Below are 72,089 nucleotides of genomic sequence, written 5' to 3'. Positions count from 1 at the left end.
CAAACCAGCCCTACAAAAGATTCTTAAAGATGTCCTACACATAGAAAACCAACAAGACCGCAATAAAGGCCAAGAAACTGCACCCAAACTGAGAATCCAAGAACCATAGGAAGAACCCAGTTTTCGCAGCCCCCAAGAAGGTAGATAACATGGCAGGAACTCCCAAATACCTCTCAGTCCTATCTCTTAATGTTAACGGACTGAACTCTCCAATTAAGCGACATAGACTGTCTAGTTGGATTAAAAAACAAGACCCTTCTATCTGCTGCCTGCAGGAGTCACATCTTGCCCGTAAAAACAAACACATTTTCAATGTTAAAGGCTGGAACAAAATCTATCAAGCAAACGGACCGCATAAACAAGCGGGAGTTGCAATCCTAATATCAGATAAAATAGACTTCAAATTAAAATTCGTGAAAAGAGATAAAGAAGGTCGCTACATACTAATTAAAGGATCTCTCCTTCAGGAGGATATTACAATTCTAAATATCTATTCGCCAAACAATGGAGCACCCAAATTTATCAAAGAAACACTACTTTCCCTCAAATCCCATATAGATCCAAAGACATTAATCGTTGGGGATTTTAACACACCACTCTCCCCACTAGATAGATCAACTCGGCAAAAACTCAACAGAGAAACCGCAGATCTAAACAGCTGCATAGATCAACTAGACTTAACAGACATCTACCGAACATTTCACCCAGCAGCATCAGAATACACGTTTTTCTCAGCAGCACATGGAACGTTTTCTAAAATAGACCACATTTTAGGCCACAAAGCAAACTTGTCTAAATTCAGAAACATTGAAGTTATACCTTGCATTCTCTCTGACCACAAGGGAATAAAGTTAGAACTCAACACCAAAAGCCACCAAAGAAAGTCCGGTATCACATGGAGGCTGAACAACACACTGCTGAATCATGAGTGGGTCATGGAAGAGATTAGAAAGGAAATTCAAATGTTCATGCTATTCAACAAAAATGAACACACAAAATACCAGCTCCTCTGGGACACAGCAAAGGCAGTACTCAGAGGCAAGTTTATAGCTCTGAGCTCCTACATCAACAAATTGGAGAGATCTGAAACTAACAATTTAATGACACATCTAAACCTCCTTGAAAAAGAGCAGCAAGATAAACCCCAATCCAGTAAACGGAAAGAAATAATCAAAATTAAATCAGAATTAAATGAATTAGAATCCAAAAAAACTATAGAAAGAATCAACAAAACAAAGAGTTGGTTCTTCGAAAAACTTAACAAAATTGACAGACCCTTAGCAAATCTTATCAGAAAAAGAAGAGAACACACCCAAATTAATAAACTCAGAGATGAGAATGGAAACATCACCATGGAAACAACCAAGATTCAGAACATTATAAGGGAATACTTCTCAAAACTTTATGCTAATAAGTTTGAGAACTTGACAGAAATGGACCTCTTCCTAGCAAATATTGACATGCCAAAACTAAACCAAGATGAGGTAAACTATCTTAACAGGCCCATATCAAGCATTGAAATAGAAACAGCAATAAGAGACCTCCCAGCTAAGAAAAGTCCAGGACCAGATGGTTTTACAGCGGAATTTTACAAGGCCTTCAAAGCAGAGCTCACACCAATTCTCCTCCAACTCTTCAATGAAATTGAAAGAGAAAGCTCACTACCGAACACATTCTATGAAGCCATCATAACCCTCATCCCAAAACCAGGCAGGGACTCATCAAAGAAAGAGAACTATAGACCCATTTCTTTGATGAACATTGATGCAAAACTTCTCAACAAAATTTTGGCCAATCGACTTCAACAATTCATCCAAAAAATCATACACCACGATCAAACAGGATTCATTTCAGGGATGCAAAGCTGGTTCAATATACGCAAATCAATTAATATTATTCATCACATCAACAGGAGCAAGAATAAGAACCACATGGTTATCTCAATAGACGCAGAAAAAGCATTCGACAAGATCCAACACCCCTTTATGATGAAGGTTTTGGAAAAATTAGGAATCCATGGAGCATTCCTCAATACAATAAAGGCTGTATATGACAAACCTACAGCCAGCATTATACTCAATGGTGAAAAACTAAAGCCATTTCCTCTTAACTCAGGAACAAGACAAGGATGTCCACTCTCTCCACTTCTCTTCAATCTAGTATTAGAATGCCTAGCTACAGCAATAAGACAAGATGCAGACATAAAGGGGATCCAAATAGGGAAAGAAGAAATAAAACTCTCCCTCTTTGCAGATGACATGATCTTGTATTTAAAGAATCCCATAGACTCCACTCCCAAATTACTCAAGCTGATTCAAAACTTTGGCAAAGTAGCAGGTTATAAAATTAACCCCCCAAAATCAATGGCTTTTCTGTATGCCAACAATGAGAAAAGTGTGGCTGAAATTAGGAAAGCAACTCCATTTGTAATAGCCCCACAAAAAATAAAATACCTAGGAATTAACTTAACTAAAGAAGTGAAGGACCTCTATGATGAAAACTTTAAAATCTTGAAAAAGGAAATCAACACAGAACTTAAAAAATGGCAAAACCTCCCATGCTCCTGGATTGGAAAGATTAACATCGTGAAAATGGCAATACTTCCCAAGGCTATCTACAAATTCAACGCAATACCTATCTAAATTCCACCCTCATTCTTCAAGGAAATAGAAGAGGCAATCCAAAAATTCATATGGAACAATAAAAGACCCCGAATAGCAAAAACGCTCCTCAACGGAAAGAACACTGCTGGAGGAATATCAATACCAAATTTCAAACTCTACTATAAAGCCATAGTAATCAAAACAGCTTGGTATTGGCATAAGAACAGACCTCAGGACCAATGGAATAGAATTGAAAACCCAGAAATGAACCTACAGACCTATAGCCATCTAATCTTCGATAAGGGAGCTAAAACAATAGAATGGAAGACAGACAGCCTCTTCAGTAAATGGTGCTGGCAAAACTGGTTAACTACATGTAGAAAACTAAAGCTAGATCCTTATATATCACCCTGCACCAGAATCAACTCCAAATGGATCAAAGACCTTGAACTCAAAGCAGACACTCTGAAAACATTACAGGATGGAATAGGAGAAACCCTGGGTCTCCTTGGCTCAGGCCGAAATTTTCTGAATAGAGACCCGGAAACACAACAAATCAAAGAAAGGTTGGACAAATGGGATTGTATAAGGTTGCAGAGCTTCTGCAGGGCAAATGACATAGCTAGCAAGATCAATAGAAAGCCCACGGACTGGGAGAAGATCTTTACTAGCCATACAACGGACAAGGGTCTCATATCTAAAATAAACTTGGAACTCAAAAAATTAAACCACCCAACAACAAATCCTCAAAGAAACAACTGCCCAATAAGTAAGTGGGCGAAAGACTTAAAGAGAAGCTTCTCTGAAGAAGAAAGAAGGATGGCCAATAGACACATGAAGAAATGTTCAACATCCCTAGCCATAAAAGAAATGCAAATCAAAACAACATTGAGATATCACCTCACTCCAGTTAGAACAGCAAAAATCAAGAACTCTAACAACAACAGATGCTGGAGGGGATGTGGACAGAAAGGAACCTTACTTCATTGTTGGTGGGAATGTAAACTTGTTCAACCACTTTGGAAAGCAGTATGGAGGTTCCTCAAAAGACTCCACATAGAGCTCCCTAATGACCCAGCAATCCCACTTTTGGGCATTTACCCAAATGATCACAAACAAGGCCACACTAAAGCTACCAGCACAGCTATGTTTATTGCAGCATTATTTACCATAGCTAAGACATGGAACCAACCCAGATGCCCCTCAGTAGATGAATGGATCAAGCAGATGTGGTATATATACACAATGGAATTCTATGCCTCCATCAGAAAGAATGACATTTCCCCATTTGTTAGGAAATGGAAAGGCTTGGAAAAAATTATATTAAGTGAAGTAAGCCAGGCCCAAAGAAACATAGGTCCCATGGTTTCCCTTATTTGCAATATCTAGTATAGGTATGAGTCAAGCGGAAAAAGTCAGAGAATGTGATGTTAGGAAAACGAAACCTCAAATATGTATTTTAATGTTTTTGTTTCTTTCATGCATGTGTTTCTAACGCATTTATAAGATTATTTCTTCGTTGCTTTGTATGTCCCTCCCCAACAGTGTAACCCCCGCTTTCAATATATTTGATGTCAGTATAACATGTGGAGGAGATGGGGACAAACAAGTCGTTTAAGGATTCAGGTGGACCTGTTGCAACAATGAGAAGTACAAAAAGTCATGTCAAAACCAGCTTTACAATGTCGGTGGGGGGGGGAGGGGGGGTATGATTGGGTGGGAGGGAGGGGGGAGGCTGGGAAGGGAGGTGAAGGGTAAACAAAGGAGGAGGCTGCAATGCTTGGCAAGAAATGTATGCATTATCCTGCCCATGTAATTGTAACCCCTCTGTACAGTATGTTCTCAAATAAAATAAAATAAAATTTAAAAAAAAAAAAAAAAGAAATATGCACTAAACAATTCTAAAATGCTTCTAGATGTGTAATGTGTTATGTGTCCCCACACTAATCAACAGGGAACACTGCATGCTCACCAAAGAGCTGAAATTTCCTATCTGCAAGGGACTAGAGTTCCTCTGGGGGAAATCCCGGCACTGGGTTCATTGTGAGAAGCAAGACCTTCTCTGTCATTAAGAGAATGGCTGGGATGAATCCTGTGGCAAGCGTTAAATCAGCTACTTCAAACTGCAGTCATCTTTGTTGGTAACCAACATAAACCTTCTTGGTCATCTATTCTCTCTGTCCTCCAAACTGCTTACTACTTATTTTCACCAAGCCATGCCTCATTCTTCTCCTCACATCTTTCAACTCTGTTCTCTGCAACCCTAATCTGTTAAATCTACACCTCAAACTTTCTAAACAATCCACAAAAGTTCTAATCTGAGGTCTGTGAATTACATTGCAAAAGATTAGGAAAACATTTACAAATACATAAATTAGTCTATCAATTAGTATAGCAGGAAAATAGAATCTGTTTGTGCTTGAGGCAAAGTATGGGGAAAGGACAGAACTCACCAAGCCTGAAGCAGGGTTAGGTATGGGCATCTCAGGACAACAATTGATAACCACAAACCTTTCTTTTCTGGTGATACTCAGACAGCATTTGTGATCTATACATACCAACATTGTCAGCACCTGGCACATCTTCAGGTGCTGTGTATAGCTGACATGAACAAAGCTGGCCACTCCTTAGTCCCTGTGAAGCACAGGACAATATCAAACAGTTTTCCATTATACTATATGCTGATAAGCACCACAGACAGTAAAAAAAAAAAAAAAAAAAAAAGCAGGGTATAAGGGATAGTGGCTATTAGGAAGAAGGTTTGGTGACATTTTATGAAGGGAAATCAAGGGACCCTTCTAAGAAGAGCTTATTTCAGTAGAGATATAAAGAAAGGAGTGAGTGATTATACAGATTCCTATCTGGAAGGGGAAAGACTGAAGACTGAAGAGTACTTGATATTACTTTTGATAGGTAGAAAGAAGCTCTTGTGTCTAAGTGAATGATTGCTCTTTATATCAGTATATGTAGGCATCAAATCTTGCTCACCATTGACAGATTCATTAACTTCATCACTCTCCAAATATGATAGAGACCAGTTTTCCCTGAGATTTCATCAACAAATGAAGCAGAACATGGAATTCTTTGCTGCTGTATCAGACTCTCCAGATTCTTCCATGAAGCTAGTCTTGAAACATTTGCTTTATATCTGAGTAGATGCTTCAGTCTTTTTATCCAAGAGGGTAAGTGGAAAGACAAAAGAAAACTAACCATCCCAAGGACAATATAATTTATAATCTTTCTCTTCACTCCAGTCTTCATCATCTTTCTCAGCAACTTGACCTGACAGCTGGATAATACATCAAAGTTGACCTCAAAAATGTGTTTCTATCAAGTCGGGCACCAGTGGATCATGCCTGTAATCCTAGCTACTCAGGAGGTTGAGATCTGAGGATCATGGTTCAAAGTCCATGGGACTCGTATCTCCAATTAACCACCAGAAAACCAGAAGGGGTGCTATGGTTCAAGTGGTAGAGTGCTAGCCTTGAGCTGTAGAGCTCAGGGACAGCGCCCAGGCCCAGAGGTCAACCCCATCACAAACAAACAAACAAAAAAAATTATCACCTCACTGACCCTTCCTACCATTCTAATTATGCATGCTACATCCCGTAGAGTGGCCCTGGTTCTTTCTCATTACTTCAACTGTTCTTAAAATGTCACAGGCTAATAAACACAACACCTGTCCCTCTGTTTCTCTCACTAGGTTAGTTATTTGTGTAATACACATCACTGTATATCAGCACAATGGTTGGAACAACTGCCCTAGGCTAATGGCAACTCTAACACACATAAGATGCGTGCACATGAGTGAGTTTCTTAAGTTCTGTAAGCTTCTGTTTCCTTTAACAAAAATAATAGTTATTGATGGGAGGATATTGCTTCTCACACTTAGCATGAAAGTAGTAAGGAAGCACATAATAAATCATAGTCTTTTCTATTATGACTTGACCTCACCAAGTTGCTTTTCTTCTCTGTTTTTTATTGACCCAGATGATGCAGACTTTCACATTAGTCCCTATCCAGGCAACATCTTCAGTTTCACTCTGCTATCTGTCCACTTTATCAATACATCTCTCCACAATGCTCCAGCACAAAGTTACATAAAAGTATAAAAAGCATCCCATGTCCTTGGGACAGTATAGATGCTCAGTGACCAGTGAATGAATAAATAAATGAATAAATCAATCAATCAGTGAATGAATAAATCAGTGACGAGTGAATAAATAAATGAATAAATGCTACTATAAATCCAAGACCTCCAGCCCCAACAGGATGCTCAAAGCTGTCCAGATGCTTTTTCCCCATCATCTCCTATGCTCGCATTTCAAATGTTCTGCTTCCTCCAACTCCAAGCCCTAGCTCCTAACAAGCAATGTGTTTCTTCCCTATCAGAACTAGACTATGTATGCATCTTTCTCTTGCTCAAATGGAAACAAAACTTTTCAAAGCCAGATTCATCTCTTTTTCTTTTTTTTCCCACATCCTCTCCAGTTACTGCCTTTTTTTCTCTATTGTTCTTCCCCTCAAAAGTATTTGACCGTATTACCTTTGTTCAAAATCTACCCTCCTTTCCTTTCCCACGGACTCTACAATGTGATTTGCACTTTCCACACATAACACACATTGCACTTGTCAATACTATTTGTTGTAATAAGAGCTTGGCATTTAGGGGTCCAATTGACATGTTGACCTCTAGGTATTTTTCTTGAAAGCTTTCATTCTTTAAGTATTTTTTAAAATAACAGCTGTATTGAGATGTGATTCATATACCATAAAGTTTGCCCTTTAAAGTGTGTAAATTCAATGAATTTTAGCTTATTCTCAATGTTATGCATCAGTTACTATTATCTACTTTATCATCCTGGAAATAAACTCTCTCCATACAGTCATTCCTTGTTATTTCCTTCCATGACCAACATTAATCTTGTCTTGTCTCAATGAATTTATCTATTCTGGGGATTTCATGTAAATGCGATCATATGATATGTAGCCTTTGTGTTTAGCATTAAATTCAAACTTCTGCATGTTTGAAAGGATTATGAATATTACATCATATGTCAGAATGCCATTCCTTTTCATGGATGAATGATATTTGCTAGTACTGATATATTATATTTGGTAATGCAGTCATCAACTGATGGACATTTGAGTTGTTTCTACTTTGTTGTTGTTGATGGCTATTATGAGCAGCATTGCCATAAATACTCAGGTACAAGTTTCTGTGTGAATGGTCTTTGGATATAAACCTAGAAATGGACTTGCTGAGTCATGTGATTTCACTATGTTTAGCTAGCTTTTTGAGGAACTGCCAGGGTTTTCCAGCCAGACTACACTAGCAGTATATGAATGCACTAATCTTAGTGTCTCCTCGCCAATATTCGTTTTTACTGCTCTTAGGTAGTTGTACAACAGAGTTGCCTTTTAACAAAGCAGTTTATAAATATAATGCATTGTGATCAGTGTCATCTCTTTCAACATTTTCACCCACCCCTCCCAACTTGCCCCTTCCTCGCTTTTCTTATTTTTGTAGGGTATACCTTGAATTTTTGACTGCATTCTCTCCCCCTGCTCATCTTCATTTGTATATCCCTCTCTCCTTGACCCTATCCCATCTTCTTCAAGTACCTGTTTTCTGTTTATTTTGTTGAACTAAGTACTTTGGTGACAAAGTGCAACAAGGAGATAGAAGGCTGCCAGGTGCCTGGCTATTGGCCTGCATTTGGTTAGATACACTATCTATGTCTATTTTGCCTTTCTGAGGAATTACATTATGTGAGTTCCCTCTCCCTTGACTCTATCATACTTCAGTTAAGATTTTTGTATACACTTGCATACCACCTAATGTAGTTTATAACCTAATTCTAGTTTCCACATATGAGATTTCCCTCTGGGCCTGACTTATTTCATTTAATATAAATTTTTCAGGTCTTTTCATTTCTTTTTATATATTTTTTATTATAAAGATACTGTACAGAGTGGTTAGAGTTACATGAGTAAGGTAATGAGTTCATTTCTTATGGAGCATTGTTACCCCTTCCTTTGTTTTTCCCCTACCACCCCTTCCCTCCTCACCTCCCCAACTCCTCTTTCCCCATCCCCGAAGTTGTAAAGTTTATTTTCAACATAGTGACTTGTACATCTCATTGTTACAATGGGTCAACCTGTATCCTTATTTCAGCATTTTGCTATTTCCCTTCCCCTCCCCAAATTAGAAAAATGTATATGCAAGTTGCAGGGTACCAGAATCAAATACAGTGAAAACAGGGGTTATACCATGGGGAAAGAACATACAAAAGAAATCACATGGTACATTATAAATACTTTAAAAACAACAGCAACAAAGAAAAATCCTACTGTGTCCCTATTTGGCGGTTCATTTCACTTAGCACCATATTATGGTCATATGTGCATAGCTTTTCGCCTTTTCTATTTGTCTGGTAAGATTATCCTAGACATATACTAGTTATTACAAATAAGGGAAACCATGGGACCTAAGTTTCTTTGGGCCTGGCTTACTTCACTTAGTATAAGTTTTTCCAAGTCTTTCTATTTCCTAACAAATGGGGTTATGTCATTCTTTCTTCTGGAGGCATAAGATTCATATATTCATATATATATATATATATATATATATATATATATATATATCACATTATCTTGATCCATTCATCTATTGAGGGGCATCTGGGTTGGTTCCATATCTTAGCTATGGAGAATAATGTTGCTATAAACATAGCTGTGCTGGGGCTGGGAAGGTGACTCAGTGGTAAAGCGCTTGCCTTGCATGCCTGAGGCCCTGAGTTTGATTCCTCAGCACCACATAAGCAAAAAGCAAAAAGCCAGAAGTGGCGCTGTGGCTCAAGTGGTAGAGCGCTAGCCTTGAGCTGAATTGCTGAAGGACAGCACCCTGGCCCAGAGTGCAGGCACTACAGCTGGACCCAAAAATTAAAAAATTAAAAAAAACATAGTTGTGCTGGTAGCTTTGGTATGACCTTGTTTGTGATAGTTGGGTAAATGCCCAAAAGTAGGATTGCTAGGTCATAGAGGAGCTCTATGTGGAGTCTTTTGAGGAACCTCCATACTGTTTTCCAAAATGGTTGAACATCTTTTCATTTCTTTACAAATGGTACAACATCATTCTTTCAAATAGATGAATAAAATTCTGTGTGTACATATGCCACATTTTATTTATCCATTCATCCAATGAGAGGCCTCAAGGCTGATTCTTTGACTTTAATTTATAGCTATTCTGGTGGATATGAAGTTATATCTTTTTGGTTTGTCTTTGCATTTCCTTAATAGCTAGTAATGTTTTCTTAGTCCATTTGTATAGCTTCTTTGGAGAAATATCTACTTTTCCCTTGACTCTCCAAAATATATAGTACTGGAATTTATCTTCTGAATGGGCTGCTCTTTTTCTGTCTTTGCTTTCTATATTATTTTTTATTTATTTTATTTGTTTCGATAGTATTTGTCTGTCTTAGATTCAATGCCTGGTGGCCTCCTCACCTCCTGGGAATTTGTTAAAATCTAAAAGTCTATTGTTTTATAACTTTCTTCCTCCTTTCAAATCTCTTTGCTGACATTCATTGTCAACTATTGAACTACCAAGTGAACATTATTAAGTCTAACATCATTTTTCTTCACCTAAATCCCAACCCATTCTTCCCAATAGTCCAAGTACTCAATAATACCAACGACCACATCCTATCTCTCCTGCTTTTTTTCTTTTCTATCAACAATATATCTAAAATGATCAGTTCACACTCTTACAATGTTTCCTTAAATATGTTCTCCCTTACTTTCTTTTTAATGACTATCTTAAGTCATCTATGATGACTTGAAATACTAGCAAAGGCCCCTATTCCACCCCATCTATCTTCTTAGTACCACTTCAACACCTAATACCAGCTGACATGCTTGAAGACCACACTTGCCAATCTACCTTTCATCTGCATTTCTCATAGACTATTTCCAAGCAGAATCATCTTCCAGGTTAGAAGGCAGAAGTAATGGTAGTGAAGTGGCAGTCACAGAGGTCTGCTCATTTGGGCATTTGTTGAAGTCCTTTGGCAGTGGTTCTCAACCTTCATTTTGCACAAACAATACCTAAATGTTTTACTCTTTTTTTATTGTCTTAATATAATCCTAGGCCCTATTCCAGATGAACCAAATAAGTCTCTCAGGAGCTGACCACATTTTGATACTTTTTAAAAGCACTCCGGGTAACTCTGATGTGCATCCAGAATTGAAAAGCATTACAGTGATATCCAGCTTAGGACAAGCCGAAGCTACGGCAGCTAGAGTAGCTCCTGATTCAGCAGCTTTCTTAAGTGTAGCTAAGGCTAGGTGGTTCTTAGATGGAAATTGGTGGCTGCCCATTTGTTGTTTCTGGAAATAGCCTAGTTCCAGCTTCCCCACCTCTCACAAAAAAAGTCTTCTAGTTGCTTTTTATTTATGATAATCCTTTTCTATTCAACTCAACTAAAGATCATTCTGTCATCTGCTATTGAGCACTGACTGATACAGCTACCTAAAATTTAAGTGTGGCCTTATCACATTTTCTGCTTTAAATAATTCATTGGTTCTCAACATGGTTCTCATATGAAATGTAAAATGTATATAAGTGACTTACAAAGGCTTTTGTGATCTGATACCTGCCTTTATGGAAATCATATAAAAATTATGCATGAAAACTATTTCAGGCTAGGTATGGAAGCATATGCCTGTAATCTAAGCACTTGGGAAGCAGAGGTAAGATCATCTCAGTGCTACTCTGTACTCCATACTGAGTTTGCAAATAGCTGGGCTAACAAAAAAAAAGGATACCATCTTTTTTTTTTACAATTTCTAAAATATATTCCTATGTTGAGAAATTACCCATGTAAGAATTTATCAAAGGAAATGTGTACATATGGATAAAACCAGTTACACAAAAATGCATAGCATTGAATTTTGCATTAATACTTTAAAAAATGTTAACATCATTTACATCCATGTTACACAAACACACACACACACACACACACACACACATACACACACACACACACAAACAACCTCCAGATTGCAGTTTTGTGAGTAGTTGTTATATCTTTCCCATTTTTACACTCATTTCTTAACTGTTTGAGGAATATGTATCCTGCCTATTAAGGAAAAATAATATATTCACTTTTGATTTAATAGGAAGAAATACTGTTTAGAGAGAACATAATAAATGTAGTGAACAGTCCTCTTAAAGAAGAATGTCCTAACAAGACAGACTTTCTGGGTAAGTTGGTGGCCTTGCCCCCTCCCTCATAGTAGTTTCCTTTTATACAAACCACTGTGACTATTGCGATGGCTTTTCTGATAGAAAGAGGGTAAAAAGAAATATTGTAAGGGCATAGATGAATTCAATATTTTGAAAATGCTATCTACTCGCCTTTCTGCAAGCCAACATAAAAAACATCTTCAACAAAGAAAAGAGATCAAAGCAGACCCCAGGGAATTAGGAGACATCTTCAATATTCTCTCCCATCCCCTGTTTTCTTTGCTCCTTCTTTCACAGTGTGTGTTGTACCAGAAGAGAAAGTAATTTGATATTGACTAAGGCATAAACCATACTGATAAGAAATCATCAAAGCACGTTCCCATATCGCTGGGAATTTTAGAGAGTAGGTGGGTGTCAAATTATCTCAAGAGTATCTTACCTAGTTTCTTCTATAACCCTACATGATAAGGATTTCTGCATCATCACTTGTAGGTAGAGAAATTGAAGCTCTGAATAATTAAGTCACTTTCTCAGGCTACCATAAAACATAACAAGTTGTCATCAGATTTCTTAGCCAGCTTTTTCTGTCAATCCTGACATGGAACTTTACAAGAATAATTCAGCTCTCAATCAGGTCAGAGGTGGAAGAGCTAAGGGATGATAAAACCATAGAAGGAGGTAAATGTAATGAAGGAAGGCCTATCTAAAAGCAGATTTGAAGGTCCCTACTTGCTGTGTCGAAGCAAATATATGGTTAACACAGTGGAAAGTCTTCATTGATGCCTAGAGATAGAGATACCTCCTTCTGTGATAGACTGTCAACCATTTTGAACATGAATTAGTCAAAAAGAACCAGAATATTCTCATCTTCTTCCTGCCAACTTGGAAGTTTAACATTTTATATTACTAATATTTAACTTTAAAAGCCATTAACAAATTTCTACTTTGAAGATAGGTAATAATTAAACATGAATGCAACTTCTTACTTCTAATTTTTTCCAATCTTGCACCTGCATCTTTTCTCTAAATGCGAATCTGGGGAATTTTAGTATTGACCTTGACTGAGACATACCTTTACCCAGACAGAGCTTCTCTTCTCTACCTCCAACAACAAGTTTTAAGAAAGTTCCATATGAGCACACAGATGCATCATAGATATGGATATTCACTGTAGCGTTGTTGATAATAAGAAGAAAATCAATTTAATGTCTCTTAATAAATGTGCTCTCAAGTAGATGATGAATGAGCCACATTTCAGACCAAATTATAACAACAAATAAAGTAGCTAGATATATCTAGACCATAAATGGTTAAAAATAGCTGCCTCCATCCCATATTCTTAAGATCTTGGTGCCTATCTAAGAGGGAGCTCGAATTTAGAGAGTGCTAGAAAAAATGAATTACAATGCTCTTTAGCCTTGTTGAATAAGAAGAACTGACATAAACAGAGTAAAAATGTACCCAATGTAAAAACATACAATCTGTGTGGATGGCAGAAGGACTGTAAAATAAAACCAGAGTAGACATTTAAGTTATTCTTGCTACTGCTTCTCACTCCATCCAGACATCTAAATGTTCATGCTATCTCTCCTACTTCCTGCTACCAGCTCAAAGACTCATCTGAAATCAATCATTTGCAGCTTAGCGGGAATATGTTTCAGAGCCGATGTAGACCTGGCTGAATTGTTCAAGGGCCTATTCCCAGAAGTTACTGAGCTAGATAGAGAAACACACACAGATAAAACACCACATACTTCTGCACTAGAATTGCTTTGTGCTCTTTCCATTATTTTAAATAGCTTTATTGTAAGTATATGTTTTTTAGCTATAAAGAGTCTAATGCATTTTGTGGACTAATGTGAAATATTAATTCTTACTTTAATTTATTATTTCTATTCAATGAAAAAAAATGTGACCCAAATTTCAAAACAATTGACATTCATATATTCCAGCAGCAATGTTTCTAATTCTAACTTTATGGGAGCTAAATCTGAAATTAAAGGTGTATATGCAACCCAAATTGCTCTGAAAGGAACATATTTGCCTTTAGAACAAGGTTCTGAGGATCCTTGTTATAGGTAATAATGGGAAAATATTGAGGTTGTGAACAAAGTGACAAAATAAAAGTGACAAGTACAGAAAATCAATTTGTTAGCAGTGTGGAAACTGGACCAGAAAAAAACAGAGGTGAAGACAAGAGAATGAAAAAAATGTCTGCTATGTATGTCACTGAACAGTGCTTACATATTTAACTACATGTATTATGACAATAAGACAGCATCAATATTTTGATATTCATTTGATGGATGAGAAAACAGAAAGCCTCCTCAAAACAAAGCAAGTTTCCAAAATACACATTGCTATACCATCTAGGAGTACAAGAGAACTTGGGTTAATCACTATGATAATCCTCTCTAGACCAGTATTTTGTTGCTAAAGCCATGGGAATTGTTTCTCAGAGCACCCACTCTGCATTCTGCACCACATTTTTCCACCAGCTAAGCAGGTTAGGAAACTCTATTGCCATCACAAATGATTATCTAAGCATGCCATCAAAACAGAACCTAAATCCAAGGGGTGATTAATTCAAGATTATACCTACTGAACTTGACATAATGGCAAGCATGTAACAGGACCAAGGAAAAGTATAGCTAAGAGATAAGATCAGAAATGGAAAGAATGTGAAGTCTAAAGAAATAAATTATGGAATGACCCATGTGGAACTAAGAGAATCCAGGAAGTTCTTAGAGGATGAATACAATCATAATCTCCAGTGGACATATGTAAACATAAACCAGGTAACTTAAGAGGATGAGTAAAGTTGATACAGATGGAGGGGATAATGATGGAAAATGTGACATTGATCAAAATTCATTGTACTCATAAATTTGGCATGTTGAATTGAAGCCCCTTTGTACAATTACCTATCTATTTATAGATAGATGGATAAAGATATCATATATAGTTAGGCATATAGAAGGAAGGAAGGAAGGAAGGAAGGAAGGAAGGAAGGAAGGAAGGAAGGAAGGAAGGAAGGAAGGAAGGAAGGAAGGAAGGAAGGAAGGAAGGAAGGTGGGTGGCCAGGCAAGCAGGCAGACTGAACAAGAATGGCAACATGAACTGTTAGACATGACTGAACAATATTTAGACAGGGCCAGAATAAGGATGATTCAGTACTACAGAACCAAAGGAATAGAGTCCAGTTGTATAATAATCAAGAAAGAAATACAATGGGGATAATCTTGTATTCAATCCTTTGAAAGTTACTGATGAATTTTGAGTATCACCTGGAAAAGAAGGCAATGAAAGACTTGAAAAGAAAGCCAAAAAAGGGGGCTAAGTCTCAGGGTATGGCTTAAATGGTAGAGTACCTGCCCTGAGGTCAGACCCTAAGACCAACAAGAAAACTATCAAGGTCATGCTGGGATCAAAGCTAGACAAAACGTGGTTTGAGGATTCTATTTCCTTACCTTTAGTATATTATGAACGTGCAAATGATTCAGACTGTCTCAAAAGGGGAAAGAAAGGCAGAGTCTCTACCTCACAGAAAGGCTTTTTAGAAGGAAACAAAGCCCAGCGGTGAAAATGTCGTTTAAGTGAGAAATTCTCTTGTTCATAGATTTAGTTAAGCCTGCCTATGTAGTGTAGATAGGAAAAGTCTCTATTCACAGCTCTCAACACAGTGCCTACACAAAGCAGTTGCTCATTTGCTGCTTACCCATGAGTTAATGAAGAACCCTCTTCTTGAAATAAGTTAGCAGAAGATTTTTTTGACCACATTCGTTGAATGATTAAATTCAGTCGCTGAAGCATCAGGCTGCCCTTAGAGGAATTAATACCAAAAGTAAGATAGAGTCTCACATATGAAATGGATCTTAAATTTTCTGGTAGTAGGATATGCAAAATAATCCCTTTAGGAGTATCTTAAAAGTCCTACTTAGTTTTAATTGGCATTAATTCTTGAAAAATCAAGCATCATCGCCTCAAAAAAAAAACTGTTTTGACTGCTCATTGTTAGATCACATATATACACATACACATACGTCACACCCAAACTTCACACAATCACACACACACACACACACACACATACACACACTCACTCACCACTGGAAGACCCTCAATGGCACTGAGGGAATATCACCTTTATATAACACTTTTCACAAAGTTTTGAAATCTGCTTTCTCTCTTACCAGTGCCTTACTTCCTTCAAGACAACAATATTGTCTTATTGTTGTAATTGTGGTTAATTGATAACATATTACCTGACACCTAGTAGATACTAAATAAGTTTTTGTCCAAGTGAACTGAATTCTTGAAGACTTTTATAGATGCTATCAATTTTATAACCAGATTCACTCAGGCATTAGCTTTCAGCCTGTTTTTGAGCTAATCCCTGTTCATACCTGCAAGGAATGATAACATATCATTTTTTATAAAGACTTTCTGAAGATTTTCTGGGCTACTTTCAAGGTACCAAATGTCATTTTAAAAGAATTCTGATCAATAACAGTTTAAATTAGGTATCAGAAAAATCCAATGCATACTTAAGTGTTTTCAGTATTCATACAAAGCTAAACTGCCCAGTTCCTTCCATTTCCTTTCCTTCCTTTAGCATGACATGTTAGCTAGTATTCCTGACTGCTGAATAGATCAATGCATTTCTATTAGAGCCAGTATTCCCCCTTGGGAGTCTGCCAACAGGTGGTTCAACTTTTTTATTTCCCTTTGCTTGTTATATTATCACAACAACAACAAAATACTGTGAATTCAGTGAGGGCTGCATGTAAAATGCACATTTAGAGATCAACTGTTCCCCAGCATTGTATGATGACAGGGTGTCCTGTGTTTTCTGTCTTATACCTTCACATACCTATAGAATTCTAGTGTGAAAAGAAGATATTACAGGAACACACCTTTACACTAATAGCTTTCAGCGCCACATGAACAGAGGAAAAAAAACTCATCTAAGTATGATTTAGCTGACTCTACTGGCTAACACCTATAATCCTAGATATTCTGGAAGCTGAGATCTGAGGATTGCAGTTCATGGCCAACCCAAGAATGAAAATCCATGAAACTCTTATCTCCGATTAACCACCGGAAAACCGAAGTGGAACTGTGGATCAAAGTAGTAGAGCACTAGCCTTGAGTTAAAATGCTCAGGACAGTGCCCAGGCCCTGAGTTCAAGCCTCATGACCAGCCTGTATATATATGTATATACACATACACATATATACATATATATGTATATATATGATTTATATTCCCAGATGTATCTATATATATATATATATATATATATGATTTATATTCACAGATGTATCCAAAGCCACACACAAGCCTGAGTCTATAAATCCAGACAACTTTCTTCTGTAAGCATATGACTTAGGTTAACCAATCCATACCACCTTGAAAGTACCACCACTCACTGAAAACTCCCATAGAGACACATGAGAAAAAAACACAATTGGAGAAATATATATAGATAGAGCAATTTCTTCAAGGTATTTTTTTATCTTTGGGGAAAATAGTAGGGAGGAGAATATTCTTCTACAACTGATAATTACATTTCCAAAAATATTTCTAAATCTCAGTCTTTAACAGATTTTCTATACACTTACTGTGAACTCCCCCTGATACTGCTTCTCTCACATTTTTTTTTTCTTCTCATGTGTTTTACGTGTTGTCCACATACATTTTCACACACAGTATCTGCTTTGTATCTTAACATATACTTCTGGAAAAAACTCTTTTTTCCCTATTGTGTCCATTGTCTCCTGCACTTCTCCTTTCCCAAATCTTGTGTCCTAACACCATGTTCTGACCTGTTTAATTAGGTAGATAGGTAGATAGACAGACAGATAGACAGACAGACAGATAGACAGACAGACAGACAGACAGACAGACAGACAGACAGACAGACAGACAGACAGACAGACAGACAGACAGACAGATAGATAGATAGATAGATAGATAGATAGATAGATAGATAGATAGATAGATAGATAGATAGTTAAGTGGTGCTGTGGCTCAAGTGGTAGAGCGCTAGCCTTGAACTGAAGAGCTCAGGGACAGTACCCAGGCCCAGAGTTCAAGTCCCACACCAAAAGAAAAAATAACATGAGAGAAAGAGAGAGAGAGGGAGAGATTTCTTTTCACCATCACTGTATGTGTTCTTTCTCAGCTGATCCTGTCAAGCCTCCTTCTTACTCCCCAAAGAGCCACACACAGTCTAGCCACAAGTGACCACCAGCGTAAGCAGATGCTGGAACAGAAATGCCTACCATCTGCAGGGTAGCAACTGCTCCTTATTGCCAGTGTGAAAAGATACTGCCTGATGAATGTGTGATTTTTTTTATGAGTCTTTATTTCCCTTGTTTCTAGAACACAGGAGTTGTTATTTTTTTTAAGGATTTGAAAGTGTTTGTGACTAACATGATAAAAGGAAATCAATGCAGCAAAACAGATCACCTGAAAAATCTTCAGTTGGAGCACAAGTTGTGACATGATGTCAGAGGCATTCTTTGCAGAGGGAAGGCATATTAAATTATGCCAGTGCTCACTGCTCTTCCAAGGACTGTTGATAGATGCTTAGGGAAAGAAACTCCTCCTTTCTGGTTGGCCTTAAAAGCTGTCTTGCCCCAGGCCTTAATGTTTAAATGTGAGCTTTTTTTTTTCATTGATTTCAGAAAAAAAATATTTTCAATCTATTCTCTTTAGTTATTGCTTATCATCTATCCATGCATATAGGAAGAAATATGTACATATAGAGCAGATATATAGATATATTAATTCTCAGGTAAAGAATAAATGCATTTATCATTCAGGATGACAGAACCAGAGGGGGAAACACTCAGGTGATTGCAATTTGTTTTGCCATGCTCCCATGAAAACTCCCTGTGGTGGAGAGAAAATGGAGCAGGCAGGTTATGATAATAGAATATATCTATTTTCCTTACATTTATCATTATATTTAAGCCAATCTGCCTAAGTAATGCGAAATGCATACATTTGTAATAGGGATACCATTCCCTCAGGACTGAGTTGAATTTGAAAAAAAAAATAAAACAGCTTCAGAACTAATCTACATGAACACAGATCATGTCATGCAGAAAACAAGATGTTGATTTCGAGAAAAGCCAGAGACAAGAACAATGGGAGACAGGAAACAGGACATAGAAGACAAAGTGCCTTAAGGATCTGGGGTGTGTGGCTATTTTGGAATCAGGAAATCTATCTTTGAGAGGAAGGGTGAATAAGCGTAAAACAATGGCATCTATGTTACTTTTTTTGGTACATATTCAACAGGAACAAGATTCTTTCAGTAACAGTTAACCTTTGGGTTATTTCTCACTGGCATCTGATGAATCGCATCATTTTGTTTAGCAAATAATGTTACCAGGTGTGTCCCTTACTAAGAGACTGTCAACCGAGCAGGTATTCCAGGTAGAACAGCTTGTGACTATTGCAGGCCTCTGGCTGACTCTGTCACATGGGAGGAAAGCCAAGGTACCAGAGGCCAGATGGTGACAGTGGTGTCTATATTCATGGACTAGAAATATTTCAGTGCCTTTTAATTTTCCCTAGTTGAAAAATCAAAATTTATTTCAAAGGGCCAATCTGATTGTAACAAAGCAACACAACCCACACTGATGTGAATCGTATCCTCTTAAGTAAAATTGCGGAGGAGTCGTGTCTTTTGGGGGGGGCTTCTTTTTATTATTATTAATAAGGTTTTTTATTGTGAAAATACCACACAGAGGGGTAACATTACATGAGCAAGGTAATGAATACATTTCTTATTGTTGCCTCCTCCTTTGTTTATCCCTTACCATCCCAGCCCTCCCATCTCCACGACTACACTTCCCCCCTCCCCTGCCAAAGTTGTAAAGTTCATTTTTTGACATAACGTCTTGTACATCTCATTGTTGCAATGGGTCAATCTGTATCCCTATTTAAAAATTCGTTTTCTCCCTTCCCCTGCCCAAAGTATACCAATATCAAATACAGTGAAAACAAGAGTTATACCATGGGGGAGGGACATACAAAGGAACAAAGAAATCATCTTATAAATATGTTAGAAACAATAGCAAGAAAGAAAAACCATTTAAGTCCTTATCTTGAGGTTCATTTCACCTAACATCAACTTATCTGACCGTTTCTGCTTGTCTCAGACATATACTAGTTATTGCAAATAAGGGAAACCATGGGACCTATGTTTCTTTGGGCCTGGCTTACTTCACTTAATATAATTTTTTCCAAGTCTTTCCATTTCCTAACAAATGGGGCAATGTCATTCTTTCTGATGGAGGCATAGAACTCCATTGTGTATATATACCACATTTTCTTGTTCCATTCATCTACTGAGGGGCATCTGGGTTGATTCCATATCTTAGTTATGGTAAATAATGCTGGGGTAAACACAGTTGTGCTGGTAGCTTTAGTATAGGAGTCATGTCTTTTAAAGAAAACAAAAATACAGAATTTAAAACAAAAGACTGTAAGTTCCCTCAATGCATGAGATAAGCATTAAATTATGACAAAGGACTCTGACTTATGACAAGCATTAATTTGAAGGAGAAGGGTACACAGGAGGCACTGTTAAGTCATCTGACCTTCAAATGCATTGTACTGGCCAAAAAAACTCACTTCAACACTAATCTATTACCATATCCAGCAAGAAGAATGTTCTAGAATTTATTCATTGTTAATGAATTAGCAATAGTAGGAGTGATATTTATATGCTTTTGTGAAAAGAAAAAAATAGTAAGATTTCATTATGCCAATGGGCATATGCTCCTTTGACAACCTTTTTGGCAGTGATTATAAAAGCGGGATCTGGGGTAGGAAGGGGGGAAATGTCATGAGGGCTCAGCTTATTAAATTTTGTAAATTGTAAGGCTTCTCTGCAAATGCAGAGCACTGCATCTGATTTAGTCATTGGCCTAGAAACTCTGCTGTTAGGACCATTAAACAGGTCTGAGTTTGAGTTGCACAGTAAATTACACTCAAAAGAAACAGACAGAGACTTTGCCTCCTCTCCCTGTGAAGTACAGACCAGCTGTAGCAGAGCAGCCCTGGGAGATATGGTCGATTTTTACAGGGAAGCTTCAAGCCAGTGTTCCTTGATGGAGTCCACCTGAGAATATTGCAGAGTTCTGTGCATTTTAATATCAAAAACAGAGAACTAAATTAAATTAGGCTTTTCCTATCTGAACAATCTTCACAGTTGGAATAGATACAACCAATATTCTTTTTAGGGTATGCCAGCTTTTCTAGCCACTTTCAACAAATAGCTATCATTAGAAATAGCAAGGACAATGCTGTTGATCGTTCAGAAATAAAGGGCTGTCATTTTGACATTTTTTCCTTAAAAGGAAATAATGAATTGCCTATAGCTACTGTGACTGAAATACTCCTTTCGAGGCCACAATTAAATGAGGCCATAAAGAAAGCAAAGCCGTATGTCAAAAAAAACCTGATCCAATTAATAATTCTCTGTAGTAATTCTGTCATGAAACTCTCTAATGCTTTGTTTCTATTGAAATATAAATGCTAACTAATAGTTTACTCAGTATTTTATTGTTAGAATAATTATTTAAAAAATAAATATTTCCCAAAAACCTACACTATTTCTTAAAAAAAAAAATGTGGGGCTGGCAATGTGGCTTAGTAGTAGAATGCTTGCCTAGCATGGGTTCAGTTGCTCAGCACCACATAAACAAAGCCAGAAGTGGTGCTGTAGCTTAAGTGGTAGAACACTAACCTTGAGCAGAGAGAGTCTCAAGACAGAATCTAGGCCCTGAGTTCAAGCCCCAGGACTGGCACAAAAAAAGATGAAGAAGAAGGAGAAGAGGAGAAAGAGGAGGAGGAGGAAGAGGAGGAGGAGGAGGAGAAGGATGAGGAGGAGGAGAAGGAGGAGGAAGAGGAGGAATGAAAGAGAGGAAGAAAGAGAGAAAGAAAGAAAGAAGAAAGAAAGAAAGAAAGAAAGAAAGAAAGAAAGAAAGAAAGAAAGAAAGAAAGAAAGAAAGAAAGAAAGAAAGAAAGAAAGAAAGAAAGAAAGAAAGAAAGAAAGAAAGGAAAGAAAGAAAGAAAGGAAGGAAGGAAGGAAGGAAGAAAGAAAGAAAGAAAGAAAGAAAGAAAGAAAGAAAGAAAGAAAGAAAGAAAGGAAGAAAGAAAGGAAGGAAGAAAGGAAGGAAGAAAGAAAGGAAGAAAGAAAGGAAGAAAGAAAGGAAGAAAGAAAGGAAGGAAGGAAGGAAGGAAGAAAGGAAGGAAGAAAGAAAGAAAGAAAGAAAGAAAGAAAGAAAGAAAGAAAGAAAGAAAGAAAGAAAGAAAGAAAGGAAGGAAGGAAGGAAGGAAGGAAGGAAGGAAGGAAGGAAAGAAAGAAAGAAAGAAAATTCTATGTATGCCAGTAATAGGGCTTGAACTCAGTGCCTGGGGCACTGTCTCTTAGCATTTTTGGTTCAAGGTTAGCACTATACCACTGGAGCCACAGCTCTATTTCTATCTTCTGACTACTTAGACATGAGCCACCTGGACTTTCCTGGCTGAGCTGGCTTCTAACTGCTATCTTCAAACCTCAACCTCCTGAATAACAAGGATTATAGACATGAGCCACCAATGCCTGGCTGAAAAGGAGTATTTTAATACTCGGGCTAAAAAGAAATCACTTAAAGTATGTCACATAACATTATTATGTTTGTATTTTGAAAACACTTTATTCCATAATTGTTGCAGTGATAACATTTAAAGTGGCTTAACACAAATACCAAAGCCAAAATTGTCCTCATTATACTCATAGTCTGGGGGTGATGTTTTTAAATCATCACAAGAAGAAAAAAGTCCTATTCCAGATCACTGGTAGGATGGGGCTCTAAATACACAGTCGATTTTCAATAAATATTTGTCGATGACAGGCAAAATCCTGCCTGTTCTATTGGCTTCATCAGCATAAAATCTTCACATCCTTTTTTTAGTAAATTAGCTTTAACCAATGGCCACTGGTGAATTGGATTATAAAAATCTTCTTGAGGGTAGAAGAAAATTAATATCAATCATTTACTAAGTTCTTCCTACTGTTGCCTAACATTCCAAATGCTCAGTACTCTTGGTAGAAGCTTTCTTACATTTATATTTTTTAAATTTCCCACTTGAATATATTCTTATGTTAAGACACAAAAATCAAGTCAGGAAGATATGATTAAAATGTGGTTTGATATCAATAGAAAGAGGTAAGGGTGGAAATCAATACTGTGAACACTAATAAAGACAAATGTTCTGTGATTCACTAGGGAAGAAATAATGAATGAAAAATTGAATATGATTCAGCACTGTAACACTGTCGCCAAAAGGCACCTGCTATATCGGATTGCATTAATAGACATATCACGTAAACCAAGCAAGGTGATTTTTCAGCAGCCATCATTGTCAACACTATTGGTTAGGCCCAAACTGGAAAAGTACTCTTCACTGGTGCACAATCATTGCACAGACAGTTATTCAGAATTCATAGGAGAAAAAAAAACAAAGAAGAAAGGCAAGATATAAACAAACAAACATGATAGGTGATATATTTGTGTAACACAAAGTTCTTTTAATCTCTACATTTCAGTGATAAAGAGAGCAAAATCTATGTTTGGACAAAAGAAAGCCAACTAAGAGAGAATATAATTACTTTAACACCAAACACATAAAAGATGAGAAGAGCCAGTTGATTTTAATAGACAATGAATGAGCAATAAATGGGTTCCAATTGTTTCAGAAAATGATTTAAGTGAAAAGAAAACTCTCTCAACATGCTGACAGTCGTGCAATGATTTAATAGAAATTCATATTCTAGACAATGGATAAACCAAACCTTTTCTAATGTTTTCTGGATTAGGATATATGATATGGGATATTGTCCAAATTAAATGAAGGGCAAATTGGAAGAAAAAAATTCAGGAGAATTTGAAGTTATTGACTCAATGGATCACCAAGTCATCCTCTTGTCAACAGCAAATTGTCCCAGGACAAAAAGATTGAAGAGGGGCTGGGAAGGTGGTTCAGTAGTAGAGCGCTTGCCTTGCATGCATGAGGCCCTGGGTTCGATTCCTCAGCACCACATAAGCAAAAAAGAAAAAAAAAAGCCGGAAGTGGCACTGTGGCTCAAGTGGTAGAGTGCTAGCCTTGAACTGAAGAGCTGAGGGACAGCGCCCAGGCCCAGAGTTCAGGCCCCATGACCGGACCCAAAACAAAAAAAAAAAAAAATGATTGAAGAAATGTTGACCAATTTTATTGAGAACAACGTTAACAAGCAGTGGTCTATAGTCATTCTTTGGCAAAGAAAACTTCATTTAGTAGTCCATCTTAAGCTCATGCTATTATCATATTTCTTTTACAAACATGAAATGGAGGTGTAGGAGGCAGAGTTACTTGCTGACATGTTCACTACCCAAAGTCAAGATTTTGAACTCTAGCAGGCTAGCTGCTGTTTAGGGATGCCAAGTTGTCTCTCAGTTACCCAGGAACACACCACAAGCCTAAAGAAAGCAAGCAGAATGTGCTAGGATGACAACTTACGTACTTATCAAGTAGATAATAGCAGTCAATGACGAAAGAAATAACCTTATGAAGCAGAAGGAGAAAATTAGACTAGGGATGAGAAAAATTTTACGCTCAATGAATAACATTAACATTGGAAAACATTATGTGGAAAGCCTAGAGAATATTCTCACTGTAGAATATCTAAAATTCTAAGTAGTTTAGATTTTTTAAAAAATCTTTTTCTGGCAATTTTATGAAAATTTTTCTCAATGCAGAGTATTAAATTAAGTCCTCCAAAGTCTTTTAGAGCATATGATTTACATAAATCACAACACTGCTTGGAAAATATCACACTAGGGAGCTTCAAAGGGAGTATTTAATTTCTGCCTAATATATGTTAATTTAATATTTAATTTCTGTCTCATATAGATTAATCTCATTAATAGTGGAAGGTGGCTACAAAAAAAATCACATCCTTCAATTTTGCCTCTCTTGTGTGTGATGGAAAGAACAAGCAATTAGAAGTGGGAATTGGAAAGAAACCTAGGATGTGTCCATGATTATGACAATTACCTAAATTGTGTCACTTACAGCATAAACGTACTCAATTCAGAAACCTTATTCAAAGATGCATCCGTGACACAAGGGTATCTAGCTGCAAAACACACTTTGTACTTACATTGCCTCTTTTAAAACCATAATGATTTTATCTAATTTTATCTTGCCCTTTGAGCTTCCAGATATTTCAGTATGCCTTGGAATTCTATTCTCTTTTCTTTTCTTTTCCTTTCTCTCTTATCTGAACTGGTCTCATTGAAAGCTTATTTCATTTCTGGTCAAAATTAATGAGAAAAAAATGACAAAGCTTTGATCTTAGAGTTGATCCAGAACTTTGTCCTATGACTCTCATCTCTAATACTACTTTGAACATGACCAACAGTAGCACAAGTGGCACCAGAGATGTTTCCTCCTGGCCTATTATTCTGATCTCTCACTAAGGACCTTTAAGGACATTGTGAAAAACCTTATATTCTTTCATAATAGTCTCATTTGTCTGTCCCCAAAATTGCAGAAATAGTCGCATGCTTTTTCTGATCAAGGCATTTTTTTCATTAAAACTTTTGGATTGAAGATAGAAACTTCTTCAATATAGTTTTTCATTCTCACATATAATACTGAAAAACTGATAATTTAGCACTGAAGACAAACAATAAAATAGAGTTCCTGTTCTTGATCCCAACTCAGAAGCTTGTTCAAAATGAAATAGTTACACTGTTTATGTTAAAGGCTAATTCTTCATTGCTCTTCATGGAACATGCAATAATGACACAATATTGTTCAAATGCAGACAGATTTGGGACGGGCAAACATTAAATATTGGGTCTGCCACTTACTAGATGTATACATTGACAAGTAAACTCTACACTCATTTCTGTATATTTATGAGAATTGGTTCACTTTTGAAGCAAGAGGATTATGAAGGGTAGAGATCAAAGCTTACAGGTATAGTATTGTATACCATATATAGCAGGTGCTTCATTAATGGTATTTTTATGCTTATGTCTACAGTTTAATAAGCTGCTAAGCAGCACCAGAAAGATAAAGAAAAGATCAAAAGAAGGCGGTGGTTCTTGCACAAAATATCTGAAAGCTGGGATTGGAAAGATCCCTGCCAATGTTCCATTCCTGAGATCTTGCTATCTCTGGGATGCCCACTGTGCTTTGACCTTCCAGAAGATGGCCCAGGTACACACTGCTTCCATCACATTTTATTTGTTTGCTGCAATGGACTTCCAGATTAAATTCTATTTTGTAAGAGCTTATTTTAGTAGAATAAACTTGGAAGCTACATGAGGTATCCAGAATTCAATTAGATATTTTAAAACTAGATCAGGTAAGTTGGTGGTTATAAGAGTATTACAAATATACTAAATGTCATTGACTATGTCTTAGTTCAGCCTTTTATAACAAAACCATAACTGGGTACATTGTAAACAACAGAAGTTTATGCCTCAGGATTTTGGAAACTGGAAATCTTGCTAGCAGCACACAAGCAAATCAAAGGATTATAAATGTGATTCCAAAACCCATTAAATTATTGCATATTTATGTGCAGAATTGTTAGTGTTATAAACTAAACCCAGAAAAGGAAAGAGGAAAAGAGTGAAGGAAAGAGGAGAAGGGTGTGGGAAGAAGGGAAAAGGACTAAAACGAGAAAGAGAAAGAGAAGAGGAAAGGGAAAAGGGAAGGGAAAAGGAAGGGGGAAGGGAAGAGAAAGGAAAGGAAAGGAAACCAAAGGAAAGCAAAGAAGAGAACAAGTTCTAAAATAATTTAGGATAATGGTTATGGAATGTAATATAAGGAGTTTAAAATGCTAAGAGAAAAGTAGGAAGGACATCACTCTCAACAGTATAGGTTTAACAATATTTACAGATCAAATATAATTTCAAAGGTCTAAAGGTTTTTTCAAGCATCCTTTCAAAGCTTGCTAGAAGTTACACTCATTGTTGATGTATATGAGATACAGATTCCGTTATTTTATATTAAATTATCTATCATGCTTATAACAACTGCCCTGCTAAATAAATATGTTACTCCATTTTTTTCAGGTGAGGAAATTGACGGTCAGAAAAGTTGCATTGTCCAAAGCCATACAATAAAGACTATAAAAGCTATGATTGGAATTCTAGTTGAATGCCATACCTTGAGTACAAAACTGACTATAGTACCATCACAAAGCAAAAGAAAAATGAAGCCATACTCTCTTGGAAGATACATATTTATGTCTATTAGTTGCTTAAACCCTTAAAATATTCATAGATAAAGCAACCATTCAGCATATTTTCTAAGTCATGCCAAGTTCAAATAAGCAATTAATATCACCAAATCATCTTTTCTTTTTCTTTGCAAACTGGTTTGACTCTTTCAAAAAAAATCTAACCACTGTCATGTTCATGAGAGGATTATTTGCAAGAATCAAAATATGGAATCAACCTAAATATCTACTACCAGATGAGTGGAGAAAGAAAACGTGGCCCCATAAAATGGAATAGTATTCAGCCTTTAAATAAAGGAAACTTCTGTCTGTTGCAACAATTTGCATGAACCTAGAGGACACTGTGCTAAGGGAACTAAAAGAGATTTAGAAAGGCAAATACAGTAGGCCTCACTTCCATGCAAAATGGGAAAGAAGTTAAACTAGAGAGGTAAAGAAAGTTGTCCCTAGGGGATATGAGTAGAAGGATAGATATTGTTTAGTCTGTAAAGGTTCACTTGGCAGAAGTAAATTTTAGAGATCTGTCACCCAGATTTGACTATAATTGACAATATTGCAATACATATTTAAAACTGCTGCAAGTGTAGATTTGAAATGTTCCCACACATACACAAAATAATAGCAAATATGTGAGATAATAGATGTATTCATTAGCATGATTTCATAATGCATACATGTTAAATATCACATAGTATCTCAGAAATATACAAAGTTATTTCTCAACTAAAATTTGCACCTAAACGTGTAGCCACAGATATTATTTTTAATCAAAAGTGCCTGAAAATCATATAGCTATACATAATATTAACTTTTAAAATAAAAATCCTGAAGTGTTGCCAGATAGGTAGAGAGTGATGAAGTTTCCATGACTGAAATTTTAACATAAAGATTCATAGTTGAAGTGCCTTCTGCTTTTACATGGGGTAAGTCCTATTTTTCTATAATGACCAAAGAATAGGCCTAGAGATATCACTTAAGGACTCCCTGATTCCAGAGCCTATGTGTATGAAAAAGTAATAAAAGAGAGCTCACACAGATCTAACAATTTTATGGAAAGAACAGCTACTTCATTATGAGAGTTCCAAGATCACAAAGTAGAAAAAAGGAATCCAACCATAATCTATATTCAGAGTATAGCAGGAGAAATAGGATATGAAGTAATTTTTGCCTTACTTTTGAGCAGCACAAAATCTTATGAATGAAGGTGGAATTTATTCAATAACATTTATTGCAAGGTCTAGTTCAGCGCCTTCCATGGACGGCCAGTCAAAAAAATCTTATTTGGAAATAATATTTATGCAACCATAATCAAGTCCACTTCAGCACAGCAATTTTAAGGGACAATATTGTCTGTCCTGAGGTTAGGTTGTGTGAAATAAATAATAAAAGGAAGAGCAAAGACGAGATGGGGATAGTATTCAAAAGAGAATTAAATTTGATGAAAATTTTACATAAACATAGGCAAGGACAATTCAGAAAAGTACATGCATTTTTAGAAAAATGTGATACACATTTTGGTAAAATTTGAGGAACACATCCAAATTATACATGACATCCCCCCGAACAGTGCCAACTTCCTCACGTATATATTTACTCATGCAAAAAGTGAACTGAGAAGGCAGAAGAGCTTTGAACTTTGTTCCAGGGCAAAATGGATCAATTATATAAAATTGAGTCCTTTTGCCTTTGTTTCTTGAGGTCTATGTATACTAAATTAACAAATTATAGACACTGCCCCCAGAGAAATTGACCCAGGTAATTACATACAATGATTTCATGGTTTGGTTCAACTCTATCAAATGATTTAAACATGAAAAGTTTAGCAGATTTTGAGTTGAAAGTCCTTATTTTCCTAGCACGACTTAAGATTCATTATCTCATTACAATAGGCATGTTCACATGTGTGCAAATGCTCATGCATGCACACCACAGTTCTTCCCCTTTCTCACCACAGCTCTTTCCCTTTCTCTCTCTCTCTCTTTCTCTATTTCTCTCTCTTTCTCACACACCCACATACACACACACACACACCACCACCACCACCACCACCACCACCACCACCACCACCAGGTATCTCTCAGTGAATACTGAGAGATGAACTGGGCTTATATCTAGAAAAACAAATCCCAATTGTGCTGACTGTTAATCTAGAAAAGCATAAACTTTTTCTTCATGAACAATTTACTTTCATATAAATTTTCATGCTGTTTTAAAATAACATTCTTTTGTGCCTAGGAAAGAATGTGGATTTAAAGAATAGCTTATACAAAAGAAAAAGATGAAGAGTAGAGAGGAAAAATCTCTGCAATGGAACAATATTTTCTTAAAGATGGTATGAAGCATGATGTCACTGCAGTCAGTAACAGGATATCTGTTTTACATGTTGTTAATGTATTTTAGACTCAATGATAATAAGTTAAAATCAAGAGGCAAATAGCCAGAGTCAAATCTATCACTCTCAACCCCAATATGAGCAATAAGAATAGCACTCCATTATTGACAGACTCTATTCGAAACCCAAACAGAAAGGAGATCATTTTTTTCACATTAGCCAACCTCTAAACTCATGTCTATATCAAGGTTCAATGGGAATTTCCTCAGAATTTTCTGTGTCCTCCTTCTTTTTGCTATGTATACTCCCAGTTTGAAAGAATACAGGGTATAACTCTAAGAGTTCAGCCATCAGGTAAGAAGAGTAATTTTTTTAACCTGATCTTTTCTTATAGAGAAAGCTGGAAAGAAGCAAACCTAGGCTTTCCAGCTGGCAGAGACAGTTAATCTTACAATGGAGACATTATTCTTCCTGGGTTAGAGGGGAAGTGTTGAAAGGCCAAGCAACGGAAGTGAGGGAGGTAGCTCCATCCCCAGAAGCAACTACGTACAACCAGAAAGGAAAACCTAAAAATAAGAACCGCTTCCTCTCTCTGGGGTTTTTCATGTTACACAAACTACTCTCTGTATCCATATCCTAACTTCATCTCTGACTTCCTTCTGCAGGGAAGTCTGTTTTCACAATTTAAACAGACAGAGTTTACAGTAAGGCTTCGCTCCCATGGGAGTGGGGAGCAAGTCACTCTGAAAACTTGGAAAGGGCCAAACTCAGTGTTTCATGTACACAAAGTTCAAATAAATTATGTATTTATTTTTGTGGAAAGGTAGTAGGCTCCACCCAACACACACACACACACACACACACATGCACACACACACAAATTTAAAATTTGTACACCTTTTTCTATTAAAACTGACTGTACAGGCACACATGCATGCACATAGCTAGCTGGGTGCATATGCATTAAAGACAGAAAGAAAAGACAACCTTTACAGCAAAATCCACAACTACAGAATACAAAAGAGAGGGACAATATTTTTCATCCTTTACAATATTTAAATACTTCTTAATTGCTAAATAAGAACATATTCCACTCGGGGGAAAAATGTTTCATGTTAGAATTAGGGGGAAATTATCTGCCAGAATAGGGTAAAAAATGAGTCTACATACAACCCTATTGAGTTGCAGATAGTCAGACAAAAAGTATAAAACAAGCAATGGTCAAATTAGGCAAAGTCAGACAAGACAAAGTGCAGACAAATGCCTATTAACATTTTCAGTAAGCAATATCAAATATCCACCCTCTACCAATTTAGTATTCACAAGTAGTTTGTGTGGATCCATAGTATTTGAAGTTAAAACTTCACTTTCAACTGGGTGCCAGTGGATGACACCTGTAATCCTAGCTGAGGAACCCACAGCTCAGGAAGCTGAGATCAGAGGATAATGGTTGGAAGCAAGCCTGGTCAGGATAGTCTGTGAGATTGCAATTAACCACCAAAAAAAGCTGGAAGTGGAGCTGTGGCTCCACTAGTGGTAGAGCACTAACCTTGAGCAAAAAAAGCTCAGGGACAGGGCCCAGGTCCTGAGTTCAAGCCCTAGGACTGGTACAAAACAAGCTCTTTCTTTTGTTGTTTAGCTTCCAGTGAGTTCACAGAAAAACTATCCAAGGGGCAAAGGTAACATATCTGGGAGTCCGGCAACAGGAACCGAAGATCCAGAACAGAGAGAAGAGTTAGATCGATACCCAGATAGAGTAATGAAGACAGTGAGAAACTAGAGGCTCTCAAGTCCTTGGGTTTGCCAACTTTGCTGTCTGGCTTAATCAAAATTCAAGGTAATTCTATCACAGAGGAAAAACTAAGGCTAATCAAAATCATAGATTATAATATTCATTTCACCGTAAGCCCTGTCGACACACTATTGTCACATGTCATGACTCCCATCTTCATAAGGTTCTACTCAAACCTTCTTAGTCCAAAAGGCTCTCCAAGATCATTTCTTCCATCACTCCCTGCCTTTTCCTTACTTTCACTTTTGACTACAGCCAGAAGAACCATTTCAGAGGTAACCAAGGCAACATTCATTTTCATGGTTTTGTGTTTCTCTATCAGTATTATGTGAGTTCTCACCCAGATCTGAAATACATAGGCAATTTCTATATTTTAGCATGACTCCTCTTTGCAGTAGGCTTCATTGGTGGTCCGCATTGCTCCACCCTTGGTTTCCTTTCTTATCTCTGGAAGTGGCTGTGGTCTCATTGTGGACACAGTTGATTATAATCCTCAATACTGGATGAAAATAAATCAGTGTGGAAGTGCATCATATTTTAGGAAGTGTTCATACTTTGCATAGATTTCAAAAGTCTTCATTATTGGCTACTCTAAACGAAGTGGAATGCAATTGTAAGGAGCAGACTGCTTTAACAGGCTGGATTCTACTTCTGCCTTCCCAACTGTTGTGTCTTATCTGAAAATGTCTCACCTTCAAAGTAAGGAAAGAACACTGCCTCCATAAGACCTGTATTGTGCAGGACTATTTACTTGTCCAATGAAGTGCGGCGGGAAATGGTATTCTAATTGTAGATGGCTTACAGATGTGAGCTCAGCTACTACCAAGTGAATTTTCAAACATCTTCTTCCACAGCAAGCTGTTCTATTCAGAGCAAGCTCCAAAAACCCACCCCAATTTGAGAGCTTCAATATGAGGAGCCGCTCAGGAGGCTCATGGTCATTTGTACTCTGCTGTACTCAAGCAGACTAGACCAGATAAGGAAGGCTGAACAAGATGCTAGCAGCAGTGGAGGGAAGTTGTTAGAAATGTTGACTGCTCAGTGACAGGTGACTGGTGGCAGCATCTGGCTAGGCCGTTTTGAGGCTCTGGGCTGCCACACTTTGATCTGTAGGTTTTGATCTGTAGGCAGATGTCTGAGGCTGATGTGCCCAGATGTGTCTTCAAGCCCCAGTTCCAGACAGCTTTTCATAGTGTTTCCATTTATCAGCAACAAAGTGACTGGAATACAGAAGTCATAGATTCTGCCTTTAAAAAAAAAAAATACTGGGGGATTGAACCCAGGGTCCTCCTCAAAAGCATTACTATATGAACTATGCCCACAGCCCTTATGTTTATATTTGGTTCTTAATAAAGTATCTTGCTACCTCTGCCCTGGCTGGCCTAGAACCATGGTCCTCCTTTCTCCATCCCCCAGAGTAGTGGGGGTTTTAGGCATGCACCACCATGCCCAGCTGGAGATTCTGCTGCTTTAATTAAGAAGGTCAAAGCAAAGCAATATAAAGATAGGGCAGAAAAGACAACCTCCAGGAGGCTGTGAGTATGTGTGCTGACTGCATCTTTGCAATGAAAACAAGTGGATTTTCAGGCAGCTGGGAGAGTACAGTGAGGAGCGAGTGAAAATGAGACTCTGAGGAGTGCGATCACAGTTCTCTGCCCACGCCACTTCCATCTCTGAGTACATGTGTGCAAGCCAGTACATTTGTCAGTAGCTCTCCTGCATTTTCAAGCAGGAACATCACTGGAATGATGCCAAAGGGGAATTCTCTAGAAGTGGGATTTTTGTAACTAGCAGGAGGACCAGAGTGGGATCGCCCTGCGTGGAGTACATTAGAAAGGCAAAGAAGGCTTGGGAGTTTTGTTTAAAAAAAAAAAAAGATGTGCTAGTGTCTTCATCATGAGTCTCACCAATTCATTCCAATCAAGTCATCTTTCCCAGCTCACAGCCCTTTTGAATCTAAAAAAGGAAAATGCAGTCTTTCCGTCTCTCTGTCTTTTATGGCTTTCAAATCAGAAACAAGGATATTAAATCAGTTCCTAAAGAAATGACATAGAAAGCTATTTAAGACTTCAAATTCTTGGTGATATGGAAAAAAGTCGGGTGATGCTGGGCGTTTCCTGTCTCAGTGTAAAATGGAATTATGGTGCGTGCTCGCCCATGACCACAGTTAACTGATGACTTCCTTGCATTGTTCACATTTTCTCCCCTTTAAGCTTTACTGCTTCAACAGTGCCAATAATGAGGGGGAACATATTTGTCTCTCCCAGCTGTCAGCGATGACACTGAGAAGCGAAATGAATGTGGGAGGTGCTGTTTTGTTTCTAATTAACAAGGGTTTTCAAGTATTTGTGTAAAGAAAAGAAGTCAACATTCAAAGGTTTGGAATCTATTGCCCTTTTCAATGTTTTTCTGAAAGAAGAATTTTTTTCCTGTAGATAAAATACTGTGTGTGCTATTCTGCAGAAATGATAGGGACAGCCAGAAATAAAATTTGAAGAAAAAATATTAAATCATATAGGTACCATAAAGCCATGTATAGCTGAAGGTATCTTATTACTTTGTATTATACCTTCTCGTTCTGAATAACTACTGTTATATAATATGAATCATTGATGTTTAATAATAGAAATAACCACAGTCAGATGCCAAATCAAGAAGAAAAGATCTATACTTTGAAAAAAAAGAAAGAAAGGAAAGAAAAAGAACTCTCTTAATGTACATGCCATATAAATGTTCAGGGCTCAAACTCTGAAAGGAGTCCTGTGGAGGGGAGCTATTGAGAAAAACAGTTCTGAACGAGAGAAGGGGGGAACTAGTTACAAGTCTGGTTCATACCCAGTGGAAGTAAGTGACACCATGAAAGTATGTCTGGGCCGAGCCCTGCATGTGTGAACACCACCACATACTGACACCCTATCTGGTTGCTTAGTAGCAGCTGCCACAATTCACTGTGTGCCAGGTCCATCCGTCAAAATACCTACTGAAGTGTCTAATGAGAGAGCTCTATATTACACACGCTAGGGGAATCCAAAAAAACATGGACTTTACAACTCACTATTCATCTAGAAAGACAAAAAGCAAAACATAAAAGGAGGAATATTCTTGACAGTCTAACTCGGCAACAAATAGAACTAAGATCACAAAATCAAGAAATAAAATGATGTTCAGTAACAATCTTTGAAGACCACCTTGAAAGGAAAGAGAATATAATGGTTTTTTTTTAATCTGGCTTTAATTGTTTCTGCTTCCTTCAAAAAGGCTAATTTTTAGCAGGAGAGGAATTGATGGGGAAGCTCTACAAAATTTCACAGGTGAATGGGCTGTGTTATTTACAAGTGCCCTATGAGAATGTAATTAGCTACAAGTAACACAAAAATACGACTGACAGCAATTCAAAGCAATATGTATTTCTTTGTCTCACATAACCAGAAATCTGGAGATAAGAGCTATAATTTTATTTTATATTTTATTGGCCCATCTTCTTGATCACAAGATGGCTGCCACAGCTCTAACAATCATAACTTCAGTTAAGATTGTAAATAAATAGAAATGAGAAGGAAAGGGGAAAGAAGGGAAAAGACAAGAAAGAAAATAAAAAGGGGGAGAGGAAGTAGTTCCTTTTATTAGGAAAAGAGTCCTGAACCCTAGCAGTTTCTATTTGTATAAAAAACTATTCCACAAGACTATGTTAGGAGTTGGCTAGATGAGTTTTGCACTCTGCAGAATGTCTTGCAGAAAGAGATCAAGAATGTCCGATGTTATGCAGAGGGATGGTAAGGTAAGTTTGAGAAAACAAAATGATCTTGATTGCATTATGAAGGATTTTTCCAAAACGTACACACCACCACCAACCAAAAAAAAAAGCACAAAAATAAACTGTGGGTGCAAATAGCATCTAGAGTATCTTGTTTACAAAAGCATTCACACTCTTATAATAAACTTTCATGCTTTTATCCACTGGAAAATCCACACACACACCCTTCCCTGTGACACAAGAGCAGCCACCTCTGAAGGAGGCTATGACAGTGATTTGCCATGCTGCACATGGGGATTCTCTGACACAAAGAAATAGCAACCACTTCCACCAGAGCACAACTATGAAAGTGGGTTGTAAGAGTAGAATGTATCTGCTGACAGACTCTCTCGCCAGTGTTCCACATTTCACCCTAACTCTAAACTGATCTGCTATCAAACAAGTCACATCTGTTTTACCCAAGGCCAAGGCACTTCGACTTTGTTTATGGATTCTGTAGGTACTTTCAAGCATGCCCTGTTCGGTGCCCAGACACTGTACCCTTGTCCCCTTGAATTGAAGGGTGCTCTACACTGCCTACCCCATGTTCATAAAGTCTGGATAAAGTCCTAAAATGCTATCGCTTTATTGATCTGAAGCTGGGCATCAGAACTGGGATTAAACAAGATCAGTTCTCTGAGAAGGAGTACATTAGGGAAGACAGTATGCCACCAAACCAAACCAGTCAGAGGGCAGAATTTATTGGCACAGCTCTCAGCCCAGAATTGTAGGGAATTTGTCAAGGAATATAGTCATGAGCCTAATTGCTGAATTATGTTGGAAACTAAGCAAATGACTGAAACCAATCCTCCTCTAGCCAGGAAAATAAGAAAATAATAAGCAATGGAATTATTTCTAGCTTCAAGCACACAAGATCAATTTGTTTCTAGCTATACTGGCCATTTGAAATCCTTCCCATATTGTAAAGAAAGTTGCTAAGCTCATCCCCAGATTGTGAGGATGTTCTTAACCTGTTTGCAGCCTTCAAAGTCACCATAATTCTGTAGGAAAGAGGAACTTATGCCAAACAGACTTGGGTTCAAGTACTGGTTCTACCCACTTCAAAGCAGCATCTTCCAAAGCATCTGGAACAGTTAAAGCTTCTTTTCCACATATATATGATAGGACTAATATCAACCAAATGTATGCAAAGCATCCTTGCACAGTATCTGACAAGTATGGCTACTGCTCTATGAGGGAGAATCAGTATTAGTAGCATTAGTTCTCTATCAGCAGCATGGACACCACAAGATGAACCCTTCAAGTCATGCACTGGGGGCTCATTTCTCTAATGGTAGCTACAAACAAGGCTAAGATCTGAAGATCATGGTTCAAAGTCAACTTGGGTTAGGAAAGTCTGTAATACACTTATCTCAAATTAACCACCCAACAGCCAGAAGTGGAGCAGTACTACAATGGGAGAGTGTCAGCCCTTAGAGAAAAAGCTAAGGGACAGCATCCAAGCCCCAGTACCAGCACAAAGAAATAAAAATGAATTCCTTGAGCCCAGGATTGGGCCTTCTCCCAAGATGCAATACTGAAGTGAGATAAAGTATAGCTTCTCCAGCCGGGCAAAGGTGGCTCACACCTGTAATCCTAGCTACTCAGGAGGCAAGATACAAGGATTGCAGTTCAAAGCCCGTCAGGGCAGGAAAGTCCATGAGACTCTCATCTCCAATTAACCACCAGAAGATTAGAAGTGGCTCTGTGGCTCAGTGGTGGAGCACTAGTCTTCAACTGAAGAGCTGAGAGACAATTCCCAAGCCCAGAGTTCAAGCCCGGTGACTGACAAAAAAAAAAAAAAAATAGCTTCTCAAACAATCTATCCCAAACAGGGCACTCCAGAACTCAGCATGCCTACTAAAAATTCACAAGCTAATAACACAAATCAGGAGTGTTTGAGCACATAGACAATGTTGGGGAGGGGGTAGGAGCAAAAATGAGAGGCATCTAGAGAACAGAAAGATGTTGGAGAGACACAAAAGAACACTAAATGAAAGGATAAAAGAGGAAAAGAGAAGTGTCAGAGGATCACTTGCTCCATAATTAAAGGTGAAGTTTAAAAAGAATTTTAAAACCTTTTGTCTTTCAGGCTCTGACAGGAGGGGGATGACCAGTGGTAACTAGGAAATAGGAGGCAGAAAAGGCCTGGAGAGTGGGTAGAAGGGTCTCAACCACAGCACTGTGGACATTTGGAATTAGATGATTAATTACTTGGGTAAGAGCTGCCCCATCTGTTTAGATAGTTGGTCATATCCCTGGCCTCTACCTGCTATATGCCTGCAGCCCTTCAGCCCTAAGCCCTGGCCATCAAAAACTTCTCTAGACATTACTAAATGTCCATAGGCTTGTGGGGGAGAATTAATGGAAACCCCCTGAGTTGAAAGCTGTTACTTTAGAATGCACAACCCTGTGTAGGCTTTAAGCCACAAGGAAAGAAATATATAACTCGTTTCAATTTCCTGTCACATCAAGCTTTTCTGCTTCACATCAAGATGGAGAGAAAGATGCCAAAATGTTCAAGTGGTAAATAGAAGAAAGGATGCAGTGGCTGTCAACTAAATGGATGAGAATCAGCACCTCTTTGTTACTTGGCTTGCAAGAGTATGAGTGAAAATAACTTAAAGAAAAGTTTGGAACTGTACTGTAACTTTTTTTAATTTCAGGGGATGATCAAATCTAGGTTTTAGTCTCTGTTTACAAAATTGAAATATTTCTAACAATTTGAAAATAAATTTCCAGCAAAGAGTGTTGAAAGCACTCAAAAGGTTTACAGTACCTTTATTGTATAGCTAGAAAGAAATGAATATGACAGGAAGTTTTTACAGGCTTTGCTTGCCTTTTTGGCTTTTCAAAGGCATGACGCAGTTAGTCTTTCAATTGTTCCTACCTCCCAGCTTCTTTTCAATGTGAAAGCTGTACTATTCAGTCAAGAAATACTGCACCCTGGTTGCTCCTATTTTTAAACAGATACTTGCAGAGTTGGTATTAGTATAGTTCAATGTTTTAGGAAAACGTTGAAAACAGGAATAACTCAACTTCCAATCTTTATTCAAGTCACATATTAAAGAAATGTAATTTATAATAAACATCTGCTTTCTAGTAATAGCAAACCAGACAGCAAAGAAAATTGGACGTAAGAAATGGCATACACGCATGCATAGCTGTAATTAATCCTTTGGTTCATACCAGTCCAAGAATTAATAATACTCAAGTAAGTGTCAGGCCTTATAAAAGTGCTACCTTAAGTATAACATCCTGCTTCAGTAATAATACCTTCTGAATCTCAGTTTATATAGAGCTCTCTGGGATACTGCTGAGGTGACAAACAGAGACAAAACAACTAGTCAGTTCAGAGAGGGCAAATTCAATAAAATTGATTATTTGGTATTGGGAACATGCTTCTCCAAAAATAAAGGCAATCACATTTAATTTTCACTTTCCAATTGTTTGTCAAGTGCTCTGAAAAGAACTTACAAGAAATCCCTGCCAATTGTTCTATGTTATCTTTAAAACAACATATGTAACATTTATGTTTTCTTCTCTTTAATATAGAGTATGTCCTTCAGAAAAAAAATAATGGATGTTTTAAAAAGTAATTGCTGGAATTCCAGAAAAGTTTTCAAAAGATAATGACTTTAAGTTTAAAAGACATTAGTGTAATTGCAATGGACAGGTTGCAAGTGAGGTCATACCCTGGAGCTGAGAATAGCTGTTTTGGTATAGCTCTATGAGCAAGTGTGACAGTTTTAACCAGGTCAGCCAAATCAAAACTATAGAGTTAATCCAAGAGGGACTAGTGTAATAGAGTAACTTCACACCATATTTATTGGCAGCAAAACAACTCAGAACATTTAGAACTGGCTTGAAATAGGATTAACAGAGGAAAAAAGTCAATCAATACAGATGGTTCTTATAACAACCAATAACTTCACCTTCTCTCAATGGAAATTTTTTATTGTATATATAATATATATATAATTATTCCATTCTGAGTCTCAAAAAGCAAAGAAAAATTATACAGTTGGCTCAAGCCCAGCCTAAAATTACTACCTACACCTCTTCACCCACCAGCAAAACTCATTTGTAGACATGGTCTCCAGCATCATAGTTAAAGTATAGCCAAGCTGGGCCACAGTTTTTAAAGTATAAGTAAATAGAATTGAAGATGTCATTTGTTTGATCATGACTCTGTTTATGGTATTCTAACTAGGAAGAAAGTTATAATACAGTACGAAACTTTAACATTCGTACTCTGAGAAATGAAGTTCCAAATGCCTGCTAACAGTTTCTGTAAAAACAATGAAAATCAGCACTCAATTCCTCTCCACAAACTCTATAATCCCAGATCCCTGGTACCTGCAAACTTGCATCTTAAAGCAAACTGACATGAAGTTGAAGTGAGGCATTACATTAGTATGTTGGAACAATGAGTATTATTTTGAAGGTTACAAAAGGATAATGATAAAAACAGAAAGAAATAAACCACTTTTGGAGTTGATAAGAAAGCATCAATGATGACTTTATACATCCTTAATAAATTTTGCAAAAATAATGCAGCTGCAGTGTTGTACCTGAAAAGCTGTCCTTTCTCTGCACTACTTTTCTGAAAACAACATTAAATATGTAAGGAATTCTTTCCTTTTTTAAAAAAAAGACATCTTAGTATCAAAACAGTTTCAATCCAATTTAGTACATTTACATCTTCAATGTTTACCATAATTGCTGTTTAAAATATTTAACTCAAAGCACTAGAAGAACCTGAAAAGTCAATTTGTGTTTAATTCACCTTGTTTATTAAAGCATAAAATTAGAAAACACACTTTCAAAAGATTATTCAAAAGGTATGATTGAAGCAAAGAGACAGAAGTTAGGATGATAGACAAGTAATCAGATGGTTTATATTCAGCCATGCCAAAAAAAAACGAAAAACAAACAAAAAAAACCCTTGAGCTAGGACCAAATATTTATAGTTCTATTACACAGCTCTTTTTCATCAAGATGTTCACATTTGTTCTGTGCCAGCTGCTCTTAACCTGTGTGCATGAGTAAGTAGGGACAGAGGGTAAAGTGGAGCTAATGGAGCAAGTACATCAATGAGCCTTAATGTAGAGTTCTTCTTATACAGATTCAGACTCTCAGCCAGTAGAAATCCAGGATCCATCCTTTAAAAAGTAACCTGTTGATCCTGATGCAAGTAATCCATGAATAGTACTCTAATATGTGCTGCCACCCTCTGCTCCCAAATCTTTTCCTATATCCCTCCATGCATGTGTTAGCTGGCTAACACATCAGTACCTGAGATTGAGTACCTGGGAAAATCAGTTTAAACAAGGAAAGGGTTCTTTGGGCTCACAGTGTCAGAGGTGTCAGTCCTTAGTCAATTGGGTCTGTTGTTTGGGCCTGTGATGAGGCAAAACATGGTGGAGAGATCATGGTAAAGAAAACCTGTTCACTTCATGGCGGCTTGAAATCAAAGCAATAGAGAGAAAACAAGGATCCCAATATCTCCTTCAAGGCTTCATCCCTAATGACTTAACTTCCAAACCACTAAGCCCTACATCTTAGAGATTCACCACTTCCCAATGGTACCATGAGCTAGCAACCAAGACTTTAATCTATTGTCCTTTAAGGAGCCTTAAGAGCAAAACCGTAGAACTGTGTGTCATGTGTTCCACCAGACTTGCTGCATTGGATTCTCCATTGCTTCCTGATATTAACTAGGAGAGACACTAGTTTTCCTGCATATGAAGTATGCAGGAAAGGGTATAGACACTTCCATTCTTTTGGCAAATCTGCTGAAGTTTATAAACTGGGTGCTTGTGACTCACCCTGTAATCCTAGTGACTCAGAAGGTTATATCTGAGGATCATGGTGTAAAGCTAGCCTGAGAAAGAAGGTTTATGAGACTTTTATCTCCAATTAACCACCAAAAAAGCTGGAATTGGGGCTGTGGTCCAAGTGGCAGAACACTCAGAATTGTGGGAAGAAAAAAAACAGCTTAGGGGTAGTGTAAGGTCCTGAGTTCAAGTCCCAGGTCCAGCACTTAAATAAATAAATAAATAGCTGTTCAAAACATTCTTATGCTGGAACAAAAAAACACAGAGTAATGTAATATAAGAAACCTGGTATCTGGAATCAGGAGACCTAGATTTGCATCTGATTCTGCCAATTCTGACTTGTGAATCAGAAACTTCATTCTGGAATCCAAGCCTCAGTAACCACAACTGTACAATAAATAAACTAATGGCCTCCATTAGACACAATGAGATACTGTCAGTGCAAAGTCCTTTGCAATTTATAATTTCCTAGAGGGACAACAGTCTATTAGGTAAAGTTTTGAATTTTTGTTTGCTGAACAAGAGGAAAAATTTGCTAATAGGTATTTTGAAATCCCCACTTCATAAGAAATAAAATATAAAATATCTACTGTCTTGCTAACAAAGAGTAAAAAGTATAATCTTCAGTGGTAATTTAGTTCTTTAGGTACCAGTAATAGCAACTCTGAGGGATCTAGGTCTTTTCCTTTTTTGAATTCCTGTACCCTTTTCATCTGCTCCCCTCTGATACACAAGGGGTATTTCTTGTAGCCTGTGTCTCTGGGGATGGTCTACTGCATGGAGTTGACCATCAAATGCACAGGATGGACAGCCAAAGAGAAGAGTACAACTCTTTCTTCCTCAAGCATTCTGTTTTCAGTTCACATCTTTGACTGCAACTCTGTATATCCACTACCATAGTAGACTTCCCTCACAGTCCCTGTGCTGCCAACTACATTATTTCTTCCTCTCTTGCCCTCAGCCCTATAATGCAGTGACAACTTAGTGGTTCAGACACCAAGTAGAGAATCTCACCATCCTTTGTAAATTTCCCTATTTGTAAGTACATGTAAGTACTCCTTTTATTAAGGTCTTATTAGAGCCATCTGGAATGGCTTCTGCTCCCTGCCAAGACCCTGATTGATACACCAATATAGCAGACCAACAACAGGCATGGAATGTTTGAAGCAGGACAGGAATTTGAGTTCATTTATATAACAGGGTTTTGTATTATTTTCCAGTCACTTGTTCTTCATCAAAAACAAACATTACTGCTAATATTAAATCTTTTGCTTGGGGCAGCATGGTAAAAAGATTATTCCCTTAAAGCTAAATAGAAGCAAACAAAAATCTTTTTCTTGAAGAATCTCTCTTAATTTTCTTACAACCAAGAATTATTTTGATTCTGGTTTCCTTTTTTGTGTGTTTTGTTTAAATGATTCATACAAGTTTTCCAATTGAGGGTTAGTATGTGTCCTATTACTGAGCGGGGGAGGGTAATGAAGCAATTGCATTTCTAAAACATGTTTATAAGTTTTAATGTGGATTGAAACTCCCTCAACATTTTTATGGAGAAAAAAATTAATAAAGAAGTTAATATTGGAAAATTGGCTATCTCAATTACATAGTAACTTTTCCCAGTAGTTTTCTTAGTATTTATATATTAACATCATAATGATTCAATGCAATTTATGTAATATGAAGCCATTATTGTGAAAAAGATCCATTAAAATAATATCTCCATCCTACAGACAGACTTAACATACCCTAAGGACTCAGAAGGAGCAAATGCAGGATTACATGATAGGCCAAAAGTTGTGTCATGGTCTGCCAGGCCAGGTAAGTAATACACATTTCATAAAAGATCCAAGTAAATAGTTACAGACACAGGAAAGTCTCTGTAGGGTACATGTGCACTCAGGCAATTATTAAAATATGGATTATAGAAGATTCCCTTTTCTCTTTTATTCTAGGCTTACCATTTTAATAAGAACAAAAGTAAATCAAATATGTGTGCACAAAGACACAGAACACATTCTAATAACTTCAGGGACTCTGTTTTAATCTACTAAAGGGATATATTTCAGAGTCGAGAAATGACATCTTGAAACCCCTTCATTCTATCTGGGTGTTACAGCTGATATGGGTCTGTGTCAGGCAAGCTAAGAACAATGCGTACTACTCTGATTCCTGGATATTATAGGTGCAGCAATAACTAGCTTGCTGAGCTTCAAGGAGCAGAAATGATTTCCACCTTAATAACCCCTGTGGCATTTTTCAATTTTCCAGACTGCCAGTCAAATGAATGCATGTCTGGGAAGGAGAGAAAACAAGAAAGAGGAAAGATTAACCTCTAAGATTGACGATATAAACTCTATTGGCTAAACTTAGTCATGTGGTAGAATACAAGTATGGGTAGCATGCACCCTGTCTCAAAAGTGAGCATGAATGTGAGAGAGAGAGAAAAAATTGCAGGAGAGTAACTAGGATCTTCAGGGTCACATGTCTAAAATAATTGGAAGGTTAACCATTCTATTTTCTTCCTCCTTTAGGTTGGAAGAAAACCAGCAAGCAGTTTCTTCCTGATCCTCACTCTAATTAGCCCAAGAGATGGTTCTTTAAAGACTTGTGGTGTCTTTTCAAATGAGAAAGCCTTGCAGAAAACACAGACCAATCACTGTCTGTACTGTTAAATCTCAACTGAAGTGAGCAAACAGGACTCTAGGCAGTGCCCTGTCCTCACAGTAATTCTGCAGCTTGTCCCCAGATTCTCTGCTCCACTGGAAATTAAGATACTTCCCCCCAGGAAGAGAAGTCTCTCTAATTACAGAGTCATCTAAAGGAAAAAAAAAAGGCTAAGATTATTTCTATTGGCAAAAGGGCAAAGTGCAAATGCCATGCAGAATGAATGTGCTCTAAAGAAGAAGCCACATTGTGGATGGCTCACTGCACAGTGTCTTGCTTCTTTCATCTGCAAGTCTTTTTTAATTTTTTTATTGTAAAAATATTGTACAGAGGGGTTACAGTTACATGAGCAAGGTAATGAGTACATTTCCTATCAAGTATTGTGGCCTTCTCGTTTGTTTTTCCCCTACCAACGCTTCCCTCCCACCTCCACTCTACTACACTCTTCCCCTCCCTTCTGCTCCCTTCCCCCATCTAAATTGTAAAGTTCGCTTTTCAACATAATGTCTTGTACATCTCATTGTTACAATGGGTCAACCTGTATCCCTATTTAAACGGGGTTTTTTTCCCCTTCCCCTCCCCAAATTAGAAAAGTGTATATACAAGATACAGGGCACCAACATCAAATACAGGGAAAACAGGAGTTATTCTGTGGGAGAGGAACATACAAAGCAACAAAAAAACCACATGGTACATTATAATTATGTTAGAAACAATATCAAGAAAGAAAAAAATCACTTGTGACCCTATCTTGGGGTTGATTTCACTTAACATCATCTTATCTGGAAATATGTACATCTTGAACACTTTGCCATTTTCTTTCAGTGTCCTTTAGTCCACTGTTCTTCCACCTGGGGCTCTCTACAGAAGTCCTAGGCATTCCAAAAATAAGATAGGGAATCATTCATTCTAGAATCAACCTTGAAAGCAAGAGGGGAAATGATGAGACTACCTTTTGATCCTGTCTGAAATCACTAGTCTTCACACTAGAGTTTTGTACAGGGCCAAGATACTACAGACTCTAGAGACTGCTTAGCCTGATCTTCCCCTTTTCATTCATCTGTTTGTCTATTAATTTATTCAAGGATTGTGCATCATATATATACATATATATATATACATATATATATTACATATATTACATACAAATTTTATGATAAACACTAAAGTAAAATAAAATATAAATGCAATCCCAAAGCACATATCTTGCTAAAGAGACTCTAGGCCCACCTTTAATCCAACTCAATTTTGCAGTTCTAAACTCTCTAAGAGAGTAGCCTCATTTACCACTGTGTATTTCTCCAGTCCTCTGCACACTGTGCACAGGATGGTAATATTTCACATACCATCACAGTCTTCTCCTTAATCCAAAATAAAAATCAACATTACAAGGTAGCATTCAGAGACCAAGGACATCTTGTCCAGGTCTTAATGTCCAGCTTATTTGTATTAGCCTTTATATCCTGAGTTTTTCCATGCTGAACTTACTTTTAAAAATTAACTTCAGTCAGGCGCCTGTGGCTCACGCCTGGGGTTGAGATCTAAGGACTGAAGTTCAAAGCTGGCCGAGGAAGCAAAGTCCATGCGATTCTTATCTCCAATTAACCACCAAAAGGCCAGAAGTGGAGCTATATGGCTCAAGTGGTAAGGCGCTAGCCTTGAGCAATAAAAGACTATCTTTTGATAGTTCAAGGGCAGTGCCTAGGTGCTGAGTTCAAGCCCCAAAATGGATACAAAAAGTAATTAACCTAATACAATAAACTTTCATCTGGAATATTTTTAAATTTAGAGAAAAATTCCATAGATAGTACAGAGTCATCGAATACCCTTCCTCCAGTTTCAGTATCTGCTAAAGTTATCATCTTCTATTTCAGTGACAGACTTGTCAGAACTTAGAAATCCCAAGATAAGGACACAAGTGGTTTTTTCTTTTTTGTTATCGTTTCTAATGTATTTACAAGGTACCACGTGATTTTTTTTGTTGCTTTGTATATCCCTCCCCCATGGTATAACCCATTTCCACTGTATTTGATGTTGATATAATTTGGGAAGGGGAAGGGAAAAAACCCATTGCAACAATAAGATGTACAATTTAGCTGGAGGGGGGGTGTAGCTGTGGAGATGGGAGGGAAAGGATGGTAGGGGAAAAACAAAGGAGGAGGAAACAATGCTTGATAAGAAATGTGCACATTACCTTGCTCATGTGATGTAACCCCTCTGTACAGCATTTTCACAGTAAAAGCTTATTTAAAAATAAATTAATTAATCAATCCCAATAAATTACTCGTAACTAAGCTCCACACATTATTCAGATTACTCCAAGTTTTCCATCACTGTCCTTGCTTGGTTACTAGACCTAATCACCTTGACCTATTGTAAAAGACTTCAGCCCACCACAGTGTCACGATGCATGCATTGCCTTGCTCAAAACACTCTTTTCCTCACTCCTGCCCCTTAGTCCTTTTTTTCTGTGTGGTTGCTGCTCATTGTTCAGATCTTAGCACCAAGATGGCATCTACAGAGGCTCCTCTCTGAACCAACCAAGGGCTGGTTCCTGTGCATAAAGTCTTTATACCAGGAGCACTTTCTTCAGAGTGTTTTCTTAACCTGTGATTTTATTCTTTTGGTGTCCTTATTAACTTTTGTGTCTGTTTGCATTTAAATTGCACAGATCATGATGGCAGCAACCTGTCTATTTTTGTTTGACCTGGCATGATGTGAGGTAAATAGTAGACACACAAGAACGGTGCTGAGCAGGGCACCAGTGCTCACGCCTTTAATCCTAGCTACTCAGGAGTCTGAGATCTGAGGATCATGATTCAAAGGCAGCTAGGGCAGAAAAGTCTGTGAGACTCTTATCTCCAATAAACCACTCAGAAAACTGGAAGTGGCTCTTTGGCTCAAGCAGTAGAGCACTAGCTTTGAGCTGAAGAGCTGAGGAACAGCACTCAGGCCCAGAGTTCAAGTCCCAAGACCAAAAAAAAAAAGAGCTGTGCTGAATGAATAAGTGATATAAAGAGTTAAGTGATAATTAGAAGAAGCATGTTATACACAGGACATCAAAATGAGTGATGCCAATACATATCATGGACTTCAAAAGAAGTAAAGATAAAAGTGACAGGCAGGCTTAAGGGAAGACATTAAGGAAATGTAGAATGGGATTTTTTTGGACCATATAGTCATAATACAGATTACCTACTAAGCTCCCAGCTCTCAAAATATTTGGATTCGTTAAGCAAAATAATTTAAGCAATGTATCAAATTGTAAAAACAATAGTGTTCTGTGGAGGAGGAGAGCAGTCTAGGAAACTGAAAAATTAGTTGAGATAATAATATGCCTAAGAAATACTGAATTAATATTGAATTAAGAAAGAGGAAGATATTATTAGATTTTTTGATTATAGCCATTCTAACCTGGGTGATGTGGAATCTCAATGTTTTGATTTGCATTTATTTTATGGCCAGGGAAGTTGAGCATTTCTTCATGTGTCTATTAACTATTCTGTTTTCTTCTTCAGAGAAGTCTCTCTTTAAGTCTTTAGCCCATTTGTTAATGGGCAGTTATTTCTTTGAGGATTTGTTCTTGGAGGATTTAATTTTTTGAGTTCGAAGTATATTTTATAGATAAGGCCCTTGTCTGTTGTATGGCTAGTGAACATCTTCTCCCAACCCGTGGGTTTTCTGTTGATCTTGCTAGCTATGTCCTTTGCCATTAAGAAGCTCTGCAGTTTCATACAATGCCATTTGTCCAACCTTTCTTTGATTTGTTGTGTTTCTGGATCTTTATTAAGAAAATTTCAGCCTGTGCCAAAGAGCCCTGGAGTTTCTCCTATTTCTTCCTCTACTGTTTTCAGGGTATCTGCTTTTCCCTCAAGGTCTTTGATTCATTTGGAGTTGATTCTGGTGCAGAGTGATATATAAGGATCTAATTTTAGTTTTCTATGGGTATTAAACCAATTTTGCCAGCACCATTTACTGAAAAGACTGTCTCTACTGCATTGTTGGTGGGAGTGTAAAAAAGACTGTCTCTACTGCATTGTTGGTGGGAGTGTAAACTTGTTCAACCACTCTGGAAAGAAGTATGGAGGTTCCTCAAAAGACTCCACATAGAGCTCCCTTATGACCTGGCAATCCCCCTTTTGGGCATTTACCCAAATGATCACAAACAAAGCCATACTAAAGCTGCCAGCACAACCACATTTATCAAAGCATTATTCACCATAGCAAAGATATGGAACCAACCCATCAGTAGATGAATGGACCAAGAAAATGTGAGATATATGTATACACACACACACACACACACACAATGGAATTCTATGCTTCCTTCAGAAAGAATGACAATGACACTGCCCATTTGTTAGGAAATGGAAAGACCTGGAAAACAAATCATATTAAGTGAAGTAAGCCAGACCCAAAGAAATAATAGGTCCCATAGTTTTCTTCATTTGCAATAATTAGTATACATCTAGGATAATTTTATCAGATGAGCAGAAAAGCTCAGAAGCTATTTACATATGACCATATAGGATGATACTAAACGAAATGAACCCCAAAATATGGACACAAGAGGTCTTTCTTTGTTGTTGTTGTTTTTAATGTACTATGTGATTTTTTTGTTTCCTTTGTATGTTCTTCTCCCTATAGTATATCCCTGTTGTCACTGTACTTTATTTTGGTACCGTGAATTTTGTATATACATTTGTTTAATTTGGGGAGGGGAAGGGGAATAACAAAATGCTGAAACAAGGACACAAGATGATCCATTGAAACGATGCTCACAAGACAGTGTACTGATAACAAACTTTACAACTTCAGGGGAGGGGAAGGGATAGTGGGAGAATAACAAGGGAAGGGGTAACAATACTTAACAAGAAATGTACTCATTACCTTACTGATGTAACTGTAACCTCTCTATACAGTGTCTTTATAATAAAATTAAATTAAAACAAAAGAGGAAGATGAAGAAGGGGAAATAATGGGGAGATTGGTTCAAGAAGAACTTAGAACCTAATCAATAAGTAAAAGATAGCAACAAGAATGAATCAAGAGTTAAAAAAATAAGCAAGGAAATTTGGGAAACAGTGATAATAATTCCAGACTGAATTAAAAGGTTCATGATGGAAGCACAGGAATGAACTCTTTAAAGACATGAATTCTGCTTTTGAGAAGTCAAGGAGATTGGATTTTATTCTGTTAGTAAGGAATCATTAAGCAATAATTACATGATGAAAGCAAGATGTAGGATGAAGAGGATCTGGGCAAAAGGGATGTACATTGGAAAACTGCTCTGGAAATCCACACGCTCACCTCATTGTGTTAGCACTAGACATATAGTAGAAATAATGGACTGTGATGGTTTTCTTTTTGTGAAGACTGACTTAAAAGTGCCTGAATTAGCATTCACTGCAGTATTCACTACAGCATACTTCGTCCTTAATACTTCTCTCTATGGAGAAACATCCTGGAAGATGAGTAGATTTTGAATAACCATAAATATTCATTGACATTCCTTTATGACAAGGACATAGAGCATAGAAAACACGGTATACATGGTCCTCTTTGAACTGTGTTTTTCATCCTTATACAATGATGGGTGAAATGAATATATATGATGTACGTTTATGGTCACCATCCTCAAAGATGTCCTACACACATACACAATGATCTCCACCTCTTGGCCTCACACAGCGTGTAGTCCTCTCCCACATTAACCTGAGGCTGGTTTTTGGAAGCTATAACACATGGCAAAAGTGAGGGGATCTGTCATCCCAGAGTAGGTTATAAAAGACCTTCCATAGTGGTTTCCTGTCTTCCTCCGAGACCAGTGTGGGGGAAGCCAGCTGCTGCCATGTCAGGAGGACATGCCGGCTGCCATAGCAAGGCCCATGTAGTGAGAAAGGGAGACTCTGGACCACAGCCAGGGAGGACCCAAGACTTGCCAGCAACCGCATGAGTGAGCTTGGAAATGAATTCTCTGGTCTCAGTCAAACCTGACACAACTGCAGCCCTTGCCAACATCTTGACTGCTATCTCATGAAAGACTGAGCCACAGCCCCCACTAAGCTGCTCCCCAATCTCTGCCCTCAGGCATGGGGAGACATAATAAATGCCTGTTGTTTCATGGTGTTGGATTTGGGGGGGGGGGAATTTGTTACACAGCAACTGAAAGCTAAAACAACTTTATACCACTAAATATTGAATGTTAGCTAGGAAAATGTTTTTTAGTCTTTGTTAAGATGTACTAAACATTATTCTTAATTTCAGTTGTTCTTTTCAGCCTGGCTTTTTTCTCTATCCTTTCCCACATAGCTTTTGTCCGCAGATCTTTGTTTTATGCTCTTAATTCATGCAGTGAAAAAATACAAAAGACTTCTTCAGGAAATAGATGAGGAATAAAGCAATAAAATAAAAATGGCATACAATTCATCAGATTTCCCCAAGTATCAGCGAGATCATAATCACATTGACATGAAAAGAGAGCATATCATACATATTCAAAGGAAAAGGGTATCACAAAACTTGAGTTTTAGATAAAGTTTCCTAGAAGCAGATCTCACCATAGAATTTGCACTATGAAAATAGTGGGGGGAGGAGTGGGGGCATGCAGATTGGCAAAGGGGAAGAAGCCATTCCCAGATAATATTTTCAAGTCTCCCAGGTGATCACTTCAACCTATCTGCCAGGGGCAATCTGGAATGGAAGTTAATGCCTTAGAGATGATCCTGAAGCAGAGGAAATGAGCTTCAAACTTTACCACTCACCCACTGGCAAAGGGCTGCTCATAGAGTAGTGAGTTCCCAGGCTACCCTGCTCTCTGCTGGGATTCCTAGTAGAATATACAATGAGATTGCAGTAACCTGATGTCTTTAGAAAGAAGTTCTAGGTGTCTGATCACAGAGAAGAGGATGCTGAAGCCAAAGGAGCACACACACACACACACACACACACACACACACACAAATATACACACACCATAAAGGGGTGTGAGGGCCTATGGATATGTATATCAATGTCTGCTCTAGGAGAGGAAGTTCCAATGAAAGCAATGGATTTCACCTGTGCTGAACTTCCCTTGTATGAGGGAATTAGTGTAGACATGCAAGAGAAGGCATTTTGCAAAATCGACTATGAGAAGCTTACACAATTATAACTAGCAGAACCTCCCAGGAGCTCAGGAATGACTGGAAATTATCCTCTAAACTCCACATTCTATTTCTAATCCCTAGGAGAAATCTTGACCCTCCCTTTTCCACTTGGGTTATTGAAATGGAATCATTTGTCTTTAGAATAAGAGGTGTCAAGAAGTTTCAACAACAGTCTCCTCCTAAACTTCAGCAATGCTGCTTTTCACCCATTCTGGTTCTAAAATACAAATACTGCATAAAACCCTGACCTCAATCTCGAATAAAGAAAAAACCTGGTGGGAAGAGAATGAGGCCCACACAAGTGTTTTAAGACAGTTCCCTCTATTATTATCATTATCCCTGGGTTGCTAAATTTTGGAAACCATTTCAAATACAAGCTATTTAATAACCTATGTCTCTTCTTCTCTTTTTCAGTAGAATTTATCACCGACAATCCAAGCACAGTAATAGCTTTTCCTCCTATGCACACTTTAGGATATAGTCTGACTTTATCTGGTGTTAGGCATACAGGCATAAATCATTAAGCCCTTGCTTGCCTATCAAGAGTCTATCTTTCAGGAAAATCAGGCATCTAGGGGCTGCCAATTACAGAGCTCTACTTTCTGGCTCTCGATCAGGGCTACAGATAGATACCTCTCCCCAAAGATTCATCAACTGCCAAAAAGGGAGGGAGGTCAATGCCACCAAAATCTGCAACTTCAGCAGATTCTGAAGTTTCATAATAAAATAAAAAAAGACAGAGAAAGAGAACTACACAATCTCCAAGGCGTATTTACAAACAAGTCTCAGAATTCACAGGTTGTGTTCTGAAAAGGAGACTATAAAATCCTATAAAAATCAAGTACTATGCTACAGTTACAGGTTACTAAACACCTTAGGCACTGGTTTTAGTGCAAGGCTGTCTGGGTACTTTTCATTAAAATTCCTTTTCCAGAAGGATTTCTTCCTAATACATTTTACCTTATCTTTTTATGACTTACATGTGACTAGACCATACTAAGGTTCATGTGTTGCCTTTCAGGTAAACATTCCTTTTGTGTCTATCAAGAATTCAGTTTCGTTGTTGTTGTTTTTAGAGGTGTTTTTTGGTTGTTGTTTTTGTGGGGTGGTAGAGGAAAGGAAGACCCCAGTATAAGTACAAAGTACAAGAATTTCTGTACTTTGGAACCATCAAGATACACCATGAGATGACCATATTCCAACTCAGACTAGGACATTTAGGGCTATTGCTCACTTTATAAGTAAAAACGTTGAGATTTGGAGAGGTTAAACAAACCTTCTTAAGGGCCCACAAAATCTCCTGTAGTAGGCCAGTCACCTGTCTCTCTACAAAAGTGTTTCCAGTTATATCATAGTTCAACTAAAAAGGTGAGAGATAAATTTAAACTACAAAGTGGTGTTGTATAAGATTTAAAGATTCTTTTGAAGGCAAGACACAACACAATGAAACTTGGATAGATGAAAGGCAGAACTCTTTATTACTTAATAAAAAGGAAAAGAAGGTTTCCAGCCAGTGCCACACAGTAATGCACAGCAGCCTTGGTTGGACTAAGGGAAGGCAATAGCAAACCGGATGTATAAGAGGTTGGCTTAGAATGCAATCAAGATGGGGTTAGCTGAGATTCCAATTTTTCCATGGACTGGCTAATTTAAATAATTCCTAGGGCTTGGGCTGAGGCTAGAGGACATGAAGACTGCCCTAGCTAGTTTTGGAGTGACTTGTATGGGTATCTAGAAGCCCTAATAGAAGTCTTAAGGGAAGTGGCAAGGGTATGGGAGATTATCAGCCTTGAGTTGTGGTGTTAAAACTAGAGATAGAAGCAACATCACCACCACCCTTCCACCACCAAATTGAAAGTATACAACTAAATGATGTTAGCCTTAAACCAAATGCAGATAGTAAGAAAAGGTTCTGTCAATGGGGAAGGGTGCCGGGGAGTGGGGCTGGGGGGGGGGGGGGGGTGTGGAGGGGGAGAGACAATGTATCAATATAATCAAAAAACTTGAGATCCAATTCTTCTGTCACTCATCTGTCCTATGATTTCAGGCAAGTTATCTGACTTCCTCCATATCTCCTTCTCTACATCTTCAAATCCATAATTCAAGCCACTTACCAGAATATTGTGGAAATTCACTACAACATTGAACAAAAAGTACTTTACAGATTCGTATAAAATGTAAGCTTATAAACAAGGAGATTTCCACCCTAATACAGATATCACTCAAACAAGATGATATCAAGATATCTTTTTCTTATAAACAAGGAGATTTCCACCCTAATACAGATATCACTCAAACAAGATGATATCAAGATATCTTTTTCTGTTTTTTATTGTGAAAAATACTGTACAGAGGGGTTACAATTACATGAGCAAGGTAATGAGTACATTTTTTATCAAGCATTGTTATCTCCTCCTTTGTTTTTCCCCTACCATCCCTTCCCTCCCACCTCCACAACTACACTCTCCTCCCCACCCCCAACCTAAATTGTAAAGTTCATTTTTCAACATAGCATCTTGTACATCTCATTGTTGCAATGGGTCAACCTCTATCCCTATGTAAACATTTTGTTTTTTCCCTTCCTCTCCCCAAATTATACCAACATCAAATACAGTGAAAACTGAGGTTATACCATGGGGGAGGGACATACAAAGAAAAAAATAATAAATCACATGGTACCTTACAAATATGTTAGAAACAATGTAGCAAGAAAGAAAGAAAAACACTTGTGTCCCTATCTTGGGGTTCATTTCGCTTAAGATCATCTTATCTGACCTTTTCTGCTTGTCTCAGACATATACTGGTTATTGAAAATAAGGGAAACCATGGGACCTATGCTTCTTTGGGCCTGGCTTACTTCACTTAATATTATTTTTTCCAAGTCTTTCCATTTCCTAACAAATGGGGCAATGTCATTCTTTCTGATAGAAGCACAGAATTCCAGTGTGTGTGTGTGTGTGTGTGTGTGTGTGTGTGTGTGTGTGTGTGTGTGTGTATCACATTTTCTTGATCCATTCATCTACTGAGGGCCATCTGGATTGATTCCATATCTTAGCTATAGTAAATAATGCTGCAATAAACATAGTTGTGCTGGTAGCTTTAGCATGGTCTTGTTTGTGATCATTTGGGTAAATGCCCAAAAGTGGGATTGCTGGGTCATAGGGGAGCTCTATGTGGAGTCTTTTCAGAAAACTCCATACTACTTTCCAAAGTGGTTGAACAAGTTTACACTCCCACCAACAATGCAGTAGGGCTCCCTTCTGTCCACATCCCCTCCAGCATCTGTTGTTATTAGAGTTCTTGATTATAGCCATTCTAACTGGGGTGAGGTGGTATCTCAATGTTGTGTTGATTTGCATTTCTTTTATGGCTAGAGACTTGAGCATTTCTTCTTGTGTCTATTGGCCATCCTTCTTTCCTCTTCAGAGAAGTTTCTCTTTAAGTCTTTGGCTCACTTATTTATCAGGCAGTTGTTTCTTGGAGGATTTGTTGTTGGAGGATTTAATTTTTTGAGTTCCAAGTATAATTTAGATATAAGACCTTTGTCCATTGTATGGCTAATGAAGATCTTCTCCCAATCTGTGGGCTTTCTCTTGATCTTGCTATAGGGTTGTATACTTAGCACTACAGATATGCACTAGGGTTCTAACTCTCAAGGAATGTCTCTGTCCTACCAAGTAGACAGAGCTATAAATTGTGGATTCTTGATATGATAGACCAAGATAGTTCCTTCTGATGTGTTATGTGCTATTGTCTCAAAATAATAAACTGTCAAGATGATATCATGCATCATATTAATGGCAGTTTATTCAGAGAAATTCCCAAAGAGAGGAACTTGTGGCTCACAGACAGATGCCAGATTTTATCCTTTGTTTTCTCCTCCTTCTTTGTAAAGTCCTGAGCTTTTTGGAGAAAGAAAACCCTAAACTTATAGTTACCAGAAGCAGATATGATTCATGAAAGCACACCACAAATTCTTGGAAACCCAACACTTTAAAATTATCAGGAGTTTTTTTTTTTAAGCTAAAAATAGATCTCTCTGGACTTAAAATGACTACTTTGGGGGAAGAGATTTATAAGGGGATCAAGGAGTGAGAGTCTGAATATAAAACATTCAAAAAATTTTTTACTTCTCAGACATTCAGAAGTTCTCATTTTTCGGTTCATGTTTCTCAGGAAGCACAAGTCTTTTGATGTGAATAAAAGAAACTCAAATTGGCCTCAGCACTGATTCTCATTAAAGTTTCTTTCCTTGTCAGAAATGGGTGGTCTACAGTGGGTTCCCCAAGGAAGGATGGGTTCTACCAGTTTACAGCCCTACTGAAGGTTTTCATGCATTTCAGAAAAGAGCTTTCCAGGAAATCGAAAGTTTCCAAAAGACAGCTCTTCTCTTGTGTCATTTCTCCTCAGAAACAAGACCCTGATGAATTATTCAACTGCCTAGTTTTTCAGAGCATCTTCATGTGTCCTATGCTTAATACTTTTTAAATGCATAGTCAACTTTGGGAAGAGTAGCATAGAAAATACAGAGTACAACCCAAACAGAAATTTCCAATTGTTAATTTCAAGTCCAAATATTTATGGCATCCACTGGCTAGTATATAAAATCTCATATTGAATTTTCACATATGTTATTACTTTCATTTTTTTCTTACTACCCTACTCCAAGTGTAACAAAGTTATACCACTAAACCACTTATTATTAGAATCTCTTCTTTTCTATCAGTGACCAGAACTAAGTTACACACCTACCATAAACCAATCACTAGCAAAAGGAATCAGAACAACATAGTTAAGACAAATTAGGATTTATTTATCATATGGGAAAGGCAGATGTGGAACATTTTCAGTTTTAAAAGTCATTGGATGAGAACCCAACTAAATCTGTTAACATTGTCTTAAATACATTATATGACTCAATCTCCAAATACTCATTTGGAATGACTCTTAACTCTTTTAACTTTGCCTATGAGAAAAGAGTTGCAGCAAGAAATCACTAATATACCCAACGGACCATATATGTATGCCCAGTGTCACGGTGTTATTCATGGCAAAACCAGAAACCAGTGCTATGGTTTGTCCTGTCCCCAAACCTTTGCATTTGTCTGATGTGCTAAAATTTAAAGTGACAACCTGAGCAATTATTATTCCTATGGGTCCTCATAAAAGATGGCTGCTGGATCATCAATTCATTTTCCTTGAAAGTGCCTTGCAGAGAGAAAGTGACAAAAGGTATTGAGCTTACCCTTTGGTTTATTGCAAAGGTACCTTAGTATCAGACTTATTGACAGGTTGGGATTGTCCCAAAGAAAACAGCCAACCAGAAAAACAGAAAGAACCAGAGGCTTGCCATGAAGTGCTGGGAACAACAGAGTTATTAGGAGATACCAAAATATCATTGATTTGCCAGAGAAAATGTTCCTGTTTGATCCTCACACGCTGATACCACAGATGGACCCAGCTTAGCTGAGGCACGCTCTGTGCTTCAGCTGTTTACTTAAGCAGCACCAGGGTTCTCAGAAAGAGTTGCTATGCCAACCAGCCCGGGAACTATATATACATTCAAGACCAGGGCTTATTCCTAGGGCTTTGTTACCTCTCTTTCAAAAGTTTGCATCTCTTATTGCTAAACTGCTTACATTCATGCAGCACTACCTCGGATAGCCAGGCAAGTCTTTTTCTCCAGCAGTTTAAAAACCAAGGCGCAGCTTCACAGGTAATGCAGCATAACCTATTGACATCAGGGTTTTGCAGTCAGGAGCCAGAGTGTTCTCTTAGCTCAAGTCTCTGAAGATCTGATGGTCCAATGATAAAGGGCAGAGCTTTTTGTCATCTATTATTAGTTGTCACATGTACATATTAACAGACTAAAGTCTGTTTTTGAAATGTCATGATTGTGGCACTTTTAAAAAACAGTCTCTTTACCATGTACTTAATGGGACACATTTCAAAATAGGACCAGCCAATCAAATGTGATCAATCAATCTACCTCTGGTCTCTTGCTAGAACTGTATTGAAATAAAACCATGATGTTGGAAGATAAAGAGAGAAAGCTCTTTAATTACCTTTTCTCCTGTTTATGCAACTTTGAGGACTTTTGTTCAAATGCATCTGACGTTTCAGTCTGCTTATTTTATAATTATTGAATGACTGCATGCAGCACTGCCACTTCTGCCACTTCTATTAGATGCTGATGGCTGATAAAACCGTTGTTGACAGGGAACAAGCAAATGAATTGGAAGATTAGTGATGTTTCTGTGATTGCATTTAAATAAAACAAAATATCCTGGCAGCAATTTGATCAAATCTGAATGTATATATGTATACACACACATATATATGTATATATATGTATATTATGAGAAAGCAGCTCTGTGAGAAACCAGGTTTTCAACAGAGAAGCCTGTTTCCTGTTGAGATATCATTTTAAATCCTCAAGTGTGCAGTCACTTCTTCTTCAAACAGATTATAAACCCAAAAAAACAATCATATAATCTCTTCTAACAAGAGTTTTTCAACTACAGATTGCTTTAAAGGAGAAAGAAATAGAAAGAAAACCAAGATCTAAATAGTGATAATACATGCTAAATCCATTTGAATTGATAAGGTAGGAAAAGCACAACAGTAAGACTTAACGGGTTGAGGCTTTATGTTCACCCAAAAGATCAATACCGAGGGAAGAAGAAAACTTGGAAACCTTTCCATCTCTAATTAACAACTGAAATATGGCAGATGAGGCAGAGTGGAAACAGTCAGGCTATTTCCTAGGAACAGACTCTGCTCAAGTAGGGCTTAGTCTTACTTCGTTATTGATGTAACAATTGTGTGAATGACAATGTTTAAGTGTTAAGATATTTCAAAAACATGAAAATGTGTTGTTTCTTCCAAGTCATTAAAGCAAAGTCAGATAGCGGTGAGAAATCACAGTCACGTGTAGTTGGCCAAACTGAAAAGAAACCAACATCCATCCACTATGCACGATGCTCACTCACTGCTGTTCCTGTCAACTTCTCAGTACAGCCACAACAGTGCAGGCTCCTACTTTGGGAGATGTATTACATAAAGCTGGCAAAAGCCAGAGCTCAGATCAGTACCTATGACTATCTAACTCCCTTTTCCACCTCATACAATATTCATTTGTTTGATCAGTCTACTATTTAGGGCTCCTCACCTTCCTCATTCAACTGGACTTAAGGTCTTCACCAGAAAAGCTCAGTCAGGGTTGAACATAACAGGCAGACACTTTAACTGTTTGTTAGCAATTCCAGCAAACAACTATATGGGGTTGACTGTTTGACAGTCCTTTTCTAAGCAGTTTATAATTAGTAACTCATGTCATTGTCATAACAATCCCAAAATTTATGTAATTTTATTTCCAATATATCCATCTTACAACCAGGTAACAGGAGAAGAAAGATTTTCCCAGATATTAAGTAGAAGGGTCAGATTAGACCAAGGCAATCTTGTTCAAGAGTCTACCCTCTTACCTAACAATATTTACTGAGTCTGTGAAAATAACTGAATTGGCAAATGATTATGCATTATGCAAACTTAAGTGCATCTAATTGCACATCTCTGGTCTACTGAATGATGAAATACAATTGCTTTTTCATTACCAGTTTTTCATGATCACATACTCCCTTGGTATCTATGGAACATTGGTTCTTCCACATTATCCAAGGATGTTCCTTAGAGAAAATAACACAGTATTTGCATATAACCTACACATATCTTCCTGTACTTTAAATCATACCTAGAATACTCACAACAACTAATAAGATGTAAATGTCATGTAAACAGTTGCTACTCCATATTGTTGAGGGAATAATGGCAATTTTTTTAAAATCTGCACATGTCTGGTACAGATGCAATTCTTTTTCTGAATATTTTCTTTTCACAGTTCGTTGAATCTTCAAATAATCTAAAGCTATTGTGGACTAAAAATAACATGAGTGATACTTGGTCTGTTAAAAATTTGCTTCTAATTATTATTAATTGTTACAGAATTGCTAGCATTCCTCTGTATGGAATTTATGACATACATTTATATCCTGTTTTATAAGTAAATTGCCTATAGTCTCTCCTTTCACACTCATCAGCTGTGTAAAAATCACATCTATTTCTAACAATTTTTATACTTCTTCTTCCCCAAGTATATACAGCATTTCACTTAGTGCTCCCAGCAAACCTATGAAGTCATGAAGGTGCTATTTTCTCAGAGTGATAAGGCAATCAACCAAGCATGGGAATATCAAAGACAAAAGTCAATACAATCAGTTCCAAGTAGTACAGGAGGGAGAAGAAAAGTGATAAAAAAAAAAAAATGATGACTGCAGAAAGTCAAACTGTTTCTCTCAAGCCATCATGTGAACAAGTCAAGATCCTAGAAAGGATGAGTAGAGCTTGTTAGTCAAAACAGAAAAAAAAATCACAATTATGAGTTATACACAGCATAGCATAGTCTGTGAGGAGTTAGAAAAGGGGAGGTCAAACATTCTAACCTTAAGGAGCTTACTATCTGAAGAAAAGACAGATGCAGATAAGTCAATAGTAATATATTCTTATATCTTACAGAAAAAAATTACTACCTTCTAACTTTTTTTTAATCTTTTTTTTTTTTTCTGGGGCAGGGGGGTCTAGTCATGGGCCTGAACTCTGGGCCTGGGCACTGTCCCTCAGCTCTTCACCTCAAGGCTACCACTTGAGCCACAGCACCACTTCTGGCTTTTTTTTTCTGCTTATGTAGTGCTGAGGACTCGAACCCAGGGCCTCATGCATGCAAGGCAAGCGCTCTACCTCTGAGCCACCTTCTCAGCCCCTACCTTCTAACTTTTTGTATGCCTCTACTACCGTAGGTAACCAGTAGATAACCACAAAAAAAACTGTTTTTTATAAAAATTATTCTTAAGAAATAATGATGAGTAGATTATGGTCATGTTTAAGGAGCTGTTGTAACCCAGTTGTCACTTCGGAAGCGAGGATTCATGTTCAGTTTCTGTTGTTTAAGCTCAGACTCAGTATTGGGGACAAAAATTAGTTATAGAATTTGAGAGCAGCCTTTCATTCCCAGAAAGCATAAGTTAACAATAATAAGGACTATGTTCACTTGGTTATTTTCTCAATAGTAAAGTCAGACTGAAGAAAGGAAGGTTTTATAATGATAACAATTTTATATTGTATTTTGTACATGAAGATAGCTCCCTTTACATGTTATCATCTTAGTTATGTGCTTTTATACCAGTGATAGGGCTTTTTCAACTATTCTTCTGTGTGATCTTTCCTCTGTCTGCCTTACCTTCATAAAAATACCATGAATTTAGAAGAAGATACCAAAACAAGCCCAAATGAATAAAATTGGAGCATATGAATAAGAGCTTCCTGGGGGCCAAGACAGAAGGCTAGCTCTTGTCAACATGTGACAATAGAACTAGGCAGACCGGTCACCAAAGGACTCAGAAGCTAAGCCAACGTTTATTTTATGGATCAGACTATAGTACCTGGGGTTTGGGGGATTTTTTTTTGCTTTTAATCTCAGTTACATATGGTAATTAAGCCTAGAAATAAAGTATGACTCAGAGCTTGAAAAACATAGAGTTATACATCTTTTCAGAATTTGGTTTAGTACACATGAATGTCTCAGGAATATGGCCTACAGATGGAATGCCAAATTTTCTAGATGTCTATTATTTTTTAAGCTGAAGAAAATGTAGTTGAATTGAATACAGGAATAAACTCTAGGGGGATCAGCTGAAACTCTTACTTAAAGAACTGTGCCTTGCATGTGTGAATTGCAGGATGCTGCTGAACACTGATGAGACTTTCAAACTACTCTATAAAGTGAGTCTATCCAGTAAGTGATGCATTGTTTAATAAACTGGTTTTGCAGTTATAAGTAGTATATTTTTGTTTTTAAAAACAAGAACTTTCATCACATTGAATCATGAGAGATGGAAATTTTTTCACAATAGCTAATATCCCATTTCAAGTCAGTTGCAATCATTAGCATTGAGCATGATATATTGTCAATGAAACTGAAAAATAAGTATAAAAAAAATCCAAATTTCCTCCTTTCATTCCTGTCCCACCTATACATCTTCTACAACAGGAGATCAAACAAGAGAAGGGGGGGGGGGGGGGCGGGGAGGGAGGGAATACTAAGAGGAGAAGAGCAATGAGGTAAAATTCTTTTCCAGGATGCAAACTACTACAAATACAATGAAAACTCTTAGAAAAGTTCTTTAAGCTGAGAGTTGGAGAATGGCTCTTCTTGAGAGCTTGTTTCTTGCTCTCTAGTCCTCTGTACTGATTGCTTTGTCCACAATCTCACCCCCTGCACTTCCCTAATGTCTCCACTCAGCTCTGTTTTCTCAGTCCCCTTCCCTCCCAACCCCCACCTCCACCCCGCCCCATGCCCTTAGCATCTCTTCTGTGATTGCTCTGGCCTCCTTGGCTTTTTCCAAGCTTCCTCTGCTCCTCTGTTATCCTTCTTTTCTATTTCTGTAACCCTTTCTGTGCCCTCCTCTGCTCTCCCAGCCCTTGTGATCTCTCTGGCCTCAGGAGCTTTTCCTGTGATCACTCTCCTTGGTATATCTCTGTGATTTCTCTGCCCTCTCTGGCTTTCTCAGCTTTCTTTAGAAGTCAGAAAACCTCCCAAGGTTCAGAGATTAATTTCAGTTTGGATAAGTACCCAAACCTGTGAGTGCTTACACCAATTCTTTGTTGAAACTCTTTGGATCTAAACTCTCACTGGGAAGGTTGACCTTGTATAAGTTCAAGTACCTGAAGTTTTATCAAGAGAATCACTTCCCCTCAAACACTGGCTATTCTGCTTCTTCTTTTATAAGGTAAAAATATGATCATTGTTTCCTATGAATAGTTGATCTTTCCTCACTTGACTGAGCTATACATGATTAGAAAACCCACTATGCATGCCCTAAAAAGTCACTCAAGCAAGGATTCACTTATTCATTCATTTGGTAAACATGTGCTGATGCCTACTATGTGCTATAAAATAGAAAGCTGAGCATCTATTCTTAACAGATAATAATAGATGTAAATTCTGTAATACACTCTATAGACTATTTATACTTTATGTGACTTTGAACTAGATAATATATAAAAAATTCCTGCATTAGAAGAATAAAGCTGTATCCCAGTCTCACACTTTGCACTAATATCAACCCAAAGTGGATCTAAACTCTCAATAGTAGGCCTGAAACTTTGAAACTATTACAGGAAGAAGTAGGGAAACACTAGAACTCAATGGCATAGGATAGGACTTCCTGAGTAGAATTCCAATGGCCAGCAAATAGGAGAGAGAATTGACAAATGGGGTTTCATCAAGCTTAAAAGCTTCTGTACAAAATATAGCTTCTAAGCTAAAGAAGCCCACAGAAAAGATATTTACCAGCTATATCCCTGACAGGATCTAATAACTAAATATGCAAGCAATTCAACAAACTAAAACCCCAAAGAAAGAATAACCCAATTATTATTGAATGGGCAAAGAAGCTAAACAGACACTTCTCAGAAGAAGTACATATGGCCAATAAGACATGAAGAAATGTTCATACATTTCTTCATAAATAGATACAAATACAATGCAAATGAAAACAATATCTTACTCTAGTCAGAATGACCATCATCATCAGGAATATGAATAGCAACAAATACTGATGAGGTATAGGGGCAAAGAAAATGTAGTATATTATGAGCAATAAACTAGTGCAACCACTGTGGAAATCAGCATGGACATTCCTCAAAAACCAAGCTTAAAGCAACCCTATGATTCAGAGATACCACTTTTGGGCATCTTTCTGAAAGAATGTATAGTAATATACAACAAAGGCACTTGCAAGCACTCACACACACACACACCACATACATGAATATATGTATATCTATATACATATATATATATATATATATATATATATCATCAGGAAGAATGAAATAATGTCATTGCAAGAAATAGATGAATCTAGAAAGTATCATACTAAGTGATAAGCCAGGCTCAGAAAGAAAGGATGTGGTCCATGTGGATCATAGACCAAAAATACAACCTCCCATGCAAACACACAGAGATACATATACATATTTGCATTACCAACCTAACTGGAGTATAAGTACCTTTTATGAAAGAGTTTAACTCATTGATATAAAGCTTTCGAACAATCAACAGACAGTTTAACAAAATGTATATCAAGAAGCTGAAACAAAATTTGAATAGAGTTGCACATGAGGAGGTAGATTAATGAAAATGGAAATGGGACAAATACAAATACAAAATACTCAATTATATCCATAAGCAAAAGTATATAGACTATTAGGCTTTCTTTTATGATGTAGTGAGCTTATGAGTGGGTATAAAATAACAGCAGAATTATAGAATTTGTCAATTTCCTTATTTCTGGGGGTATCCTATGTACATAGAATGTTTCACCAATAACTGTAGACTCCTTTAGAAAAACAAAGGTTTAGGAATACACAATATGCATTGTTCGTACCTGCCTCACTTAAATTCTATACTAGGATCTTAAATGATATATCTTTATTGGTAGAGAGCAGAATAAGTACAGTAAAGCATCAGCATGAGGCCCAGTCATTGCCCTCAGCTTCCAAGAGGCCATTTCTATCCCTGTCTGAAAAGCATATCTGTTTACTCAGGGGATACTGGCCATGCCAGACAGTAGAAGCGTACAAGGTCACTTATGGTAGGGAGTCTCAGTCCATATAATAACATTTCAACCTCTGGGGGGGGATAAAAATCAGCCATAAAATAGTCAGCCATGTCTTTGGACCCAGCCTCAATAAAACTCTGAACATTGTATGTCGGGTAAGCTTCTGTGATTGGAAACATTCCATGTATGTTGTTGCACACCAATTGTTCAGAAGAAGAGCTGCTAGCCAAACAGCTTCGCTGGAAAAAGACTACCAGGAACTCTATACTTTTTCTACTGAACCCTGCTCTATGAGCTGCTTTCTTTCACTGATAATAATGAGCAGCAATACTAACACCTTTTCTGAGTCTTGTGAGTCATTAGGGATTTGTTGAATCTGATCAATAAAGATCAGTCCATAAAGGTATCAATAAGAAGTGGTTTTGCTTTTGTTTGGTTTTTTTTTTGGGGGGGGGTGTTCTCTGAAATTGTTGTTGGTTCAGAAGTAAGAGTCATTTGGAAGACTCCTGAAATTGCTGGTAAAAGGATGTGAAGTGATGGGGCAGAGTATAAAATTCTACAACAACTCTTCAGTGACTTCTTGAGGCTTCTATCTCTATGGAAGCAAGCTGTTATCAAAAAGTAGAGTTACCCTAGCTATTCAGGAGGCTGAGAGCTGAGGATCACAGTTCCAAGTGATGGCCAGCCTGAGCAAGGAAGTCTGTGAGATACTGATCTTTAATTAACCACCAGAAAACTGCAGGAGGTGCTATGGCTCAAAGTGATAGAGCAGTAGCCTTGAGCAAAAGAACTCAGGGACTGCACCCAGGCCCTGAGTTCAAGCCCCACAACTGACAAAGAAAAAATAAAAAGGTAGATTCTCTTCAGATTTCCAGTCTTTTTCCAACTCACAAAAAGTGGTGAGGTACCCAAGAAAAGAGGACTGAACTTCCATGCCACAAGCACCACAGGTATTTCCCTACCTCACCTCTCCACCCAGGACGCCACTGAGAGAAATAAGAGGAAGGCAGACAGATCATCTTTTATATTCTCAGCATCTTATTCAGTACATTTTTCTAAAGCTGCTTCTCAACATTATCTTATTAAGGAAAAGATAATTATGATATTAACATCTTGCTTCCAAACACTTAGTGAAGTCACAAGCATTTAACATCACACTTAAAAGAAACGGGTACCCACGTATCTGACACCTATTATTCAAATGCAAATCTCATAGTGATGTTGAAAACTCCAGTTTCATTTCATTTCCCACTACAAAGAACAGATGGCATTTTCAGTGAGTGAACTAATCTCAAATTGCCCATGGGACTGGAGGAAATACACAGGTATGTATGTGTATGGATCTACCTCAGAAAGTCACAACCTATATTTGGAAAAATATATACATGGAGACTAATTTTACCTACAATACTAATAACATACTGCCAAACCAGAAAAGCATTTCCAGCATTTCTGATGACTTTTTATTATAAGGTTCCAAGCCCTAGAGCAGGAACATAAGCTGATGGATGACACACCCCCCGAGGTTTCCTCTCCTCCAGCACACCTACCACACAACAGTCACATCCCACCACCAGTAGAGAACACCATCCCAACACTAAGTTGCTACTGTTCTGATCCTCACTCTTTGTCAAGGAGTGCCAAGTCCCAAGCCCTAACCTGGGCTCTCTACAGACATTAACTTTCCGTAACCTTCCCAACAACCCTGGAGGACGGGGTTATTATTGCCATTTCACAGAGACACAAGGTGCACAGTTCTCAAGCTCCAGATCCCAAAGGCAGCAGCATCCACATGAGCCATGCAACCCAGTTCTGTCCACCTGAGAACATTTCTGTCAGTACACAGGCAGTACTTTATTATAGACTCTGATTATAGCAATGTATCCATCTAATGGATCATCAACAAACTGCTAAGTTTCAAAGAATTAAGAGGCCAGTGAAACACCCTGAAGACCAAAAGTACTAAAATTCAACAGTCTCGTGAAATTTTTCTTGGATGCTTCCAACGGCACTTAAAGCGCTTATCACGTCTCAGGTGCCTCATCACACACAAGAGTGATGGAGCTAACGAAGTGCAGGTCAGAAGAATAACAGATAAATCAGTGGCCACTTACATATAATCACTATCCTAATTCTCATAAATACTTTTCCAGAGTTCATGATGTAGTGATCTACTAACTTTTTTTTTTCAGTTCAAGTTAACAAATCTTTATCTAGTGTCTTCTTCATGCCAGGCCCCATGGTAAGGGCTGGACAGCAGTAATATAATGTAATATAATGCCTGTCCTTATGGAGGACACATTTTGACTTTGGAACACTATATTATCCCCTTTGCCACCAAATTACCATGTCACTATTTAATTGGCTGTAAGTAGAATATTAACAGCTACAGGTCTATATTTTTTTTAAAGTACATTGGGTATGTCCACTGATGTCATCAAGTGAGTAAACGCTATTTTTCTCTTCCCTACTCCTTTATGCTATGTTTAAATGCGTCATCTATTATTTTTCATGTCTTCTAAGCTTTATTTTTAATTTTATTCATCTATTATTTGTGTATGTATATGCCAGTCCTGAGTTTGAACTCAGGGCCTGGGCACTGTCCGTGAGCATTTTTTGTTCAAGGCTAACACTCATCACTTGAGCCACAGCTCTACTTCTGACTTTTTCTTTTTTTTTTTTTGGCAGCTAATTGGAGATAAAAGTCTCATGAACTTTCCTGCCCAATCATGGTCCTCAGATCTCAGCCTCCTGAGTAGCTCAGATTCTGGCATGAGCCACTGACACTTGGCTAAGCTTTACTTTCTTGTACGCGTGTGCACACACACACATACACATGCACACACATCTTAGTTAATGAAGCACTTGTTGTTTATAATTACTTAGCATCCATCACTGCACATATTCACCAGGATCTTGCCAAAAAAAGAAAGAAAGAGAACCAACTCCTTTGAGTCTTGGGGAGGGAAGGAAGTAGGGAACAAAGGCTGAAGGAAGGGAAGAAAAGAGCATAACCTTCCCTTTGGCAGATGTCTGGGAAAAGAAGACTCTTTATGAGATCACTGGATCAAAGGGAAGTAAGAAGTTTCCAGGCTGCCAGTCACAAAGCCACCAAAAACTCACTTTTAATGAAAAAAGAAACTGTTAACTCCTGCACTGTTGTAAAATACTTACCAAAGACACCTTCCCTGCTAAGTGCCATTCATTTCAAGAGTGAAATGCTATAACAGAGAAAAATGCCCAGGGCAACTGGGAGCCCGAGAAGGAAGGAAGTGTGTGGTTCAACTGTCCCAGTAGGGGAGGGAACACGTCTCTTCCTTGACAGCTACCTCCCCTTAACTACTGTGCAGTCAGCCCTATTCGGTACCAATGAAAATTCAGTCTTCCAGCAGATTCTTTGCCATCTGCCTTATGACGACCAGCGTACAGTCACACACCTTGAATACTTAAAACCCACAGTGCTCCCAGGGGCTGCCTTTTTGGAGCAATTAGAAGATCCATGGAAAGAAACTCTTTGCTTTGCCACTTGGCTGAGGTTTCCAAATCTCATTGAAATGCTGGAAGAGAATTATTTCCTGATTTTTCTTCTTCACCTTGGTGCTTTTTTAGTTCCTATAGCCAGCAGCCATGGAAGCTCAGGGAGTGACAAATGGCCATCAGGAAGGCTGGAGTCTCTAAGCAAAAAAATCAGCAGCGATGTTATTCAATTGACAACAAAAAGGAGAAATGAAAACAGAAATAAAATAAGCTCAGCTTTTGGCCCCAGGGCTTCACCAGGTATCTGCCAATTTATTCATACTGAAATATGAAGAGATTCCAGATGGAAACATTTTCATTTTTCTATTATCTCTTTTCTTTATATGTATTTCAATGGTTACGACTATTTGTATGGGTCTAAGAAAGAAGCTCACAAACAATGGAAGTGCAAAAGTTACAGCATTTAATTGCTCAGATGACTACAGTATATTTTGTAGGAAAGCCAAAAGTCTCTTCCAAATGTATCTATCACTTAAAAGGAAAAAAAAGCAAGCTCATTCCTTTTTCTTATAAAATACACAAGCAGGATATGGAGCAATGGAAAAATGCCATCCCGATCAATTTAGTCTCAGCTATAACCAAAGCTAGATGACTTAGTTACGATTCAGTCTGCACCCTTTGAAGTTTGAAAAGTTACATTATCTCTTGTATCTTTACAGAAAGAAAAATCTTGTGAATTGTGCTATATGGATATTAGAAATATGTTTTTTTAATTTGTTTGTTAGTTTGGTTTGGGTTTCCTGAGACAATGTTTTACCCCATAATCCAGATTGGCCTTGAACTTGCAATAGTTTCCTAAGTGCTGAGAATACAGGTGTAAACTACTACGTCTAATCTTCCTAATGTCAAATAATGTTGTGTTCTTTACAGTGCCTCTTTTTTTTAAGATCATACAGACTCGGGTTTGAGTCATGATCTACCTATCATGCTGAACATTTTTCTCCCTAATTCCTATGTCTTCATATGTAAACTAGGTGTCATAATCTCTATTTAATAGTATGGAAAAGATTAAATTAATCATATCGTTGTCTAGAACACAAAAAGCACTCATGAAATGGTGCTATAAACATTATTATTCACCATTAGCCTCTAATATATACAATTGTATTTCTCCCTTGTCAGTGGTTCTTTGTTGAGCTGTCAGTGGGGGCCAGTGACAGAGGAAGCACTGGCAGGATAATGAGGAAAACAAACGCCATCTTTGCATCCTGCTCCTTTGGGTTTTCTTTGGTTGCCAGTCCTTGGTTTTCATTCTTGCAAGTGCCTTGCCATGGAAGCTGCTGCTGCTTCCTGTGTAATAGTGTAATAGTCCATCTAGCTCACAACTGTTCCAAAATTGAAGACCAGACTCTCCTCATCCTCCAGTTCACCAGCTCTGCAGAGCCTCCCTTCCAAACCACCAAATATTAATGACTCCAACTTCTACCCACTTCTTCTAGCCCTAGGGATGCCTTTAAAGTCCCCCTTTGGCATTGTGCTAGTTAACAAAATTCCTGGTTAGCAATGCTTTATTTCAATTTTTTCTATTAAAATATCAAAAATGACTCCTACCACCTTCTAGACTGGTACAGAGGAATTACACATCCTTCTAAGACTCCCCTTTGGGTCCTATTCCAGGATCCCCTCTGGGATAATCATGTCTAAGTTTTCTCAGTTCTTCACCACCCTTGAGATATAGGTATTTCTCAAATACGTTTTGTCTTTATGAGTGTGTGGGCTCTCAACACTCTGTCAAAGAAACTCTTGTGACACACCTGTCCTTTTCCATGCATATGTCAGCTGGCCCCTTATAGAACAGACATAGTTGCTGTGCCTAAATTCTACCAACCACTTCTCTAATGTATTACCTCTCAGAAAAAAACAACTAAGCTCCTGACTTAAGCCAGTAGTATATGGAGTTCTTAAAACCCCAAAGAAATAGAGAAAGGTAGACTTTCATCAGACCTATATCTGCCTTGCTTTCATTTCTGCTTCTTTGGGCCTCCCTAAAGAACTCACCAGAGAATGGGATGTTGCTCAAGTGGTAGAGTTTCCTAGCATTTGCAAGGTGCTGAGTTGTTTGATCCTAGCTTGGCGAGAGAGAGAGAGAAAGAGAGAGAGAGAGACAGGGGGAAGAGGAAAAAGAGAAAGAAAGAGAGAAAGAGAAAGAAAGAAAAAGAGAGAGAGAAAGAAAGAAAGAGAGAGAGAGGGAGGGAGGGAGGGAAGGAGGGAGGGAGGAAGGAAGGAAGGAAGGAAGGAAGGAAGGAAGGAAGGAAGGAAGGAAGGAAGGAAGGAAGGAAGGAAGGAAGGAAGGAAGGGAGGGAGGCAATAGAAAAAAGAAAGAGTAAGACAGAAGGAGGAAGGGAAGGGAAGGGAAGGGGAAAGAGTGCATTAAATGTTTCTTAAAGATTATTTAATTGTAGTATATATACACAATGGAATTCTATGCCTCTGTCAGAAAGAATGACATTGCCCCATTTGTTAGGAAATGGAATGACTTGGAAAAAATTATATTAAGTGAAGTAAGCCAGGCCCAAAGAAACATAGGTCTCATGGTTTCCCTTATTTGCAATATCTAGTATATGTCTGAGTCAAGCAGAAAAGGTCAGAAAAGATGATGTTAGGTGAAATGAACCCCAAGATAAGGACACAGTGGTTTTTTTCTTTCTTTTTACTTTTTTTTTTATTGTTAAAATACCATACAGAGGGGTTACAATTACATGAGCAAGGTATTGTGTACATTTCTTATCAAGCATTGTTGCCTCCTCCTTTGTTTCCCCTTCCCATCCCTTCACATCTCCCCCCCCCACCATCCCCCTGCCTCCCCCAACCTTTCCCCCCTGTCCCTCCCCCCCCCCCCCAGCCTACGGGGCCAAAGTTGTAAAGTTCGTTTTTCGACATAACGTCTTGTGCATCTCATTGTTGCAATGGGTCCACTTGTATCCTTATTTAAACAATTTGTGTTTTCCTTTCCCCTCCACAAATTATACCAACATCAAATACAGTGAAAGCAGGGGTTATACCATGGAGGAGGGACATACAAAGCAACAAAACAATCACCTTATAAATATATTAGAAATAATATCAAAAACAATTATTTGATGTTGGTATAATTTGTGGAGGGGAAGGGAAAACACAAATTGTTTAAATAGGGATACAGGTGGACCCATTGCAACAATGAGATGTACAAGACGTTATGTCGTAAAAACGAACTTTACAACTTTGGAGGGGGGGGGCAAGTGTAGTCATGGAGATGGGAGGGAAGGGATGGTAGAGGAAAAACAAAGAAGGAAGCAACAATGCTTGATAAGAAATGTACTTATGACATGCTCGGGGTTCCGGGAAGATGGCGGAGGAGAAGCTGGAATCTGAACAAGCTCTTGCATAGAAAACAGTTTCAGAGTTCCAGTGAACAGTCCCAAGCCAGAGAATCACACCAAGTGTGCCATCACAGGACAGAGAGTTAGCCAAGAGAGGTGAAGCCAAGCAGACACATCTGAGCGTCTGCCAGCAGCTGCTGCTGCAGCGGCAGGGTCGCAGCGGCGACCGCAGCCACGGCCATACCTGAGCGCTCACACAGAGAGTCCGGGACGAAGGAGCCAGACGCAACGGACGAGCGGATTCTACTCAACACCAGCAAGAACCGACAAGAAGCGGACAACTTCATCCTGCACTTTGCAGACCAGAGACGACCCAGGATCCAAGACTCGGCGTGAGTAGCCCCACTTCCTCACTCCTTCCCAGGGAGCAGAGGAGGGAAGGCCACCCCTCCCCCCCCCCAGCACCGGTGATCTCCATCTTGGATACCGACAAAGCTCGGAGGAGCGGCTAGCTCCAGCTCAGGCCTTGGAATAAAACGAGTCATTTAGCAGGTCACAAGAACTTAACGGCGAAGTGACCTCACAGACTCAGTTCCATCCAGGGAAAAGTCACCCAGCTCAGGCGCCAGCCATTGGAGTGGCTTTCCTCACCGGGTAACCAGAGCCAGAGGCTGCCCCTCCCTCTAGCAGCAACCACAATCAATTGAAAAACAGAAACCCTGAGAATGGCTCCAGGCTGGGTGCTGTGAGTTTTTTTTCACAAAATAGCCCCAGGGAAAAGCTACTGTTTGTTGAAAGGCCTCAACTCTACCCAGAACCTAGCCTCATCACTGAATCCCCCTCTTTTGTGATCCTCAAAGCAGATCACCCTCCCAGTAAACTAACCTGGGAGGGGGAATCTCAAAATCTTGGGTAAAGCAGAGCATTTTTCTGCCTGTTCCAACAAACTCACTTAAGAAAACAATCAAGCCACAGGACCTCAAGCTGACCAGAGACTCCAACCACACTCTGGTTACAGACAAAAGGGAGATACAGGACTCTTCCCACCCCTCCCCCCCCCCCAAAAAAAAAATCAAAGACCTTTTTTTTTTTTCTTCTTCTTCTTCTTTTCTTTATTTCTTTTTTTTTTCTTTTTTTTTTTTCTTCGTTTTTTGTTACCTTATATATATAAAAAAAATTTTTTGCTTTTCTAAAACTTTTATTAATCTTGAATTTTTGCCTCTTCTGAAAAAATAATTGTTTTCCATTAACTTTTTTTTTTTCTTTTCTCCTCTTATAATTTTTATTTTAGGAATACGTGAATGTGTGTTTTCCTTTCTTTTCTTGTCTTCTTTCTCTTTTTCTTTCTTTCTTAATTATCTTTTTGTTTTTTGTCTAGCTCTACTGAACTTCTGATCTTTTCTTCTCACTTTCCTATCCTTTCCATCTTTTCCTCTTTGTTCTTCTTTATGTGACTTAACTCTTGTCCTGCACATCCTCAGATAAACCCATAGTTAACCAGTAGACCCTACCCCCCATTGTGTACACACTTAATCCACAAACTTATTACTCAATTCAAAACCTCTGAGACTTAAATTCATTAATAGCAGTACTACCTCTTTATACCTATATAATATTTTAACCATTTTTTTAAAGTTTTCCACATCTCCTCTATGTCCCTCCCTTTCTCTCAACATATTCATATTCCTCTATAAATAGATGGTCTTTTAATCTCTAAAATAACATTAATTTTTACGTTTCTATTTTTTTTTCTGGTCTCTTTTCATTCCCCTTTCCCTTTCTTCTTTCTCTCTCTCTCTCTGCTTGCATCCTACCCAACCTATTTCCTGCACTGTGATTAGGA

Source organism: Dipodomys spectabilis, unplaced genomic scaffold, assembly GCF_019054845.1.
Source record: "Dipodomys spectabilis isolate Male_0828 unplaced genomic scaffold, ASM1905484v1 ptg000095l, whole genome shotgun sequence".
NCBI lineage: Eukaryota > Metazoa > Chordata > Mammalia > Rodentia > Heteromyidae > Dipodomys > Dipodomys spectabilis.
The sequence above is the reverse complement of the archived record's forward strand: the minus strand, read 5'-3'. Positions refer to the sequence as shown.